Source organism: Lepeophtheirus salmonis, chromosome 13 (genome assembly GCF_016086655.4).
Source record: "Lepeophtheirus salmonis chromosome 13, UVic_Lsal_1.4, whole genome shotgun sequence".
In the NCBI taxonomy this organism is placed as follows: Eukaryota; Metazoa; Arthropoda; class Copepoda; order Siphonostomatoida; family Caligidae; genus Lepeophtheirus; species Lepeophtheirus salmonis.
This window is the reverse complement of record NC_052143.2, coordinates 742037-814125: the sequence shown is the minus strand read 5'-3', so window position 1 is coordinate 814125 and position 72089 is coordinate 742037. Positions and strand designations below refer to the sequence as shown.

The window sequence follows — 72089 nt, the reverse complement described above, 5'->3', positions numbered from 1 at the left end:
CATACACAATTATAGAACACAAAAGTTATTTGAAATGATTGAATATCAAATATAATACCCACGTCTGTCTAGATAAAGTTCACTTTATCAACAAAACGATTACTAATTTTAATTTAGTTTTTTGTAGTTAATATAATGATTTGTAAAAATTCAAGAACTTTTGAACAAATAGAATAAAGAAGTTTCTCACAATATTTCATTGAATTCCAAATGGGTACCAAAAATGAAACCCTTGTCTTTTTAGTATTAATTGATAGATATAAAACTTATTAAGAATTTTATTCCTGGAATCTTATTGTATTCAAATTGGAATAACTACTAATTAAATAATTAATGAAGGTTGAGTTATTGACTTAGAACTACTAAAAGTGAAGATTCAATTTTAATATTTTTTGTATTACTTTGTTTAATTAATCGTTTTTTAGTATATTTCACAAAAAAAAAAATAAAGTCAATTTCAAAATAACATATGAAAGATGAAGGTTTTTGAACGTCATCTTTTTGAAAATCGTATTAAAAACGGTGAATACCAAAAACTAAGCTAAATTTCATTTGTATTATCATTTATGTTGTGCTTTGACTTCGTCTTCATAGCTACATACCTTTGTAGTATGAATAAGTAATCAGGGATTTAAGAAGAGTGTCGTTTTTCATCATTTTTTAGCTTAAAAATATAAATATATCGAGTTCAGAACAAGATACAGAATCAAATAGAACACTATTTAATCATAAAAAACACCTTTACATAAGTTTATTTTATCTTACTTTTAATTGAAGGATGGTGTGAATGGTAGAAATGACTCTGAACTATAATGGTACCGAATTATTCTAATCCCAGATTTGTCAGATGACTAATAGAAAAACTGAGATCAATTATAGATTCTGCAGTTGAACATAAATTTCTTTTTTGGTTTGAAACCATTGGAACAAAATGAGTGTTACCCTCTGTTGTGATTATTCAATTAAAATGATATATTAACTTTTTTCATAGTAAGTTCAATGTTAAAAATAGATTTCAATTTGGTGCAGCAGTTCCTTCTTAGAATCACTAATAGAATACATTAAAAAAAACTCAATTATCAATTATGATAATTGCATTTTTTTAATTTGTAAATTACTAAGTAAAGGAACAGCGAGCGGTATTCACCAAAAAAAATATAGTTTTTTGGTAGCTTTTGTTCATTAAATAAATAAACTTAAACATCATTTTAAGGGGATGTAAATAAGGAAATAACCTTTTGAACGTTTCCATGGAGTTGGGTTTCTATGTTATATACCTTCATTAAAAATTAATAAATGACCTTTCCTATTATTTTATTAGAAATAATTCTTCGTATATCAAAAATTTAACTTCCTTCATTTTCCATCATGAGTCTCTAAAATGGAGAACTATATAACCTCCAGGAAATTACAAAATATATTAATACAATAGTCAAAATAGTTCTGTTCTGTAAACAATATACTAGGATTATTTAAAAAGTATAAGCAAAGTCCAAGAGATAGCACAACTTGGGAGATCTAGATTATGATTGATTATTAACATCTCTTGGAAGAACAAACAACCAAGTTTCAGTTATATTGGTCTATTTCTGTCTGTTTGGCATTCGTTTGAATTGAGGATTTGGCCGGAAAGATTGTGGCAACTTTCTTTCGGATTTGAAAGGAATACTCATCATCCAGGTAAATCTATTACCAGTGCATATAATTTATCGTTATTTGAACGTTTGAAAACCAAGCAACAAGAAAAATTCCCAGGATTTGCCCACCAAAAATCATTTTCCATCAGGACAATGCATTTGTTCACACCTAGGTAGTTGTGGTTGCAAAATTAATGGAAATAGGGTTCAAACTCAAGATGCCCACAAATTTTTGAAAATAATTTCAAAAATTCACAATTGTTTACAAAACATTAAACTTTCGGAAAAAAATTGAATTATCAAATTAAAAACAAATTCAAATATTAAGTTTTTGCAAAAATTTAAAACAAAATATGTATTTGTTCACATAAAATAAACAAAAATCAAAAAAAGTTTGAAAAATTAATTTTTTGGGGAATTTTGTTTTGAAAAAATAGATTTTTGGAAAAAAACGAATAAATGAGATAAATTTTGAAACATAACATTTTTTGAAACAAAAATTCAAATGTTTAATTTCTATTTTAATTTTTTCCCCTTTTTCTCTAAATAGTATATTTATTAGTTATTTCAGAATTATTCATTGTTTTGGCCCTTTCTTATCTAGTTTTTGTGGAAAATAAATTACGTACGGGGTTTGGCAGCAAAATGCACAATCAAAAATTTTGTGGTCTTCATGACTTCTGTCAGTAGATAGTGTGGGTTCCTTGTGTATGAAGACAATACCATGTCGGCCTTCAATGACCTCGTGATGGGCTTAGCAGTCATGGAGAAGTTGTAGGGGAGGCGATTCATTGATTTGGTCGGGTCTTACTGCATTTAGCTTTCCAAGATGGACCATCTCTTACATTTTCTCTTATATTTTGCACACTTCGTTAAGATTGAGATGAACTCATCATATAATTTTTTCTTTTTAGGTCAACGACACAAGGATAACAAACAAAAAATAAAAACTGGCGAATCTAGAGATCTGATAAATTAATAATATTATAAAGGGAGGACCTTGAGTTAGTTCTGACAAATAATTACTAATCAACATTCTAAAATACTATGTATTAGTACCTTCCATCGATGGAGAAGTCATTGAGGATTATTATTACCTTCGAGACGTAATCATGGAGTCAGGAAGGGAGTACATGGTTCTTGTACTTCACTGCATATATTATACATTATATCTAGGAGATGAGCCACTCAATCTTCCACATATCCTTATATCGTGAAGACGTTCCAATGAGCCACTCTGAGGAACTCAGTCTCACATGAAAATTTCTTCAGACCTCTTCCTCCACCATCCAAAGAGTCGGGGTAATTTTGAAACATTGGTAGAACAAATAAAAAGAGGTTTGCAATTCTTATTGGAAAAATAACAATTTATCTCCTTAGGATCTTCGTGGCACTTGTTTGTAAAAAAAAACAAAAAAAACAGAACGTCCATGGCTGTATCACAGCCATTTTTGACGTATATCCATGAAGGGCACTTCAAAATGACGGTTAGATCTGCATGTTCCATGCCATTGCTAATAACACTGTATTCAAACCTTGGCCTTGTGATTGATGAAGGGTCCTTCCCTTCAAACCAATATTAACAGTCGAATTTTTTTCGGGTTGTACCTTTTAGGACCAAGAGATCGATCATAAATACTTTGAAGGAATACAAAAACACACATAATGCATTGATGACTTTCCTATTTATCATACAAAAAAGTAAGAAATATGCGTAGGTATAAGTACATATCTGTAAAACAAACATTTACTGGGAAAATTGGAAGATTGATAATATTACTTTTCAAGTATTTTACCAAACAATCATTAATCAATTGAAAAATGTATTCAGTACATTTTTCAACTTATTTTTATACGTATTGAACACACCCAAGTACCATTGTTATTAAAATTTTAAAATTGAATTTATGTAGTTAATGTATACAAGCTAAAAAATAAAGGAGTAAAAACTCATTTTAGACCAATTGTCAATTCATTCGTCCAGCTGGATACGTCATGGCTATTTCATAATTTATTCTTCTTCATAAATAGAAAAAGAAATGAAGAAATAATTTATAAATTATAATAATTGGTGTAAATCGTGTGGTTTTTTAACTTGCACGTTTTTATAGAATTGGTAATCAAAAGAATACATTTTATTTTCCTTAGCTGTTTTTATCATTATTTAACTCGTAATGAGTGAATTACCTTTTAAATTGTATTCAAAACCTAATAGAAAATTCGTGTGTTCTTATAAAATACAGAATCTTAAGGATTCTGTTGCAAAATTATAGTTAGAGTAATTTTTGCTAATGTTCTTGATTATTTCCTTCTTCCCCTTGTAACATCTGATTACTCTTGACAGCGTTGTGCTCTCTTCTAAAACATTTTTCAAATTGTAAGGGTTACCAAATTGATTTTTGGCTTATTTTTTAACATGCCCAAAATACACACGATACTCATCACTACTGATGACTTATTATTAATTTTTCCACTTTGTCACTTTTCTTTTTTTATCATTACTTTCATGCACTTTTTTCCGCCTTCATTTTTTTCCTGCCCACTTTTTTCTTTGCAATTTTTTGCTGACACCATATGGGCTATACTAATATTTATATAGATACATTTTGTCTATCATATAGAAATACAAATTTATAGCTCTGTTTTTAATATAATATTACTAAATAATATGATAATACGGTATCAAATAATATATTTTGCAGAATTTTAGTATTATGAAATATTTTCGTGGGTTATCTGAAAAGTCTCTGACTTCAACGTGAAGATGGAAGTAATTGTACATAAAAGCTCGTCACATCTATGTAGTTTTTGTTGACAGTTATGCATTAAAGTTTCAGCCAATTTGCACATGCAGGTGTTATGTTCCAATCGTTTGAGTGAGTGTTTCTATATTTTTCAGCATAGTCTCCTTGTAACTTCTACAAAAATACTAACATCAACTACTGAAACGACTAATACATAACAACAGAATGTCCAAAATGGATGATACTTTGGAGAGTAACTGTCAAGTGATGCTAGATAGATGTAACTAGCTTACTATTTACACATGCTGCTATCCTCACGTTGAGGTTGGTAACATATCAGACCACTCTCGTGAATTTTATTTATTTTAAAAAACAAGAAGAAGTAATATGACAATTATATACTTGGATTACTTAAAAGATAAATAGTGTTACGGATGAAGGTCTTACTTTGGTAGCTACCATTTAAATATGCCCTATTTCTATTTGAAGGAAAGGTTGAGTGACACAATAAAGGTAACGACGTGGAGTACTTAGGTTACCCCGAAATTAAAAAAACAAACAAACATGGTTGCGCACCTGTTCATTAATGCAATAATTTGTTAACATTTGAGTAACAAATCAACTAACATGTTCAATAAATGTGATGCAGGAAGTAAATAAAAATTCCAAATTCGAATGGAAGGTGGTTTAAAAATACTTTACATACATACAATATAGTACATAAATATTGCAGCTTGTGTGGTTGAATAACCTTTGAGGAAGTTCTGAAGGATTAACAAAAAGTCACGCTCTGTATTTGAAAACTACATTCTATTATTTTTTATATGATACAGACTTTTAAATCGTTTTTTTTAATAAAAAAACCAAATTCAGGTCTAGTTCAAGGACAAGACCCACCCATACAATATTTTCAATTGTCACAACTCAAATGTATATATGTTTTTCATTGGACTCAGAGAAGGGTATTTTTTAGTATATTTTAATTTTTTTAATTGCTTTGATCTTAAGCGTAGAAATACTTCAATTGGTTTCATTGGTATGACCATTTTTAGGAGGATTACTCCTAACAAAATGTTAAAAAACAATGTAAGTAAATTACTTTTTGTTAAAAATTATTTATTTTCTTGTAGAATGAGGTTAATTGACTATAAAGTATGGCATTTCTCCTAAATATATATTTATATTATACTTTTTATTTTTATAAATGACTCAATTATGAGTAGAAATTAGGAACTAAAACTCAAAGTCATAATTTAATAAAATTGTCGAGCAAGAAAATAATTTTTTTTTATAAAAGTAAAATCATCTTTAGTATTTTTTTCACACATAAGCATAATTTATAAGTAAAGGAAAATTAAGGACTTTATATTGTATATTCTTAAGAAAATACGAGCATAACATTGAATTCAATGTTACATAGCTTCGCTATGGAGCTAGCAACTGATTTCTTTATCTCCTTAATATATTAAAAACATAGGAAATACTTCAAATAATCATTTATATAATTAAAAAAACTAAAAATGATTTATATTCATATATCTATCACATTGAGACAAACATCGACGGCATCCCCATTGTATTGTTTTTTCAGAATCAAACGTATTTTTTGGAAACCCCAATTAACTTCACAATTGAAAACATATTTGCATGTAAATTGCAATTAACTGAAAGTTAAATATATAATGTTCATAAGTCGAATTAAGACACATAATAAGATATTTGTCATTCCATAAAAGATTAAAATATGCAGCAACATTTTTGCCTCACCGCTAAAACCCAATTCTTTTATTATTATTTAAAACCATAAAACATTAAAAACCAAACCTACTGCAATTGAAAATTTAAATTGTAATTTTAAAGTATTTTTTTTTAAATCACGTTTTAGAGTACCTACATGTTTTATTCAAAGGCATATCATGTTATTTTTTTAATTTGTGATCGAATATTTAATCAAGAAGCAACGTAATGTTGCTTTAAAATGATTTAAATTTATTTATAAATAAATACATTTTTTGATTACTTATAATTAGTAGTTAATATTTCATTGACAAGAAGATCTACACTAACCCAAATACGTTTAATACTCAAGGTTTTTGATTTGTATTTATTGATTTGATGTAAAAAAATGTAATTGACTTATTAATATTTAATGTACATATAAGCTTTTTCTGCCTCATAATTATTCATTACTTCTTACAATTAGTAAATATGTTGACTGAGATATATTTAAGACCTAAACATATTAATAACCCCCATTACATAGTTATAATAAATTCTATGAGAAAATTAAAAGTTAGCTAAGAAAATCATTTAAAATCGAATTTATAGATGGCAAATATTTTTAAATTGTAGTATTAAGTTAATTCTTTAGTTTTTTCTGTAAAGCAATAGATAAAATATTGGCATCTAAATAAACCCTTCATGTTACTTGATTTTTAAAGTAATTTACCCATTTTGTAGGAATTTTATTCATTACAACTTCATAAAGGGTTTATCTTTTGAATGATGGAATGTTTTAATCAATTTTAATTACTTTGTATTTTCATATGAATAATTATTTAATTATGAAATATGGGGTTGAATCAAAATTATACACTAAAAATATAATTTAAATATAAATGTCTCAAACTTACTGCAACCAAAACTTTAAAGACTATTTAAGTCGTATTCTACGACTTAAATAACAATTATATATGTAAAATTTAGGGGACGACTTTCCAGCATCTGACTTTTGTTTCATAGTGTTATATATATGTATGTATGAATATATTTCTGATACAGATCCAAAAACCAAAATTAAACGAATATTTGGCTCGAATTTTATGAGCAGTTTAGTCGAAACTAGGACCTAAATAAAAATTTTACAAATTAAATTTACCTTTTATGGCTTCCACATAAAATATTGAATTTTTAATAGAACTATTTAATATACAATACGTGTAATATAAACTTCCAATATTTTTTGGGAGTGAGAAAAAGCTTGAACTAGGCGTGCAGTACTCTTATGGTACCAAACGTTACTTGAGCATTCCTAATAATTTGATAACTAAACTAAAACTTATTACAAAGGTGTTCCTCATAGTTCATTGATAAACACCTTTGTAATTTAAATAAATTTTGAATAAGCAAAATTCATTTTCAGTTCGATTAAAAAATGACAAGGCGGTATTTGAAATGTATTTCTAAGCGATAAGGGCAAACTAGTTTTACGGAAAATAGTTTGAACAAATGAATTTAACCCAATAATGGAATTTATCTGATGTAAAGGCGTTACATAACTTTCATTAATCCTTTTTTAATTTGGGGATGGTTTGAAGGGTGAAAAGTGACTCTGAAATACATATATTTGTCTGGAGTTTCTATAATCCCAAATATTTCAGAATTCAGTTGACTGAGACAAAATTGAAATAAGTTTTTGATTTTGTGCTCATAGATAAATTCGATCAATTTCTTCAGTTTATTTGTACAAAAATTCCCCCCACCCTAATTGTTCCCCTGTGTAATCATTGTCTAAACGTACAAATTACTCAGACATGAATATTAGATGTAGAAAGAAGAAATCATCAATTGCATGGAAAATATACTTGGAGAAAATTGTTAGTGGAAAATTGCCAATAAGAAAATGGTCATTGTGGAAATTTCCCGTCATTTACTACAAAATCAGAATACCACAGCCTAAAACTTGTTTTGTGCAATGCAAGGGACACCAAGCTAGTTAAAAACTAGAGCCGCCGCTTACAAATTTTTTTAAGTACACGTTACGGTTTTAATCAAATACGATACTTGAAAGTAGATTTAGTTATTTTTTACTATTTATCTACTCCGACGATGAATATGAAAAACAGAGACAAAGGGGAGTAGAATATATCTATTAATGTAAAAAACAGGTATTATTTAAAAAAAATTAAATTAATACATACAGTTTACAAAATTTAATATGATTTTAGTTTATGAATTAACAAATATAATGGTTCAAAAGTATTTAATGTGTCTACTGATATCTATCATATCAAAGTTTTTATAACGACTAAGGTCAATAGAGTTTTAAACTGCTAAAATATTAATTTCATCTCAGGGTAGTATTTTAATTTGAATATGAAATTATTTATACGATTTATGTTAATAGTTTTTATTGAATTTTTGCAAAAATTGTAGAGCTTTTAGCGAAATATATTGAATATCTAATTATTATTGTTTGCTTTTGCATAAAGAGGTATTTCTATTTACACAAAAAATGATTAATTATATTCATAATTACATTGAGAGGCAATTTTTACCTGTCACTCCTACCATATGTACCTCATGTTGACATACTATAAATTAAAAAAAAATGTTCATAAAGTATTTATATGAAACATTTGAGACCAACAGCTCACTATAATTAATAAAAGCAGGTGTCTTCAATCAATTTTCGTCACGATTAATCAAGATGAATACATGGAATAAATGGCCGCTTCCAGCTTATAGCACAGCCTCCACACAAGGTCGGAACTTGACACAGGTTGCCACAAAATAATTGCTTGACATGTGGGGCATTCTTTCAAGATGGGTTTTTTGAGCTCCTTCACATTTTGTGTGATTTTTTCCCAACCTTGCTTTCTAAGATGCTCTGCACACTAAAGTCGATGGAATTGAGATAAAGACTGGAAGAGGACCAAAAGGTCTTGTCCAAGAAGTTCCCCCCCGTTAGAGGCCACAACTCATAACCACATTGTTTTGGCTGGTTGTTTTATCCTGAAGGTGCCCTGGACTTCTTTAGGTGATTCTGCTATAAATCTGTTGTTTCTGTCATTCCAAACATGATCAACTGTGAATAGCTTATTATTTTAAACGAACTTCACAGTCGACTTGGGCAGTTGAATGGGTAAAGGAAATATTATAATTAACCAAAAGAAGAGCAAAGTAGGTTACGTACATTTTTTTCGGACGATAACATCTTTACCATTGACGCCAGGCATAACCGTAGATATGATGGATGGATCTTTCTGTACCAAGATGAGTTCCAACCAGTCATGGATACAAAGAATGTATTATTTCACTATTATTTCATAGTCTACCTTGAATTTTTATACGTATAAATATATAATATACGCATTGGAGGGATCCATAAAGTAATGTGTTCAGAATGAAGATAAATAATATTTTTACTTGGGCCAGTGAGAATACAAAGCATCACAAAACCATTTACATGCAAACTATTTTATAAGTCAAGAAAATATAAATATTTAATGATTTAACTTTTTTTTTGAAATAGTTGGTGTTATAAAATTTGGTCAGAATAGTGATATAAACAAAAAATCAATGGCTTATAAGACAATAACGATTATTTGGGTAAATACTTTTTTCGGAACATCTTGGTATGTGAATCTGTGTCCACGTGTAGTTTATCAAAAGATGTTCCTTTCCTCACTTGGGGGATTTTATCTCTTTTAATGGAAATATAATTATTTTCTCTTTGACATTCAGGTATGGTATTTCATCAAATATTGGCTCAAATACAAATCAGTCCCTCTATATCCTGTTAGGAATCATTGACTTATTGATTTATTGTTATTTCGATAACAATAAATATTACTCGAATGGAAACCCTACTGAGGAACCAAAAGAGTAGCCAGTCTTTTTCCAAAGCTCCTACATTTAAACAATTGAAGCCTCTCCTGTTCCATGTCTAATCTATTTTTCTTCCATTCTTAAAAAAAAGCTTTTTATTGATTTAAACCTTTTAGTGTTACTGATGGGTGAATAGTACACATATAACTAATATCTATGACACCGAGTCAATTTATAAGTATAAATTATTGCTGTAATTATAAACACTTCAAATCTTGCTGTCTCTTTTATCATTGGAAAAAGTGTAGAAGACAATATTGGACTATGATAGATAACTTGGTCCTCTTTCATTGATATTTTTATCATCAAAGATGCACTGCATATTCAATTATTATAGTATATGAGTTGTGTTCAAACAGGTAGGTGACTAGTCAAATTTTGTGGGCAACGAATATTTGATATGTGAGACTTTTTAACTTTTCATTCTAGGAAACTTGAAACATAACATATATTTATTTTTTAAAGCTATATTATATGTTTAGTTTATTGTGAGAGGCATCATGGTTAGACGGTTTTTTTGCAACTGTTGCAGTTGAAAAACATGGATTAAAACATATGCATGAAATTTTGTGTTAAAAATTAAATTAAGTGCTCCAAAAATACTTGAAATATTCAGAGTGACATACGATGAAACTGTTTTGAATACAAAAACTGTTTATAAGTAGAAAATTTTTTCCAAAATGGTCAGGAAAATGCCAATGGCGAGCCTCACTCTGGACACCGTAGCACGTTGAAAACATTAGGGCAGAGATGAAAATTGTTCTTGTAAATAGTTGAATGACTATCAGAGGAGTTGCTGACGATATTGGCATTTCTGTCGAACTTTTTGGGTATTGGACGAGTATCGGAGAAGTTCCTTTCGAAACTGCTTAATTTTGACAAAAAATATTCGTTGCATGAGCATTGCTAATGAGCTATAGGCATACGTCGATAATTATTTTGATTTGCTGAAAAGGATTATAACCGGTGACAAATCACGGGTATAAAGTTAGGATATCCAAACCAAAACCCAATTGTCCAAATGGAAGAACCAATTACGTATAGCAAAATATCAACGAATATGCCAAATGCTTCTAACCATTTACAAACTAATCTTATTATTATTTAGCTTTAAATAATAAATATATGTTATTTCTCGAATGTCCTATCATAAAAAATCTATCATACCAACTATGAGTTCCTGAGAAATTTGAAGAGTAACCTTACTTTTTGAACACATCTCATATGTGTTCAAAAATATTTCATAAAAATTCGTATTGATGCGTGATTTTTTAACTTAAATGGACATATATTTGAAAATATGCATTTGGTTGGACATATTTCAAAAGTTAGTGAATCGGGAATCATTTGTCTGAATGACTTAAAACTGTTGTATATATTGAATATCACTCTCGTAATAATTTATATTCTCCATATCAATATTCAGTAAATAAATTAAAATCAAACAAAGTGCCTATGATGAAACAATATATAAAAATTATATAAAATTTATATAAAAAAGATTATTTCATTATTTATTCACTAATTGATTAATTAAGTACTTTGACAATTGTAAAAGTTATTAAGATGACAACTACAAGTAAATTTATTTGTCAATTGTGAATAAATTTATAATGCACCAACTTAAATAGATAATATTTTATGTGCTTTATTGATGCTTGTCTTAATTGTTTAACCTCCCAATATATTTGATTACTTATTAATTTACTACACCTAACATTTATTTATAATTACATACATATTCCTAAATATCTAGAGTTGTAGTGAATAGTTTTCTTGATCCATAGTCTTTATAAATTAAAAAAAAAACTAAAAATTATCTTCAACAAAAAATCCAAAGTGATATCTCATCAATTTTATTTAAAATTAATAGAAAATATCCTAGAATCTTTTTACGTTAGATACAATGAAAAAATCGTTTTTATCGGTTTATACACCATTAAATAAGTCAAATTTTCAATTGCATGTCATAAAACTTAATATCGGAAATAAATGATAGTTTTTACTTTAATATAAAATTAATTTGTATTTAAATGGAAGTTAAAGTGTAAAAAAGGTTTCAACAATTGAATGAAAGAGATCAAAACCAGGATTTAATTCATTAAGAATATATATATTGTTAAATTTTATATAAAAAATTTGGATTGTGGGATTGTATTATATAATATTATTATTGTTATTCACTTAATTCATAAATTGCCTACGATCTATTCTTACTTACAATTAGATATGTAACAATAAATTTGCGAAATAAGATACCCCATATCATCTTTCCTCTTTCATGCTTTCTCTTCTTTTTAGTATTTTATATTCATTGGATAGGTATATAATATTTTACGAATTTGATAATTAAATTAATCCTTACTATTAAGAAACTGCTAATTGTTCATATAATGTTAATCGATTAGATCCAACATGCTCATTAAAAAAATAAAAAAATAAAGGGGTGGGAATTGAAATGAATTCTTAATGATGGCGAAAAAGTAGTTTGATGGAAGGCAGAAGCGTTTGTTATAATTATTATCTAAACATACAAATGGTTCATACATGGAGATTACATGGACAAAAAAGTGTTAAAATTCTTAATTTGAAGGAATGGTAGAAGGTATCATTAAATAATATTTCATGAACACTACTGAACACGCCTCATGATTGAGAAAAAATCAATTTTAATATAATAACAACTTGAAAAATATAGACAATGATTTTGTTTTAATAAAATACGATTATATTGTGAAGACCAATAAAAATAAGTCATCAGGGTGTACATAAAGATGTAATAAAAGTTACTAGGCCCCTACTCAAGTTGGCTTGAACAATACTATGAATGTAAGATTCAAATTACGTTAATAAAGAATAAAATATTCATATTTGAGCTCCAATGAATAAAGTATATGTACATTTGTTGTCTCCCAATGGGTCATATTTTTACGTACCAATCTTTGGTACTTAGGGTTTTGATTGAATAAATAAAGCAATTTCTAATGTACAGGCTTATTACAACTCCTCATTAAAATCCATCATTGCTATTGTAATGGTAATTTACTTTTTCAGGTACTCCACCTACGCATGATACTTGGCGCAGCCCTCATGTTCGATCCTCCCCCAGATATAAAAATGGCATAGGTTCAGATGTAGGCGGTTTGCAGGCCAAAAATCAAGACTCCATAAGTGAGAATATTTTGTGTCCCGATATCTTGCACTTTTTTGGCCTTAGACACTGATGTACTGTGTTGTTGGAAAGTGAAATTTCTTCCTCGGGCTACTCCATCTATCCAGGGAATGTAAATTAAAAGTGCAAAACCAGAAACAGTACATTGGCAAATTTTGATCTGCACGAGCCCACCCAGAAATCTTCGGACCAAATTGATTGTGCTACCAATAAAAATAATTAAGAATAAAGAAACAATGGCTCATGGAACAAAATTAGATGTCTTGATATATATATTACCTAAAACACAAACTCATTTATTTAGATAGGATATGCTTGTTTATTTGACAAAAAAAGGTTTATTTCTTACAGAAACCTTTGCAAACCAAAAAGGGGTCCTGTGAAAATTATTTTTATTGCAAGGATTTTTATTTACACAAGGCATCTTTTTGGATTCCTCTACCCATGATATATCATTTTGAGGTTCCGTACCGTTACGTATAATATATCGAATATAGAAACATTTATGGTATAACAATAATAATCATTTTTCAAAAAAAATTTCAAACATCGTAGAGCAAATTATCTCTTCTCAACGTATTTTTTTTTCTCATTTTGGAATGATAATAATCGACAAAGTCTGATTCGTTCATAGAGGTGACAATTTTTATCCTAATTAATATTTATGTGTTGGACATAATTTTCTTTTCTTTTTGACATAGTGTCAATATCAGAAGTTTTAAAGTTTATCGGCAAATGAACTTTAATACATATGTTTGACAGAAGTTAAAACATGTCCAATTGTATCTCTTGTCCTTTTTTATTCATCTATGTTCAAAGTTTGAACAGTAATCCATTTGAGGGCAAAGATCTAACATTTTAAAAAGTATAAATATATACTTAATATGAGATGCTTAACCTATGCCACTGGTAAGTTAAAAAAAAACCAACAGCATCATGATGCTTGGAGTTGTTGGCTCAGATAGTAAAGCCATGCCTCCAATCTTCTTCCGAGAGGGCTACAGGCTCACCTAGAAGGACTACATCAAGGTGCTCAAGACCAAGGTGGCCCCATGGATCAGGAAGGAGTATCCTGGCAAGAGGGTGTGTTTCCAGCAAGATGGGGCACCAGCACACAGAGCCAAGAACACCCAGAAGTGGTTGAAGGAGAACTTGGAATTCTGGCCCCCTCCTGCCCCGACCTGACCCCCTTGGATTTCAGCATTTGGGCACACATTGAGAGGCAGGCTTGCAAAAAACGCCACAGCAATACCAAAGCTCTCAAGGCCAGTATTACCAAGGCTTGGGCCAAGATGGACCCCACCTACACCAAGAACACTTGCTCCTCCTTCCGCCCCCGTGTTGTGGCTGTTATGGAAGCTAAAGGCCAAATTTAAAAAACATATTATAGATTATAACCAAGCAAGGTTTTTTTATTAAAAACATTTCTCTGTATCTCTACTTTTAGTCCTTGTAGATCTTAATGCAGTTGGAAGTTAGAAATCAGTCAGGACTATCCGGACACCCAGTATCAGTGATATTATATTAGGTTAAGTTTAACTATCTTCAAGCGTTATATCTACAAAAGTAATTCAAGTGGTCCATCATCTCATCAAAATTATTATAAGAAGAACTAATATCCAAGTGAGATTTTCTCCACATTTAACTGTTGATATATGTATGGCTGAAGATGCCCATTCCAGGGATTCATTATTTCTAACTCCCTAAACATAGCCTTGTGGTGACTCCACAAAGACTCAATCGTCTGACTATGAGCTCTAGTTCATGGATCTACAAAGTATGCACAATCGGTAATTGTCCTATATCTAACCCATTCTGAAGGTTAAGATGGGCTGGCCAACCGTCAGGATTGTGAGTTGCTGTGAGTAGAATATGCTCAGCAATAAAAGCCAACCATGTTGCTAGTGAACATTCTTCCATTTCAACTAGGAAGCATTCTCCAATGTCCCTATTGACACCCTCAAAGAACCAATGGACCTCCTGGTAGCTACCTCTATGATATTTAGTCTCACCAAATTTTAATTTGTCTATTTTTACAATCCTACCAGGTCTCCCAATTTTTTACACGATTATAGATAACATTTTTGAAAGCCACTGTCTTGTCTTGAAGTTCCTGTCTGTAATACTTTTACGTTCATTCTATCAATCAATCAATTATAATATGGGTTATGGAAGCTTCGAAGAGCCATTTCTGAAATACATATTGTTTCCAAATATATCTCCAGATCGAAAAATTCTCCTTTTTTTTGTAAGTCTTACTAACCTAAAAAATTAAAAATTTATACTTCCTAATATGTGATTCCATCTGTTTTTTGTTTTTTTTAAATATATTAATGTTATTTTTTCTTTCGTTATATTTTGTAATTTACTAAATTGCAGTGGCTGTCAAATTTTTACATGTTAGTTCATTTATAGGAGTTTTGTTTCTATAATTTTTGGAATATTGAGTTATTGTATATATTGATAATTGCATGCTATTTTTTTGATTTATTCAAAAAGTGTACTTATTCAAATTTTGCTTAGTTGACATTATATTGCCTTTCAAAACATCTAATGAATTATAAATTCAGAGAAAAAAGAAACATTCAAACCAAACTCCACTGCTTATGTATTTATTCCTACGTGGAAACTTATTGGAACAATTGTAATCCATAAAATCAAAACTCAATTAAGTGATACATAATTTTAATGCAGTCCAAGAAGAAAAATCCCCAACTAGACGGATTTGCAAACTTCGACTCACGTATTCCTTAAACTAATGATACAGTAAAGATTCATAGCAGATAAAGCAAAAGCCGCAGCAGCTTGCATTATGAGATGTGACCTCCTCATTTTCATCTTTTAATCCAATGATCACACAACTAGTCCCCCTCCTCGAATACTCCATAGTTGAGAAACTCAAAACTTATTACACATATTGAGGCCCTCATCTACTTTCATGATCGTTGAAAGTGCTAATTGTCTGCATATGTCTAAACAAGAGTAGAGATTCCTCCACATCCACACAATTAGTAAATAATATACTCTACAGGGTGCAGTTTTACAATTAAGAATTTTTTTAAACCGGGGTTTCTAGGGAATCCTTAGTGGTACAGCTTTAAAAACCAGTTTATTAAATTCAGCAGATAATTTTGTATAATTTCTGTTTACAAAGCGTTGGAAATGCCCTCCGAGTACAACCGCTGTACAGCGATCATTGTCGCCCTCCGTTCAGGTCGTGCGCCTAAATGGAGCATCAACTTTCTCAAGTTGTCCTCTGCCACCGTGTACAAAGTTGTAGAAGGAGTTCAATGAGTCTGGAGGGATGGGAACATCAGCAAGGAAGAAGGCAGATCCATCTGGATACAAAATTGGGGTTTGTATAATTTAGAGATGTTCTGGTCTAAGAAAATGTGGCCCCATAGCTCCCTTGAGTGCAATCCGTTGGACTATTTCTTGTGGGCATCTTGAAGAGGGAGTCCAACAAGCGGGATCAAAACAATTATGGTTCTCTGAGACCCTCCATTCTGAAGGCTGTGAACAAAATGAATAAAGATCACCTGATCAATGCGTCCAGCAGATTTTGCGCTAGGTTGGAGGGCATGGTTTAGGCTGAGGGTGGTTGGATTGAATGATTAAGTTCATGAAGGGTCCTCACGTTTGTATATGAATGGATTCCTAAATATACCAACGAATTTAAGACATAAAAAGGTTTATGTCCTGGCCTCGGAACATCTTCATTGTAAAACTGCACCCTGTACACTTCACTTCCCATATTGAAGAAATGTAATTTTCCCTGTCTTCAATTTCGAAATAGACAGAAAAATAATAAAGTGTTCCCCATTTCAGATTTATTTTAATACTAATGGTATTGATATTATTTTATTTTTTCTCTATTCGATACGGACAAAAATTAATTAAATATTTTATTTTTTTGTCTAAATTTCTAAAATAGTCAAATTAGATCAAATTTTGGGGAACGAGCGGGCAACCATATTCAGGGCACGAGGATTCTAAAAAAAACACCCTTACATGCATCACTAATAGGTAATCACATATTTGAATTTATGTCCCCTTTTAGTAAATAAAGTGTAGTATATCTCTGATAATTATATTTTCACCTGATTAAGCATTAAAATCACGATGTAGCTTAAACTGACAGGAACAACCTCCACCACTCTCTTTACCGCTACAAAGACATCTGTCCCTACAACTACGACCAAAAAATCACGTATCAAATACGTTGGGTAATATTAAACTTCTATAATTAATCTGCCGAACTTTATTTTTATACTTAATTGAAGCTACAATAGACAACTCACCCTAAATAGGCCGATAGATACTTTTAATGAAAAAAGTATTGGGGACAGATACACAGGCTTCTTCCTTTGATTAGAGGCCTGTTTGAAAAAAAGTATATATATTTTCTATAAAATCGTTTTTGCATATCTAACATCTTATTGGGTTCTGCCGCGGGATTTTGTACCAAGTCAAAGGATATCATTTGTGTCAAATACATACATTACATATTTATACAATAATGGAAAAGCCCTTTTCACTTGTATAAATATAAGCTTGAAAAAAAACTAATATATATGAAAATAGTATAAACCTTATCTGACATTAAATTAGACTGATGTGCTTCAAATTATCTATATTATAAAATGTCTTCTTTTTTTTATCCTATAAAAACGCTTTCTTTAATTATAAGAGAAAAGTACGTAATCTTGACATGCTTTTAAAGAAAGAAAGAAAAACATTAATTATATGGAGAAAAATATTTATCTAAATAGCTTTATAGTTGTCAGCACAAGAAAGCTGTTTTAAATTCAATATTGAATGACAGTAGTACTTTACTTATAGATCACGACTCTGTAATTATTTTTTTCGTATCAAATCTGGTTTTTTGATTTAAATTAAAAATATTTTTACTGTTTTTCTATATTTAAACAAAGTTTTGATTCAGAAAAAATAGAGTTTTTATTACAAATAATTTTTAGTGTACCTTATACAATTTTTGACGCAAATTCCAAATTTGTCTTTAAATTTCTTCTATCATTTACAGTTTTTAAGATGAAGCTAATTTTGTTTATTATCAGTTTACTTATTTATTTGTGGTCAATCAATAAATTTCATACACCCTCCTTATATTAAAATGATATTTTTTGAAATAAAAAATGGATCTATGAGTCTCAAAATTTGTACCAAGATCTCCCTATTACTCTTCTAAAATATAATAAAAATAATTCCTTTTAGTTGCCTGACCACTCTGTTACTGCCATGACATTAATGGTCTCTTTACAGACATGTCTCAAACTTATGGGACGTCTGACTGACACATTTTTATTCATCTGTCACAGAGAAGTACAAAAGATGTCCTATATAATGGTAATAAAATGTAATTTGTTATCATTTTGTTCATTTAAAAGAAGCATATGATAATGTGAAAATAATTCTACAAGGAATTAAATAAGATCTCTATAAGATTTTTTTTTTTTGCATATTTAAAATTAGGGTTTGCTCGGGAGATATAAGTGAAACTGAATTATGTAATATGATAATAGTTGTCAAAACGGTGATTCTGCAACTATCAAAAGCTGAAATGAGAAATTGTAAGGTTTCGGTTACAACCAAAATTAATTGCTTTCTTTTTCAAACTCAAAGTCAAAGGAATGTTTAATGGCTTGCAATAAGGATATCAAAATTTTGTTGTTTCTTATGTCTGTGGGCTAATAAGGCTACTATGTTGATTACACCAGAAATAACTTGTATCATAGGTTTACATATGTACCAGTGACTAGCAGGGTCCATATTTTTTACTTTAGTAGATCCTCTAAAAAAATTTTAACACATCACAACATTAGACTTATTTTAATGAATAATTTTGTAAAAACAATGCGTAAAAAATATTCTGAAAGGCCTCCAATACTTTTCAAGGAAATTTACGAGGTTAGTGCAGAATAATTGAAGAAGGGATTTTTTATTGGACCACAAATAAGGGAGGTATTGAATGACATTGAACTTTAAAAGCCTTCCATCAACTTGAATTGAAGGCCTGGAAGGCTGTCAAATGGATATTTCAAAATTTCTATTGGAAAACAAAAGTCGCCTGCGTATAAAGTTGGAATCAAGAACTTCCTTGATGCTTATACTCTTGAGTGACGAATGTTGTTGAAAATACAGTTCCTGAATTCGTACCTAGATTTATTCACCGAAAACCTTGGTGCAGTGAGAGAAGAACAAGTAGTTATTATTTGCTATACAGGGTGTCCACAATAAATTGGAACTATCTTATAATTCAACCTGCTTGATAAAAATGGAATTTGAAGTGGATTTCTTAATATGAAAAAGTTAGACATGATATTAAACTATAAATTTATTCAACTTGTCCTCCCTAAGGAGCCACCATCTTCTCCATCCCGCCCCTAAAGGATTTGCATGCCCTGATGACTTTCACGGAATCGACAACATTCCACTTCCTCGTAATGGAGCCCTTCAGGGCTGACCTTACACACCTCCCTCTTCAACTTCCCCTACCAGTAGTAATCACACGGATTGAGGTCGGGTGAGTTGGAGGGCCAGGTGTTGCGATCCCAGAAAGTGATGTCGTGTGAGTTAAAGAGGTTAGTGGTCCTCATGGCGATGTGTCCAAGGGCTGAGTCTTGTCGGAATATGAATTACCTCCCAGAGGCCGTATCCTTCATCCAGGGGATGACAAACTCCTCCATGACTTCGCAGTACCTTATCGCGTTAACCCTTTCCTTGGGATTGAAGAAGAAAGGAGGCATCACCTCACCGGTGCTGTAGATGACACCCAGGGTCATCACGGAGGCTGGGAACTTTGTGGTGAAGACCGCAGGGACCTCTTCTCTCTCCTTGGCAAGCCACCTGTCATTCTGGACGTTGTAGCTTCTGTCGACAGTCCAGTTCTTCTCGTCGGAGAAAAAGATGATTCTTCCTCCATGGCTCTTCAGGTCATTGAGGAGACGCTTACCGTTGGTGAGCCTGGTGGCCTTCAGGGATGCCGTGAGAATGTGTTATTTGGCCATTTGGTATGACCTGTACCCGAGGACCTCATTCACAGCCTTGGAGACCAGCTGCTTGCTCACTCCACGGTTCTTGGCAAACCTGGACAAGGAAGTCCCCGGCGAAGCCTTGATGGACTTCCAGAGGCCTTCAAGGAAGCGGGGAGTGCGGATTTGGTCACTTCTCATGTTGTGCGCCTTGAAGCAGACCTTCCCTTCAATCTCCCAGGCATTGAAGACCCGGTGCACCGTGGTCTTGGGGTAGTTAAGAAGCTTGTAGATAGTAAAGGGCTTGTGCCCCGCGCGAGCCAATTAGAGGATGGAGTCTCTCCTTGCTTGTTCCATGATGACTATTGTTTGTTGTCAAAACAATTGTGGTGGAAGTCATAGTGCATTGTTCACGCAACCTTTCAAACTAGTATGATTTAACCCCAAATATTCACATTATGGATATGGATGAAGTTTAAAGTAGTTCCAATTTATTGTGGACCCTCTGTAGTCTTAAATTAATTTCAAATATGTGCTTTTATTTGATATGCGATCATTGAATCCTGAGAAAATAAAATTGATAGATTTTTAAACACCCTTTATATTAAAGGATTTTGTATTAAAAAAATAATACTTGAATTTATTCGTTGTTATTACGTCATAAGATTGTTAATTTAAACGTAATAACACTTCACAAAAGTATTTTAACGGGTAGGCTAAAACTCATATTTTTTATTGTTATTTAATCCATTGAACAGAAAAATAATCTTTCAAATTTCAAATAGTAGTCTGTTCGACCTTTAAATATTTATTTTTTTTAAATCACGTATTGAAGTATAATTTCAATTCAGAGCCATATTTTAAAATGAAAAAAAACTATACATATGAAAATTGAGGAAACATTAATTTTTAAAAAATATTCCAGTATTGAAAAAAAAAAGTTTTTAATAGGTTATCTTCAATATAGTTTTTACAAAATGTGTGTAACAATTCAAAAATCTAGTAAAATGAAAAATTATATCTTACGGATCGAATCTAATTTTATTTTTTTCCTTTATAGCTAGTGTTGTTTTATATTATTTCATAATTTATTAATAATTTTTTTTTTTATCTAAAATAAGGAAAATTTAAAAAAAAAAAACACTTGTCATTTTTGCTTTCCATCAGTATAAGTAGTTTTAAACTTACTAAAATATGTTCACATTAGCAGTTAAATTTTTTTTGGAGATGGTGAGATCTTCAGGAGTCTTGTTAAACTTTAGGCATCCTATCATCTCCATAAAATGAATCATCACAACTTGTTTTGTAACCTAACTGGAATTCAAATATTCTCTATTTATATCATAACTCGTTTTGAGCAATCGAGAAATCGCTCATAAATCCTAGGTATAGTTATTACACTTAATTTTCATCTATAAATTTATTTTATTTCAAAATATAGCGCTGAATCAAAATTATAACCAAATACATTTTTTTAAGATATTTACTGTTAATAGCTTTATCTCTGCTGCAATATTGGTTTGTTTTCATTTATATTGAAGAACAAATCAAAAGATGTTTATTTATATATTTAATGTGGATGTTGATGTATGTGTGTTAGTCTGGGAATCAAGCCCACACCAAGGAATTGATTTTTCTGAAAATTTTAATGTAGGGTTTAAAGGCTCAAGATATGGTTATGGTATTTTTTTTTTTTTGGTCTTTATGGCCCTTGCGGCTTTTAAACAGCATTTATCTTATATACATATGTTTTTGACTAACTTACGACTATTTCATATAAACCAAAAAATAATAACTTTAACATTTTAAGAAACATTATTTCCACTTAAAAAAAAAGGAGATTATAAGAATTAGAGAAGAAAAAAAACATAAGTGAGAATAAAACGAATGATTTTTGACAATAGTATGAAAGTTGAGTGAACAATTGTCCATCATGAATAATTATTTTTCTTTTGTAAACCTTATCATCTCCTATAAAAAAAAAACAGAGGAGTTCATTATTAGTTTTAATTTCTTAATTAACCAAGGAACGCCGGGCAAATCTACTCTATCTCTTTTTTTTTTTTAAAGGTGCAAAGATACATACCAAGACCTAGATACAGCCAGAATCATTCTTGTTTTAAATTCAGCAGAATAATTCTTAATTAATTTTAATTTATTTTTATCCTGCGTAACTCTGGGCAAACCACCTTAGTTTTAAAATGAATGAAAACTCTATTCTTTACCAATTTTTATGTATATGTTTGTTGGCCGTTGTTAAACAATGAAAATAAATATCTCAAATTAAAAAAGGATTAAAGAACTCTTTTCATTTATTTTACCAATCTATACAAATTACCCTGATCCATAGGATTGGTTAGGAATTTTGTCTGGAAAAACTTTCATATGAGATTGAGCGAGGGGCTCATACTAACGTCCTCATAGTATCAGGATAGGTAGAAAATTGTATGGCTAATGTCCAAAGTACGAGGTATAATATACACTGTGAAGCACAAGAACCAGGAACTCCCTTCTTGGCTTTGTGATAACGTCTCTGAAGCGATATCAATTCTTTGCTCACTCTCCATCAAAAGGAAATACTAATAACCAATACGTAATACTAATATTATAACACAATATGAATATTCTAATTTAGAGTGTTTACTAACGTTTATTTGTCAGAACTCGCACGAGAATCTCACTTCTTGATCTGATAAGTTATTTACCGGTTTTTCTTTTCCTTTTCCTACTTCATTATTTCTATTAAACTTATAATATTTCAAATTCTTAAATTTAATTATCTTTATTTTTATAATTATTATTTGGGCATTGTATGTTTTCTGTTTTGGATTACAAACTTTTATAATTTTTCACTGATGTAATATATGTAAAAAACAAAAAAAAAAGTCTGTAAGGGTTCTTCGGTGGATTTTTAGCTCATAAACTAAATAGAATCAATTTTTATTTTCTGGCTAACTTAGAAATTTGGGGGATTGTGTTAATGGTAAGTTAATATTTTTATGATGACATCAAACTTCAATTATTGATCTCAATACAAACTTAGTAAAATGATATTTTAAATGATTCAGTGTACTTGAACCACTAAAGACACCGACTACTGAATAACACTTATCTCAAATATACTAATTAAATATATTGTTAATTCATAATTAGAAAAAAAAATTAAAATAAATATCTCAAACTAATAAAAAATCAAGCTCCTGATCTCAATAAAGTGCAGCTTAAATTAAATAAAATTGATATTACTGCAGAGTTAAAACCCAAATACGGTTTTGCAAACCAAATCCAAATATTTTTCATGCATTAAATAATTTCCTTTGGTTTAAAAACAATTAACAAATTAAGTCATTATTTTTTTCCCCAACGAAACACAAAATACTGTGTGTTTTCACCTTTTACTTGCATTTTATGAAAACTGAATGATCACTTTTCAATATATTTACATATTTTATAATTCATATAAAATTTTACGTATATATATTTTTTTTTTTTGTGTGAGGATTAATGTTTTTTTTTCTTACTCAAATATTTGCTCAAAATTCTAAATTATCGAAAATCAGAAATAATACGGGAAGAAATATTCACAATTTGTAATTTAAGTGATACTTGAATAAATTATCACAATAAAAAGATTTTTAAGAAACTCTATTTTGATTTGTGTAATAATTTTTAAATTGTATGAGAATGTGAACAATTAACCTTCACATTTTGGGCACAGACAAATTTAATTTTACCATGTTTCTACATCTATACGGAATGTATTTCTATAAGAACTTTGCCTATTATAATTTTAAAATATCATAAAAAGATTAACTCTGTGGTTTAAAAATTTTCTTGTTTGGAGTAGAAGAAATTCCACATTTGTAATTTCTTGCTTTCAAAATTCAATTTATCATAACATTTTCACAATTACAAACAAGGCTCAGTTTTCATCACATAACTTATTTAATATTGTAGGGTGAGTTGTTTAAATTTGAAAATAATAATATATATATATATTTTTTAGGAATAAATGGTTTATACATATTATATATGGGGGTTAGCCCTTTATGGCCTGAATCTAACTTTAATAAAAATATATTTTTTTAAATTATTTAAACATTAATAATAGTTAATTTTTTTTTGTCAATCTGGAAAAAGTACCATTTATAAGAGTAAAAATTGTCAGTTAGTACCATGGATGTGACAAAAAAGTAGCACCGATAAAAATGTTGCATTTGTTTTAATTTCGGCTTAAATTGTATATAGTTTTATTAATATATTCTAGATATTTTTATAAAAGTACACAATTATTTATAACTACCTCGCTTTTATGTAATTTTGTAGAACCTTTCAAATAAAACCGTGGTTAGGAAAACTGAAATAAAACACGATTTTTTTTGTTTTTTCTTAAAAGGGGTGCACTTTTCTGAAGCAAACATAACTTAAAAATAAAAAGTTATCTACTGGCCTCGTTATATTTCGAATCTCTAATTCTTTACTTGGTCATAGTATTTATTTATAATTGACGAATTAGTCACATAGAAGAGTAAGAAAATAAGTTATTTTTCTTTACATATAAACTTTTATTAGATCGATTTTGATTAAGGTATGAATAGTAACAAATCAAATAGCTTTGTGCTGAATTATTAAACATAAATGTAACTATCTTTTGAAAGAGTAAAAATATAACTCCCTTGTGTTTTTCCTCTTCGATAAAATTCCTAATAGCAAACCATAAAAATCCGATCAATATTGCTATCCAATTCTTTTTTCAAAAGACAATACATTTTCCGTAATGATTTTGGTCAAGAGCACTGTTTATATCTTTGAAAACTTTTACCTATTTGATACTAAAGAACAACTTATATTTTTGGAATATATTTGATTAGTTCATAAATAAGAATGTATCCTACAAAGTAAACTAATTGTAAAAGTAGATCCATTTGTACCAATGTATATGTAGGAGTTCGACTTGTTTAGATGATATTAAATATTCATCATAGTACCTTGTATTCTTTTTCCCTTTTTATTTTTGTATAAAGGAATGATCATTTTTACTCAGTTAAATTAAAGATATTTAAATCATAACATTGGTGACCATTGTGTCTGACGGAGGAACGCAGCTCACAAATTCATTATGGATGGGTGTTTGCAGGACACTTGGGATTGCAAGCAAGAACACAACCTCGTATCATCCAGAGTCCAACAGACTCATAGAACGTTTCCACAGATCATTTAAGACCAGGATAGTAGCACGAATGCTGGAAGAAAAAGAAGACTGGATCAATGCACTACCACTAGTTTTATGGGGATTGAGGAAATCAGTACCAATATACTCGGATAGACTCCCTGGCCTTTAGTTTCTTTAACGCGTCCACCTTTACTTCTGGCAAACTCGACGTCTAAGGTTTCTTTAAAACAATGAAAAAAATAACACAAGTTCCTCCAAGGGACTTAAATAAAGGACCCATTAACAAACAATTAAAATAACCGTAAACCTCCTACATATACATTCATCAGAACAGATCTAAAATTATATGATTTTAATAAATATTATTAATGGGAAAATTTAATTTAGAATATTTAACAGTTTTTTCAAAAATCAAAAGTCATGGTCTATTATGACTGACGTTGGATTAAACATTCAATTTCACAATGATTCAAACATCCTTACAATACGAAAAAAGAATTATACTAATCAATAACATCTTAGGTTATGAATTTTGTCTGTGTTTACTAAATCATGTGTCTATGAAATAGTACAACAGCTGCAGGAAGGGACAAATTTGGCTATATACCTGTTAATGCCATAGCTTTTATAGCTAGTTTAATTTGTTACAATAAACATAAGACACCATTTGCATGGCCTAAATCGTAAAAACTTTATATCAAGTGAATCTTTAATTAGAATTACATTATGAAATCAGGGATTTCCCTATTACAAATTTTTACCACATGGTTATTTTTCGTATTTGGACAATCTACTTTACTACGAATATTTCTTTTTATTCTAATTGAAAACTCCAGATATATTCTATGTCGTTTACACCCTGATAATGTGTTTCTCAATCTGATGAATTTTATAAACTATCAAAAAAAGACGATGTACATGCAAACAAAAAATAAATTTTGATATAAAATTATATATATTTCATAATTTTAAACAATAATTTGATAGTTACGAGTTGAAAATATATAACACGAATATAATTCAATTAAAGGAAAACATAATTTTATATACATTTCATTTTAACAATACATATGTTATATATAATTACTATTCAATTGTTAAGATATACGTTTAAAAAATTTCTTGGAAATTACGAACAAATTATTTCGAACTCATGGATTGCTTTTAAAAAATTATACGCATGATGACATAAAAAATGTTTTGGAATGGAGTTTTAGTATTGAAAAATTCATTTGAAAAAAATTGTTTTAAAATACGTAAAATAAGATCCAAAAGATCTTTAACACAAAGGATATGGATATGTTAAATAAACATACAGGTCAAGGTTATTTCTTTAAATTTAAAAATATATGCTACGATGTTTGATTTTTTTTCGTTTTTAGCAAATACATTGAATATGATCACGCATTTCTTTCATGAAAAATTTGAACCAAATAGCAGTGCTGAGAAATTTTATCTCAGTTTCAAACATACTAAGGTTTAATTACTTTACTTAAGGATTGAAATTTGGCTATTGAGACTTTTTGGATCAAGTAAACGTCAGAAAAAGGTCAGAATCTTTACAAAAAGTATTTTTAATACTCAATTACGAATTATTAAATGGATTTAGTTTATTAAGTCTTTTTATTCGAAAAAAGATCAGTAAAAGTTCAAGAAAAGATTAAATTTATCTTAACTGAACCTGATTTCAATCATTCTAGTAATAAATGAACATTTGCTTATAACTTGGGACACAAAAGTTGTTAATTTGGGTATTATTTATTTTAAAGCGATTCTGATGCACATACAGCAAAAAATGCAAGATTTGGTAATATTTGCCTTTTTTGAATAATTAATACAACACTTTTGTGAAAAAAAATATAACGTATTTTCCATATGATATTTATTTAGCTTAATTTCTTGTATTATAAGATTTGGAATAACATAGAGTGTCTGTATGATATTTATGTTAAAACATTCATTTTTGAAAAAAAATTGTAAAATTTATGAAGCTGTGGAGCTACCTAAGATATATTTTTCAAAACCGTTAAAGTTTTAAATAAATATATATATATTTTGCCTAAACAAAATATTTGACACCCTAGCATCTCCAAATTTCTTAAATTTAAGAAATAACCTCCACCCTAATGGATATGTTAGATAAACATGGATAAATAACAAAAAAATACAGATAATATATTCGTATTAATTCCTCTCATACGGGTTCTACACCCTCTTTCTCTTCATCAAATAACATGAGAGTTGAACATGAAGCTTGACCATTCCCATTGTCACTTACGACCAGAAGAGCTTCCTCTCCCTCTATATCCTCACTATCAATAAAATGAGGATAGCGCCCTCTGAGAGCACCGTTTGTTGCGGCGTTTAAGGTTGCACGAAAGTTGGAAGAGACAAGCCACATCACTACTACCACATACACAACGACGACCAGCTGAAAAATAAAATAAAAATAGATAATTGTGAGCTGAGAAGTTTGTTTGATATCACATTTCAACATCTCCATATTTACACAAATCATTTCTTATAGGAAACCCTGCATAATCTAGCAAGTTGGTCATAATAAATACCTATTGCATCCCTGACCCTAAATATTTAATATGGTGCTATGTAATTGTCTTCCTAGTAAATTCATTCCATGTCTTATCGTTCCTAGTAACATAATTCTTCGTAAATTCATCCTCAGATATTTCATTCCACTTTAAAGAGGGATATTAAGTGACATTATAAACTACTTAGAAGTTTTTATAGAGGGTGGGCTGGGCAGTCGGCACTAGAAAGAAGTGATGAGTAATTCATGGCTAATGACGAATGGGATATGGATATGAAAGATTGGGGGTGTTTATACATTAGGAAATAGAAGAAGAAGTGTATTGTAGGAAAATACTTCTATTTCCAAAGTTATACATAATATCCACGGATCGGGATTCCATTCCTACTCATTATTAAGATTTACCGTGACGTTATTTCTAACCCATAAACATAATAAAACATGCATATCCGTCTAGTCACTAGTGATCTCGAGTACTGACTGTCCAGGCCTCCCTATACCGCCCTACACAAAACTACTAAGTAGTTTAAAAGCATAAACCGTATGATGTCACTAAATATCCTTCTTCAAATTGGGAATGAAATATCCAGGGATTAATTTCATAGAGATTAAATTTACTGTGAATGAAATTACTAGGAATGAAAAGAGAGGGAATTAATTTACTGGGAATGAAATTACCTATTACGATTGAATAAAATTAAGTCAATGCATGAAAAGTAGGTTTATTTTAAATTTCAAGTTTGAAGTTTTCTAACAAAAAGTTTGAACTTGAATTACTTTAATGTAAGTGATGGCATTTGTTATTTTTAGTTATTTTTTTTTTGTAATACGACATAATTTTACTGACATTAAAATTTACATTGCATTTTTTGTCAACTGTCAAATTTTACTGACATTAAAATTTACATTGCATTTTTTGTCAACTGTCAAATTTTTGACTAATCTTCCCTTAAATATTATTATGCCCATTGCTTTGCTGAACTCAAAGTAGTGCTTGTAATGATGTAAAAAATTTCTTAATATCATTTCATGAATAGTTTAACAGTTGAAAATAATTTGTTAATTATCAACTTATTTCGGACCTTTTTCCGAACTTTTCAGGAGGAACATTTCCAAGGTACAATCAAGATAAGTTCATGATAACTCATGACGTCATTCATATGCGAGGGTAAAGTAAAGAAATATCACATATATTAGAAAGAAAAAAAATGTGTGAATAATAGCAAATTTTTTCCGTAACAAATAGTTTGAGAAACACTGATATAAATTTTAATAATGAAAGTATTTATTTTTTTATTTATTATAAATTATATTATTCTTCATTTAATCAAACTTCTAATGAACATCACGTTAAATACATATTATTTTTTTCAATTGGTTTAAATAAATCATAATTGTTCATTATTTAATTGAAGCTCATTGAAAATAAGGATATTTTTATACATCCCAAGTATTTTCAAAAAGAATATCTCTAATGAGCTTCAATTAAGTAATGCACAATTATGATTTATTTAAACCAATGCAATTCCTTTTACAATAAAAGTACATTGTTGATGATTTTTCGAAAAAATATATACATAATTTTGCATAATTGATTAGAAATGAGAGAATAAAACTTACTGATATATAAATAATAGCGTTGCGTGTTTGATCAAAGGTATCTGAATGAAGAAGGGATTTATCTGAGGTTGGGTGATGGAGATGGGAGTGTACCATAGATGCATGTTCTAGTGTTGGTAGTAAGGCTTTCTCACATTCTTCTTGATTTAAACTGAAATAAAAGATACAAAAATGTACTTTTACATAATAAACATCATTTTGTAATATTTATACAACCGCGTAAACATCCTTTTTATCGTTTCGAAATATTTTATAAGGATTATTCTAGATAAACCGAATTTAAAGACTCTAAATATTGTAATTAACAAAGTTTGATTTTTCAAATTCAAAGAACAAATATTTATATCGAGAATTGAGAGCCATATTTTACATAGTTACTCAAAAACTACAAATAATAGTGTTATGTCCTATTTGTTTTCCTGGAAGTCTAATAATAACTGTAAATACTTCATAACAGAGAAATTCAGAGTTTTGAAATGAATTTATCATATCCGTTTTATTCTTTAAATTGGAAAACACTATTATTCACAAACTGAGCATGAAGTCTAACATCACTGACATGCAAGTAATTCGTTTAGGGATCTACTAAACGCTTTGTCGATCATAACACTTGAAATTTGTAAGTGAATCAGAAATACCAAAAAAAAAAAAACTTTTCAAAATGAGATTTTCAATATTCAATTAATATTGTTTTTTATAATTATTTGTCTTTCATTGAAAATTGTACATTCTTTCATAATTGTACCCTCAAAAATAAGCTAAACCGCATTTTTTTAAATTTTCTAATTGCAGAAAAATTCAGAATTTTTATCCAATGTGCCAACACAATTTAAAATTTAGATTATATTTTCTTAAATTAGCTCAACGATACCAAATCTATTTTTTTGTTACAATTAATCTCTAAGAATCAAAGTCCTTTCATATCCAGTGCCTCACAATTTCAGGTATCAATCATCAGTTAACTCTACTCAATAATTTCGAAAATTATTATTTTATTAATTAAACTAAATAGTAAATGATTTAAGTTAAATGAATTTCAAACATGGAGCATTCAAATGAAGTTAAAAGAAAACTCTGGATGATCCAACATCTTGGTTTAAATTGATACATAAATGAAAAGAATTCAATACCGAATACTTTTCAATTACTCAAAATTAATTTTTATAGAAAACATATTTGAAATATTTAATTGTTTTAAAAAGTGCATAGCAATTTATAAAAAAAATTCAATTTTTGTTTTTTGAAATAAAATACTTTCCGAAAAAAATTTCAAAAATTTCCGGTTAGTTATGTGATGTGCTTTCCTTAAATGCGATTTTTCAAGACCGATTCATTTTGTCATTAAATATATTAAATAAAAAAATTTATCTCTATGCATGTTTGAATAAAAAACCAGTAATTTTTTAATTAGGAAATGTAGCATCAAATATGTGTAGCTAAAACTCAGTCAGGTAGTGATCTAAGGAATTAAGTACTTTCTGGTTCTTCATTTATAACGTAATTTATTTTTCTCCAGCTGTTATTATTATTATTTCATTCTTGAGGTGAGAACATATAAGTATTAAGTAACTGCGAGTGAAAAACTGAGAGTGATACTCATTATTTTTTCTGAAATTATCTGATATATTATAAAAGCAAAGTTGGCCTGTTTGTTGCCACCTAATAACTCCTGGGACCATCAAAAGTGACTGATAGATTAAAATAGCTTTCACGTTTTAGTAGTTCGTCTGAAAAAACAACAACTCGAAAGAGTATGAATATTTGCAAAAAAATTATCTCTGATTAATTTCTTATCGTCTCAGAAAATTATTAAGAGTATTTGATTGTTATTTTTGTATATTTCTTTCATGGTTTGTGAAAGATACTCATTTTGTATTTTAAATTAACTATATACTAATAAAATGGCTAATGTTCACATTAATTTTCATCATTTGCTCTCAATAATAATAGGCAAAGTAAATCGATTAGAAAAAATAAATGATCAATATTATTTTAAGGCTTTAATATAAATTATATTCTGTTAAAATTTATTAATTTTCATGTAGAATGAGGTTAATTGACTATTACATTCCTCTTCAAAAAAAAAAAATAATAATAATACTTTTTACATGTATAAATTACCTCATTATGAGTAGAATTTAGGTAACAAAAACACAAAGTCGCCATTTAATTCTATATTCCTTGAAGAAAGTTAAGTTTGAAAATGTTTTTTACAAACTTATTGAGTATTTATACGCAAAGGAAAAAATAAGGACCTTTTATGGTAGGATATCTAACTTGACTTTTTCATTAAAATAAATAAGCTTATTAAATTTTGTTGCTTCAAGAGAATTATTTAAATACAATATGTAATGAAATATTCAAACAAAATCAGTAAATATTATAATATTATTTTAAATCATGGAACATTAGATACTTCTTTCTTCTTGATTCCAATATTTGTAGTTCGTTTGATTCAGAAACGCCAAAAATTTATATTTAAATATTTTACAAGACAACTCTTTTTCCGCAAATTTTTTAAACGTCAAATTTTGCAACTGTCTCTGTTGGTAGTTTTTGATATGGTTAAACATGGAACTCCAGATACCTGGAATTATGACGGCACTTTTGCATTTCCCGAATGAGCACTTTTTTATTAGTCGGCACAAAGTTGACATTTGGATACTAATAAAAGAAAGAACTGAAAAAAATACATTGGAATAATTGATACTTTTTTATTAAACCTTTAGTATTTTCTTACAATCTTGGGTATGGTTTTTAAAAGGATTGAAAAGTCTGTATCAAGGAAGCAAATGATATCGCCGGCCCAAGATTAATCAGTATTTCTAAGCTTGCAAATCTTCATATTAAGCACTCCATACCGGGTGGCAGAAGAAATTAAAATTGGGGTTACGTCCTTGTTTTAAATTTCTTGTTCCTTAGTTAATTTGTGAGCAATTAGCTTTTTTTGCATTTAGAAGATCATAATTTCAGGCCTTACGTTTTGTCTGGACTATTGTTTGCATGTCCAAATAATAAAATTGATCATAGAAACTTTTCATTCATTCCTTTCATATTTAAAATAATATAAGTTTTTAAAATTCTAATAGATGAGAAATCCGCCAATGCATGAATGGTAGAATTGTACATTTTCCTACAGTCTTTGCAAGGACAGTCTAAATAAGTAAGTCCATTGACGATTTGGGGCTGAGCCGTGAATTGTCTACCCTCTGCGGTTCGATTAATTGAGCTTAAGATCCTTGTCTTCCATGATTTTGATAAATCCAACTTTTTAAGATAATTATTGACAATTTTATCGATCTCTTCTGGAGTAGCTACACCAAAATATATTGTCAAGTGCCAAGGCATTGGAGTGACATGCTTTTTTGCAGACGTCATGAAGGGGAATTTGAATTTTTCCTCACCGAAATGGGCTATTCTCATTGATATTGTGTATAGTAATTATGTTTTGTCTTAATACTCAAAGTTATAGTTGTCTAGGGACAGTTCTTTTAAAAAATATTTCTTTTCACAATTCCCACAAATCATATTTATAGTAGAGTGAGAGTGAAATTGAGGAATGACCTTCTATAAAATTTCTTGTCTAGCACCCCAGGAGGGAGAAAATGTTGAAACATATAAATTAGTGTTGTGAGACCCAAACATCATCCATCCGTAAACAGGACTAGAAAATAAAGCCAAGCGCCACTCAATACTTGAATTTGTTGTCAGGTCTATAAAAATCTTTTGATAAATTTTATGTAAAATTCTTACAATATTGCCAGTCCTTCTCCCATTTGAGATTGAAGCCTTTTACTGCTTCTATGTGCCTTTGATGGAACAACTTTCCCAAGCAAATTTATTCTTCATTCATTGCAACTTCTGTGTGGAGAAATAGGCTTATAACCTACCAATGGAATCACCAGGTTATTGTAAACATGGATTCTTTTTTGTAGATTGAAGGATCTCTAACCTTTAATTTTGATAAAGAAACATAATTTTGATGATAGCTTGTACACATACCGTAACCTCTCAAAAACAACTTTAAAACTTGGACAATTCTTTCCCAGAATCAAAATTTGTTTCCATTAATCAGTCGATGTTTTAAAAAAGACAAGCTTTCCTTGCTGTTGGAGATGCATGTACAAGACACATTCAACGTGAACTGTACTACAGATCGTGATTCGGAAATTGAAGCTGATGTCGTCATGTCAAATTCTTTGGCAAGCAAAATGGTTTTTAAAATTCATGAATCAGTTTTAGGAACATATACACCCGTACAACGTTCCGTTCTCCCTTTTAGAATTAAAATAAGTATGCTAACTACTGTAATCCTAAGAATATATGACTAACCGCAACATTTACTCCTTTTAACTGTTATCTAAGTCACCACGAAACAGCAAGGACTCCCACACAAAGTATTAAAGCAATTATAAATAAATTGTTGACACTGCCCAAAAAGTAATGCAAATACAAAGTTTTGTAAATTACTCTTGAAGTTGCTGGCAAATACTTTATAGACAGCGGATCTTATTATTTTTTCTCTGAAACAACAACAAAAACAACTGACCATATTATATATCAAATCTTAGGTGACACTTATAACGAAATTGGAAAACTCTTTGAAGAAAACTTTAAATGTCAATTACATAAACAAGTTCAAGATTCACGTAATCTCGATCAAAAAATAAAGAATATAAATAACCTTTCTTGATTATTAAGGTTATGTATTTTATTATAAATAACTCATATAATTTTTAGAGCGTAATTATTAATCAAATATTATGGAGTATGGTTTTAATTAATATTATATTGTTGTTGTTTATTCTAAAGAAAAATAGATAACCTTCCAAAACATTGACTTTTATTAAATTAAATAAGATGAATCTTATTCAAAAGACTTGATAATAATGAACTGCACAAGAAATGAAAATTGCACATATACAAATTTTTAGACGAATCATAACTTAAGATTAGAAAAAAACATTCATGACGCCTCTTTTCCATATGGTATCTTTAGTTTTACCTAATGCTGTGTTAGTTCATAATTATTCGATGTAGTACAGAACCGATTTTTAGGACTTTTGGCCTTTTGGACTGTCAGTAGGGTTGTGTCAGTCCCTATTTAGTCGGTTCAGTCCAGTCTAGTTTTTGGGCTGGTCCTATCAGTCCAAATTGGTCTTTCAGACTGTCAGTACTAGAACTAATTTAAAAAAAGAAGAAATCAAGTTCGATATCTTTTAGAGTAGGACTGAACTGGACTGGAGCGAGACTAAACTAGACATAACTTCAGTCGTCTAGTCTAAAGTAGGACAACACAATACTTTATCGTCAGTACTAGAACTGATTAAAAAGAAAAATGCTTGACGTCATCAAGAACCAAAGTTTATGAGTTTTTAGGATTGATATGGAGGACTGAACTGAACGGGACTACAGTCTACAGTGCTAAATAAGAACTGACAAAACAGTAGTTTTTACCCCTCAAAGTCTTTGTTTTTTGTTTATAGCTTTATTATTTCAAGAAAAAAGCTCATTGCAACTATTCCCTAGTATTATTTTGTAAAATAAATAAGTTTCAATGTTAAAGAAAACAAAGAAGAAAATATTTTTATAAAAAAAGTTCGTCAATAAATTTACATATTAATATAAGAATATTAAAGAAGATAAGGTTTTGATGGATGTATTTGAATTATTAACTAAGTTTTACATCTCACGATTATAATTTTGTCAACATTATCTTTGTTTCTGATCAAATAAAAATATAAATGTTTTGCATTATTGAAAAACCATTCAGCTCAAGAATGGAATAGTATAAATATCCTTTCCAAACGAAATTAATGTCTACATTGGCCAATTTTAATACAAAGTAACTGTTCATAGCTAATTATCAGTGATCTTTAAAATAAGGAAGACAGTTTTGTATATGGTAGGAGATACTTAAAATACCTGCAACATGTATTATTTCTAAAGCATTAAAAAGCTACATGTGTATACTTTATACACATTATATTTATACATAAATATGTTTCTAAGAATCTATTTTCTTTTTTTTTTATTAATTAATTTATGGGGTTCTTAATATATAAACACTAAATATAGTAATTGACCATCTACTGTCGTTTATTTATTTATTTTATACTTACTTTATATCGGTAGTTATTTTTTACCTTAACAAATAAATATAAACATTAATGTTCCCATTTGAAAGTATGTCTTTAATTTTCTTTTGTACATTAAAAACTCCAGGTATGTCAATTTATCAACTGTCTTTTCTCAAAAGAATCCAATTACTTTTTACTCGAGCATGAGATATAGCAAATTTACTAAGTTACTAAAAGCATGTGTGGAATAATTAATTACATATGGAATGACTATATTAAAATAAAAGGTACTATTACAAACATAAGGATTCTATTATATCTTGTCTCTTGAAAGGAAACATTTATATCGAATCAGTTTTACTGATATTTTTATTTAAATTTTAAAACCATGACAAAACTGTAATTGAAACAAATAATGTTAGAGTGAGTGAAGACGTCTTAAATACAATATAAATCGTGCATGTAGACGCCTAAAGACAGGTTACAACATCAATCATTCGTGTAGACGTAGAAATGAATATATAAGGGTATACATGGTAGGGAAGCAAAACGTGGACTTGAAGGATGGATTTAGAATCACACCAATAATTTTATAATTCAATAATAGGCAAAAAAGTATTGATAACAAAACTTGTTTTTATAGCCTAAACAAAACTGTTTTTTATAAAATATATGTAGTCAACTTCATTATCATTCACAGCCTTTACACGTTACTTGAAGACCATGCAAGAGTTGATGACAAACTCCTATAACAAGTTGTCCCATGGAGCAATTATAGAGGACTTCAGTGTGTCCACACATGTGTGTGAGGTCCTGTTGGTTTCTCTCTTCAAAGGGTCCCATATAAAAAAGTCCAGTGGGTTCAAATCTTTTGAGGACCATATTTCTTTGGACCAGAATCGAGCCATGTTATATGCGCAGATTTTTGGGCACTTAGCGGACGTGTGAGAGGGGGTTCCGTCCTCCCTTTCGGTGATTGGTATTCAGCCATGACAAGATGTACCTAAGCACCTTGTAGTAGGTCTCCTGTTCGATTTTCTGTCCAGCCTTGAAAAAAAATAGAAGCATCTTCTTTCCATCACAGACAACAATGCTGAGAACCATTGTTGGGGCCAGATTATTCGTGTGGTAAACCCCTTGGACGTCTTCTTTTGTTAATGCTAGCCAGTGGTCAATAAGGTGGTTGTGGAATTTATCAACTGTCAAAATCTTCGTGTCCAAGGAAATTTTCATAATTGACCATTTTACCTTATCCAAGTAAGGAATTTCTTGCAATTTTCGATTATCCTTGCTTTCATACTCTCTATCAGAAGGGGGCGTGGGGTCCTAGTGAAAGAAACTAATCCCAAGTTGCGCTTTATATGCCTTCTCATGGTCCTAGGAACCATAGAGAAGTTGTCGGCGGGGGGATTCACCGACTTAGTTGGATCCTCCTTTATATTATTTTTCAAAACTTAACAAGAACTTTGTAGCCCTCTTTTAATTATGCCCCGCACTTCCTGACTATTTGTAGAGATATTGCAACCACATTATTAGAACCCTAAACAATGTCTTTAATCTTCATCACATTAACTCCAACATCTAGGAGATTTAAAATGCGCTTCCTGTTTCCTCCTGTGGAGTGTTATTTTTTATTATACGTGCATATTTATACATGATTATCTTTTTTTTATGTCTGAAGTACTAAATCAGCCTATATACATTTTTTTTAGCGTAGAAATACATCTTTTGATACTCTTAAATGACTTTTAATAAAAATTGATTCTGCAATTTGTCAGTTGTTAATGATTCATTGTATGTCATTGCTTAATGAGTGACACTCTTCGTTCTGTTTGGTCATTGGTAACTTTAAAAGTATCAATTATATTAAGAAATTTGATTTAATTAAAGTTACTTGGATATAATTTTGCCTCGACTTTTAAAAACTCATCTTGGAGTTTTAGCAGCTGAATGATGTCGTTTGTTTTGTTTGTAGCAAAGTTTTCCAATTTTTTAAGGATATATTTTTCTTTTGTTTTTTGGTCTAGTTCTTTCCTTATTTTTCATTTTGAACAATAATAGCATAATTTTTTTGTAAAAATTAATTATTGATTTTGTACAAATTAACTATTGATTTTGTGAAAATTAATTATTGATTTTGTAAAGATTAATTATTGATTTTGTAAAAATTAATTATTGATTTTGTAAAAATTAATTATTGATTTTGTACAAAATTAATTATTGATTTCATCAAATTCAAACAATTAAATCTTGCATCTAAGGCTGTAGCCCCAGATACCCATGCCTGTAAATATATTTGCACAATAAAGGTACACATATGTCGGCATTCTATATCATTTTTCGAAGTTAATATAAACTACGACATAAATAAATAAATTTTGTGACTAAACAAAACTTTGGGCAATCAACGAGCGTGGTGCATTGGACCGGAAAAAATTAATATTGCTATATATTTATCTACAGTGAGACATGCTATTTTACTATTTATAATTCCAAACAGATAATTAGTGTCCGTTGCCACCTTTGTAAGAATTCATTAAAGAGTAGAACCTTAAACGTAATTTTATTTCCCATTCATGTTTTTTCTCTAAAAACTGGATATTTCTCTATTGAATGCTTTTATGATGATATGGAAAAAATTCCAAAGCCATTTTTTATGAAGGTAATTTATTGAAAGTCAATTTGGTAGCTACTAGGCCATTAAAAATTAAATTACTTTCAGTATATGTTAATTTTTCACTAGTGTATGTCTTTGCTCTTTAATATTTACAATGGTGTTATTAAATTATTCCAGTAATATAAATCCTTTTTAACTTTGTTTAAATTAACATCCGTGGTAATGAACTTTTAATGAAACTACAAAGTATTGCCTAGTTGTGTTTGTTACTTTATATTATTGGATCAGTATAATTAATAATTACAAACGCAGATAGTTACACACCGAAAGGATTTAAAATGTAAGGAAAAGTACTCCAGATATGAATATGAGGAATGATGCTTGATTCAGGGGAATTTGAAATTGGGGATTCCCATGAAGGACCAATAAATATGACTGATTTTATGTAAAGAGTCTTGTTTTGCAGGAGGAACATGCAAAAAAATTACATGGAACACGTTTGATATCTACAAGTTCTTACATTGTAAACATATTTTATATTTATATATTTAGATGTGTACACGCACGACAGATGTGGTAATCCGTCTGTTTTTGATGAGCACACTCCCACGTAATTACTCAATGCAATAATACGTATATCAATTCATATGACGTGTTCCCTTCTCAAGAATGAAAGAATAATAATAAGGGGTTGAGAAAAAAAAAATAATATGTTGGGATCACTTTCTTCTAAATGACTCCTAAAAAAACACAATTTAATTTAACATACCAATGTTCATATTTTTTTCAAATCTTCACGTTTTATGTGTGCATGAATTATAATTATATACATAAGTGACTAATAACAATGCCCCTGTATATAATTTAGCATAACAGCCAGTAACATAAATATTGCAGGTGTGTGCATATGCGAGTATCCTATATGCAAACACCTGCAAGACTTCATTGATACAACTATATAACTATTTCTCAGAACAAAATATGTTTATTATACACATCATGGAGCACTGTATAAAGTCACTCTGTGACTCGTTTTCCTACAAGGTGAGGATTTATAAAAAAGTTTTCAGTCCTTCATATTTTTTTTTGTCCTTTTTTTTAAAGCAAAAGTTGATAATACAGCAATTTTCTACACTTTTTATTTGATATATGCCCCTCCATTCTGAATGATGGCTTCAATACGGGACAAACAGAAGCAAAACTGGACTTGATGAAGTTCAACGAAAGTGTGCTTCACTCCCCTGTGATGATGGACTTCAGGGCATCCGCATTTGTGTGAGAATTCCGGTTCGTCTTGCCCCCCAAGACGCTCCAAATAACTAAGTCCATGGGGTTGACGTCGGATGTGGATGAAGTCCGGACGGCAGCCATTTTTCTCTCTGCATAAATTCAATTTTCATTAGTCTCTCATTGAGCTCCTGCTCACTTGTTGCTCTTTAGCAAGCTTTTTGATGGATTTTTCAGGACTTTATCGTATTTTTTTTGGACACTAAGAAAAAGCTGCCTTACCCCAAAATCTTCTGGTCTTCCTAGGAAAATTTTATAAACTTAAAAATGGACATGATTGTAGTCGGGATCTTTCGGCTTTTGAGAATGTTGATGATGGGTACAAATTTCACTTTTTGTTCATAACAAATCAAATAGATATTTTTTTTGTACAGCAAATAAAATCAAAATATACTATAATTTAATCAATTTCATTAATTAAACTTTGAAAGTGGCCCATATTGTTTCATATTGAATCAAAGGGATGTCAAAACTATGTATGGGCGACTGTGGATATACTGGTACATAATTAGGATCATTGTATCTTACATTTGTATTATACAAAACAATGGGTTACTTGAAAAAACACAACAATTCTACAAATGAAACTGACAAAGTCTTGAAATATAAGTAATTGTATATTTTTTCTTTTCTAGCTGAAATTAGTGAGACTTGGTGTTTGTCTACATTAAGTAACTTGTACATTTGTTTCATAAATTCCCCTATAAAACTTTTGTGGAGTTTTGGAGAACATGGCGACAACTGCTCCAAATATAAAGAAGATTAAATTTACAAAGGAGCAACAGCTTTGCGTTATGAAGATTATTTTTGTCCCCAAAAACATAGCGATTTAAAATCTGGAGATCTTTTGAATCCAGCAAGTCACTAGAGTTAGGCTTTGAGTCAAGCATCGGGACTCAGTACCATGTCTCAGACAAGTCACTGAAGGGTTTGAGTGAACGTTGTTATAACTTCAATGGGAAAGAAATATGCCACCCCAGTTGTTCAGATCTTAATCTGATAGGTTATATTGTGTGAGGCTAAGTTAAATCTAAAACACATAGAACATATCATGGCATCAAGTCTGTCTTAATATGTACATCAAGGATACATTGACCAACATGGAAAAGGAACTACCATGCCTGTTCTTTCTTCTGGACCCAGATCCATGTCATGATTAACACTAGAAGGGGATACATCAATTGAGCTCCTTCTCAACATTCATCTATAGAGCTCAAGATAATGATCAAGTAAATTTGTCAAAAATGTAAACTCAGTGACAATTGAAAGATTTTGTTTTGAAAAATACGCCAATTTGATCTTAACACCCAGTATATGGACGGATCATTTATATATATTATTAAATAAAATCCTAGGGAGCAGGGACAGTTCACAAGGAACTCCAACCCACATATGCACACTTCTGCAATGATGAACACCAATCCCAAATTTGGGATCATACTCTCGAGAGTAAGGGTAATTTCATTTCACACTTTAAATCCTTCCCTCCTTTTTTATCGCTCTTTATTTAAGCTATGGTGTACAAATATATGGAGTTTTCTTATGATATCAATTCAAAATTGAGTTTGATCTTTGATATATTTTCGTGGTCTTATCTCAAATTGACAACGATATAGAGTGGTTTAAGGGAGGCTCTTTTCTTTAAATTAAAGATCATATTTTCAGCTGTACAATGAGATACTTTTAAACGTTTGGAATATATCCGTCTTAAAGTGATGAACATCTGCATCTAAATAACTTTATTTTCATCTTTAAACAATGATAACTCTAGTTAAAAACATGATACAGATATTTTAAAAATAGTTTTAGAATTTTGTAACATTGAACTTTAAATATATTCACATTATGTATCTTTATTTTTATCAAGCGATTACAAAAGCTTTGAACCTTAAAAATAGAAATAATGTGGGGCGTTTTTCTGAGGGCCACGAGGCAAACAAAGGAAAATAAGGCCATATTTGGAATTTAGGGGATCAAACTCTATTAAATATAGAAATGTTAATCTAGTGCTTTAAAATAATTGTGATTTTGTTGGAAAGTGTAATTTGTGAAATTGATACTTGCATATTTTTTTTAATATAATTTTTAAATAAATAATAGTCATTCTTCATCTGGAATTATTTGAGTAAATAAGTGAGATAAAGAGATTAATTTATTTGACCAAAGTATACTTATGAGCCTGGAATAGCAATTATCATGAACGTGAAGTGCATCATCATCTTGGATAACTGAATTATTTTAATAGAATTGTTCTCTAAAATTTTACGTTCTGACCATTTTGAGATGGCTAATACTAAGAAATGTCCTTTTAATATATAACATACCTAACTATTCAAGTTGAGAATATGCACGTCAAATACAAACATGAAAAGGGGAATTTCGGTTACAAACTGTATTCTGTTCGAATATTGGGCAAATATAATATAAGATTTATCCTTTAATCTCAGATTTCACGTGTGATGTAAATAAATCAAGGAAAAGGGAGAATTCATATGATATTTATTTTTTAACTTTGAAAGGCTTTATATAAGACATTTATGAGTATTTTTACATACCCTGTTAGTTTTAGCAATATTCTTCAATCTCTCTTTTTTTTAATTAACCTGATTCGTGTCCCCTTTTTCAACACAACTTACCTTCCGAAAAACGTATCTACTTTGTTTTAAACTTTTCTCGTATATTCTAGAATCATTCGTTTCATTTGTTAATAGATTTTGTCGCATGACATTTTCGCCGCCTCTTAATGTTTTTCTATTATCGGTTCGAACTTTAAAGTTGTATTTTGCTCAGATTCACTAAATAAGTAGGAGAAGAAGAAAACAGATATACTTATAACGAAGTAATCTGTAATCTTGTACAGTTTTTTATATTATTATAATTAAGGAGGATGAGTAAGGAATCACCGATCTTGAATGCTGAGTCTATTCAAAAGGACTCATTGACTTGTGGCACGGTTATAAAGTGGAATCCATAAGTCTCCTTGCCTCTTTATTCGTTAAGGACACATAAACGAGGTTCAACTAATTATCATCTTTATTTAATATTTTAGATGATCATCGTAAAGAAATTTAACCTTCGGAGTATACTTTTTTGTGACCAAGGACTGATTCAAAAAGAAATAGAAGAGCTCATATCGTGATCAATCTCACATTAATTATTTTACTATAGATTTTAATTAATTCATGAATTAGTTCTTGCCTTTAGAGTAATACTGATGGATGATTAACGAAAGGAATGTTCGATGAAATCTTAACTAAATAATGATTGTTTCCTCCATTTAAGGATTTTTGTGAGCATTGTGTGTTTACTATTATTTAAAAAACATGGCATTTAATAATTTTGCATACCTATTCAATTAGAGAATAATAATCACGTTACATACAAAAAAAAATTGTAGTTATTAAGTGTATTTCTAAATGTACATTTAAAAACATACTTAAATTATTAATATATTTTTTTATTTTACACTATTATTTTAATAAATATCTGTAAGGAACTCAATAAATAATCAGAATGAAGCTTTTAATTTTGTGGTATATATATCTTTAAAGACTCTTTTCTTTTCTTTGACAAATAGTAATTGTTTTCACATTTTGATTTCATTATCACCGTTACATAAACTTGTTTTTTGATAACTATATTCATTGTATCAGAAAACATCCACCAATTAAGGAATTGGAGGCACGAGACATCAGTTCTACTTTAGTCTCATAAACTTAAGGGTTTGCTGAATGACAATGGCCTCCAACAACTTTTTACATCTCTAAATTTTATCATTCTCTGAAACAGTATATTTATAGCATTGCATAAAGGCGATTTGCATTTTCAATAAGTTTTTACCCCTATTTTTTTATCATTTATTTTTATCTTATTTTTTTTTTTTTAATAATAAAATTCAATGAAGCCAAATATACTTTTTGAAAGAAGTTACTTTTGAATAAATAAACATAATCTGCTATTAAACGGGTGTGCGGGTCTAAAATTGAACACTCTGAAATTTAAAAAAATAGTTAAATAATTGTGTAACTTTTAAAGTGGTCCACGAATTAATTTATTTAACATGAAAGATGAGAGTCTCAGACACATGTCTATTGAATATGGCCACCCATATTCTCCACTACCAACTCCAGCCTGGACCGGAACTTGCTGCATGACTTGGGGATGAAGCTGTGGTAAAGGTTGGTGGAGGTAGTCTTGAGGGCAGACTTCAGCTGGTCATTGGACTTGTATTGCACTCCTGACAGCATCCCCTTTAAACGCCCAAACACTGTGAAGTCAAGCAGCAAACAATCGGGCAAGTGAGACGGCCAAGAATTCCGATCGAAGAAGGCTGGAGTCTCGATGTGAAGGAACTCTAGGGTAAAGTTGCTAGTGTAGCAGCTGGCACCGTCCTGCTGCCCCCACCACCTGTCCCTGTAAGTAGCCCTGGCCCAAGGAAACACTTTGTCCTTCATGTATTGGCAGTACGTCTCAGAGTTAAGCCTCTGGTGGTCCTCCAAGAAGATGAGATCACATTTCTGACCGTCGGGCGCAACAGCAACCAGGACCTGGAGTTTGAGGAAGTGCCGTTTCTTACCCACATGCACCACGTCATCATCCCTGGCTCCGAGATACTCCGGCAGATAAAATCCAGTGTCGTTGGCCACCATTTCGCTAGGCTGAAGGGTGTCTCATCACTGAACAAAACGACGACATGGGCTGGTTTTTTCTTAAGCTTGTTCAGAAGAATTTTTGACCTTGCCAGGCGTTTCTCCTTGTCTACAGGCTTGAGGGTTTGAGGGAGTGTTCTTTTGTGGACCTTAAGGCCAAGATCTTTCTTAACTAACCGGTCCATGGTCCTTCTGCTGACGTTAAACTCCCTGGAGAGGCCGCTGACGGCCATCTTGCCTCTTTTGTCATCGACAGTCTTTTTCACGGCAGCAACCATTTTGTCTGACCTTCGAGGCCTTGACTTAAATCTTGTGGTCGCCTCAGGAGTCCCTTTGGCTACCACGCTGTCAACGGTGGTGCGGCTGCAGTTCAGAACCTTGGAAATTTCAGTGGGAGTTTTTTACCACACAGAAAGTTCCAAAATTGCGACTCGACGTCTCTCCATATTATCGGCTGTTGTTTCACTGTTTGTATTTATATTTGGCTGGAGTTTTGTTCATAACTAGTCAAGACTCTTGCCTCAAAGTGTAAACACGTTTCAACTCATTAAAATCACGAATATGTGCATGGCGTAAAATTTAAAGGAGTGTTCAGTTTTAGACGCGCACACCATATATTATTCATCCCTAAAAATGGGATATTACAAAACTCTATTACAAGCCTGTACCCAATCTGTGAAAAATAGTTAATAATTTAAGGAAATAAGAAGTAATTTTTAAAAATAAAAAAGGTGTCATACAAAAGAAAATGTGGAAACAAACAAGTGACAGACTCCCACGTCTAGTATTAAATTATAATACCATGGAAAAATTTAAATATATGAAAAGCATTGCCTCGAATCTTCACATATTTTACAATTAGTTATGTTAATTAAAACATAAGCTTAGTTCCTCCAGAACTGATCCTTAAACTATCTATAAATAGATGGAACATTAATAAAAATATGCAAAGTCACGTTAAATAAAAAGTAAGTAATAAGAAATAAACTGTCGTACTCCACAACGTTAGAGTAAAAAAAAATAGGGTATGCTCTAGGGCTGATATTTTGTTTCTAATAAACACCAATCCAAACAATGTTGACAAGATAATCGTCTTGATTGGGTGTGATTGAAAGAGAAAAAGTTCCAAGAGGGGAAAAAAGGCTTCCGGAGAGTGATAGAGTAAATTCAGGAAATATAAAAAGGAGGTCATTGATTAAGAGATAGATCAGCCTGATGATTTTACCGACCATCAATGATATATATAGTTATATAGATTTTTTGGTAATTTCTAGCTGGAGAGGGAAGTCAAGCCGGAGTCTAGAAAGACTGAAAGAGTAATAATATCGTAATATTAATCTATGCTGCGATGAATCCAAGAAAATAAATACAACTTCGTCATCTATTTAATCTCGTCGATAGTAAAAGTAGATACCGTAGAAGAATAAGGGGCATTTTACTATCTTCGGAAAAGAGCTATGATTCATCATTTATTTCTATCGATGGAGTTTTTTTTTCTTCCTTATCTTAGAGCCTCAACCGAGGCCACGACAATGATTCATTAACGTGTCACAGTCAAGGACTCCTTTCAAAACAGACTCAGCATCCCAGATCCGTGATTCCTTACTTCTTAGTTGTAATAATATATAAACTGTGCTATATGGCATATTACTTTTTTATCATTATTCCTTTTTCCTTCTTCACCTACCTATATAATTAATCTGTCAGAGATACACCTGTAAAGTTCGAACCGATAATAGAAAAAACATAAAAAGGCGGCGAAGATGCCATGGGACAAAATCTACCTGAGGAAAACTTAACCGCGGAAAAAATGTAGAAGGTGGAAATGTTAGTGATATAATTATCTAGAGCCCATTTCATTTACTATCAATAAGACATGAGTGGTAAATTAATTTAATAAAAATATTTTTTTAAGCAAACAAATCTTGAATTACTTTACAAATAACTTTTTTTAAGGTACTGTTTTTCTACTTATGAAGGCGTATTTATACAATTGATAACCAACTATGACTTGTATAGATGTTATAAAAAAAGAAGAATGGAATCACCTTCTTTGAGAGGGTTTTTTTTTTTTTTTTGTAATCACAAGTCATTTCCTCCCATTTAGAGATAATTATATATTTTCAGAATCTTCAAACTTTATATGCATTAAATTTTTTTTCATTTATTTAAATGTTTCAAGGCGAAAAAAAAGCTATTAATTTTTGGAAATGTCATAAATTTTTTTTTCAAAGGCAAATTTTTTTAATTATTACATGTATTTTTCATACTTTTCGATGAAATATCACTCTGGAATCTGAATTCAAAGGAAAAAAAAATAAATGTAATTTTGTTGACTAGTGTCATTCATTGTATTTATCGAGGTTTTGTGATAAAAATAAGATATATTAGATTATAAATGACTTTGAATTATAGTTTTTTTAAAGGCAAAAATTTTTTAGAGTAAACAAAAGGGGAACCAAAACTTGCAGTAGCATGACTTAATTACAATAGAACATAAAAAAGTATTAAGTAAAGAAAAGCAACACAAAACCAATTAATGATATATTTAAATAATATATTTTTAACTGCAAAGTCAAGATAGTTTATTTCAGGGCTGAAGGAGGACCACATAGAAGCAGCCCAGAAGTGTTTAATATTGTTTCTGAAAATGTTTTGGTTTTCTTAACAGTACGGGACTTTAATAGACTTTTTTTTAAATAATAATAAAAAAAACATACTTCATCATTAAATAATTAATAATAAACTGAAATTCATAATCTAGTTTTACAACTTTAATATAGATATTTTCTTCAGAGAGAATCAAAAACAAGTAAATTATTCATTTAAAATTCTCAGAGATAGAGAAAAAGACGAAACAAACAAAGATCCTAGAATGGACACTATTTGTCAACAGTGTGATTTAAAAAAATATCATGTGCCTAGTGGGTACCTCCAGCAGAAAAGGAGGCCATTATATTAATTAAGTTTGACGCGCAGCTTGGGATATACGGAATAATTCCATATATATGCTTCGCCACGTAGAGTACTTCCTCGACCTTATAATCAATGTTCTCTTTTTTGAGAGAGTCCTCATATGAAGGAGACGTAAGTATAAGACAATCCAGCTGGGTGAGTCTCACTCAGTAGTGCATACTATGTTCTCCACTACTCTCAACATTGGTAAACCCATTTGATAAAAGTAAAAAAATGTATTCCCCTTCTTCTTAGAGAATGAGCACTTTCTATCCTCCGGACTCGATATCTATTTGTTGTGGACTTTTTGATGTTGTAGACAGAGCGGATAGAGATGCCAATAATCATTGTATCCTTGTTGGTACAGTCACTAACGCGGAAGAGATTGCTCACCCGTTTTTTTTGTTTTTTGTTTTTGTTTATTTACTTCGACTTTTTACAATGAGCGACATAGGGTAAACACAAAATTTGTTTATTTTTGTTTTAGCTATCGATTAGTTGCGTAATGAAACCTTATAATTAAAAATAACAGTGATAAAATCGTAATTAAGAGTAACTACAAGTTTTTGATAATAAATTTATTTTTTAGTTCCAATATTCTAATTTGTTTAATCAAACAATTGCGTGTTTAATCAAAAAGTATAGTTATTGACCCTAGCTTAAAAATTATCTATTTATTTTATTAAAGTGACACAAAAAAATTCACTTTAAGACCTTTAAAGTTTTAATATATTTAATGAGTATTTAAGTCTGAAAAAAACATTATTCAGAATTAAATATAGGGCAACAATCTGAAAAAGCCCATAATAAGATTTTTTCTGCTTGCCTGTTAAAAAACCTCAAAAATAGTTTAATATAAAGCAAAAATAAAAACGAAAGGATACATCTTATAAAGTTTTTGTGTCAATATTATTGATATTTATCCAATAAAAAAGTCATACCTATATATGAACATATTAAAATATTGATTATTGATAAGTTTATATTAAGTAATATATATATTATAATAATGTGAAAATATAATTGACATACTAAAAGCTTAATTTATCTTCAGTTAAAATTATTTTTTGCTTTCTAAATTTTACTATTCCCTCACATACTTGTCCCTCTTTAATTAGCATCCCTAAAAAAAACACCCCAAATTTTATTACAAGATACAAAGTCATCATAAAATCAAAATTACACAATCAAAGTCCTTAATAACTTTAAACTATATTAACAATTTTGCAATTGCAAATATCACTACAAATACTTGTATGAGTCAAACACATGTAAAGAAAAAATCTGTTTAAAAATCGATTCGAACAACATATGTTTGGAGTCTCAACACGATATAATTTGTAATTTTAATCGTGAAACATTATAATCATATCATTTATTTTAAAAATAGATAAAATATTCATTTTTTTCCCATCCTAAAATCAACAAATAAATTTCTTCAATGGATTTTATTTGAAAATATGAGTATCTAGAAAAGTTAATTCACACGTTTCTGTTGTTTTAATATTTTTTGAAATTATCATAAAAAATTACATGAATGCTATGGATATTTTACGAAAGAATTTTTTTAACTATGTGATGAGGACCTACCTCCGTACTAGAGAGGTTAAAATGACTGCATTTTGAAGGATATAATTTTTGCAATTTATAGTGATGTATTAAATATATCATAAAAAGTGGGAGTAGCTTTCTTTACTTGGTAATCTGAACATGATTTTTATTTTCCAAAGCTATTGTAATTATTGTTTAATCTTTTAAAGAAAACATCTAATTATACGTTAATATATAGTGCATGTACTCATGAAAGATGAAGTGTTATAATGCAGGTTATTAGCTCAAGAGTTATTAGTTTAAGTCTAAGAACTGAGATCGACATCTTAAAAACTTTCGCCTATATGCTCTTGCCATATAGTGCCATTTTAGTTTTCTTCCTTCCTTTGATGACTGCTGGCAGTGAATGTAATAAAATACCATGGCAGCTAAGCCACTCCCTTCCCATCGTCGAATTGTCATGGTAACCAGATACATTTTTGTGTTTCTTGTTCATATACATGCAGGTCAGACATATATCGCTGATAATATACCTGTAAAAACAAATTGCAAGTAGATTGTATAATTGTTCGGTTGAAAATGCAAGCATTTTAACTCCTATTGTAGGAAATGTTCTAGATTTTATCAAATTATCATTTGTCTAGACAGAGTAAACTGAAGAGTAGCAGGGAACTTTAGAACTATGATGTCTTTTGTTATATTTGAACAAAAAAATGGAATCTTAATAACTTAAAGTAAATTTGATTTTTATTAAAAAATGTCATTTAAAAAAAATGCAGACCATTTAAAAATATTTTTGATATAAAGTAAAGGGGCTTTCGATTTAATTTTCTAAGCCAGTGAAATTAAATATATATATCTACCTAAACCATTTTTTTTTTACCAAATGGATTTGGAAAAGGTATGGCTGGACTCACATTTGATTGTCTATAGTCTAGTTCATGTATCTCCATTTTCTTTATCACCAGGAGTCCATGGTAAGCTCACTGTCGAATGTTGTATGATCTAATTTTATAACTTTCCATAGAGCTCAACTAGAAGAAAAACACTAGGATAATTCTTTTAATTCTACTTTGACAGAGAAGCCCCCTTCCTTAGCAAACTCATTTATACCTTTTGAGTCTTATATTGTAATTTAACAGCTCATTTGTACAAGAAAGAGAAGAAAAAAAGTTGAAATATCTTCTCATAATGATCCAAAGTCTAGATAACATGATCTACAGTGCCTTATCCTAAATAGAGTTCCGTTGAGTATTAAGTCTAATCCTCTAAATTATAGTAACAATAAGTATTTTATCTATAAAAGGTATTTAATTTGTAGTTTTATATAACAAATTTTGGGTAACAACTAATTATTCGTTTATTTAGATTAAAAACAATAAGAAAATATTACTAATCAAGTTTATTAAATTCACAAAACTTGTTGTAAAAAATATTATTATAAAGGAATAATTTAAAACATTTTCACAACTCAAAAAGTTGTACATATTCTGACTAGACGTTTCTGGAGGGTAATTTTAATTCAGAAAAATAAGAAAAATTCATCTTTTGTACGACTTATTGTTAAAAATGAAAAAAAAATTAACAAAATCGAGTGCAAATTTGTATTTAGTTGTCGATCTCAGCAGTTTTTTATCTGTTTTCCAAAACAGCTTACTTCATTGTTGAGAAGAGAACTTATCAAAGTATTTACTTTCAAATATAAAGATTGTAGTAATGAAAGGTGGAGTGTATCATGAATAATTTGTTGAGGAGTTCAAAGTTGATGGACTCTTAGTAGAATTGGGGAACGGCATTCATCCTTGTTTGGTATAGTTGGATTTTTAGTACACTCGATGCTTCTTATTTCATATCAGCTATTATTGTTTAAATTATACCCAAAATTAATAATTATATTTCTGGTAACTAAAATGTCTGAAAAATAATTAATACTTCATAAAAAATTTATCAAAAATAAAACTATTATTTTTCTACAATAATAATTTCAAATCATATCTTGATACAAATTAATTGAAATAAGTAATATTTTCCAACCATTATAATTGATATTTACGAGTGTGAAATGGATGAAAAAGGAAACAGGAATAAAATTTCAAAAATATCTGGGGTAACGTTTCACCCCAGTTCACTAACAGAAGAATAATTCTTATGTCTATGCGAAATATGAAGTGAAATTTTTGTTCATTTCCTTCCTTTGATAAGTACTTGCAACGAATCTAATGAAACGTCATGACAGATAGGCTGATTTCCTCCAAAACATAATTTAAATTGTCCCGATTTTTTTGTCATTTCTTTTAGTTTTGCTAACATACATTTGAATACTGTTTTATGCTATTTTATAAAACAAATTTAATTTGAGGTTGTGTATACCAATTAAAATATTGTAGATGCATGCATTGCTAATAATTAAGTTGTTTTTTCACTTCTTTCCTTTAGTCAAATTACTAGCAAGACAATGCCATAATAATACAGTGTATTATTGAACAAACAATTAGTTATAATGAATGATCATTTGAAATAGCCCTTTTTTTGCATTTAAAAAATATATTATTGTAATGTAAAATAAACAACTTCAACAAAATATTATCTTTTATGGTAATACAAATTTTTTCATCGGTACCTTTATTTAATTAAATAAGCAAATACATTCTTGTGTAATGATATGATTTATCGTTTATTAAAAGATATAAGTAGTTTTGGTTCAAATATATAAATACCTACAAACGACCACTAACAAAACTTTGATCATACCCTCATTAGTTAAAAAAACAACTATAGTTTATTATTGAATTTGTTCAGTTCTATTATTAGTGCTGCGTAAATAAAATTTTTAACAAATCAATATATTTTTTCAACTGAATTTTAAAGTATATTTATTGACTTTGTAGCAGAGCTTTGATTGTTAATTTAATGACTCCATTTATCAAATTCCAAATGAAAGGAATTGAAACTTTACTTCGAAATAATTGAATTGAACCGGACCTTTACTTGAGAAGAATTAAAGTATCTGTTTCCAATTTTGAAGTATGAATAAATTTTTGGGATTGCTTTTTATTTGTAGGTTATTCCAATTTAATTTTGACATAAGCAGAGTTCAGATAAGGAAAAAGCAAGTTGTAATGCTATCAGTAACTGTAAAACAGCTTACAGAAGATAAAGTGATTGACAGAAGAAAACTGAGGACACATCTTGAAGATTCTCCAACCACAATAGTAATTTTAGAGTTACGCTACCGATTTAATTAAATATTTTCCATTTATATCTATTTGGTATGAAAATACTCTCAGTCTATTTACTCATTGATTTTATAAAGAAACTACGGACTGAGTTGTCATATTATTTTGAGTCGTTTTGGTGTATTTTGGCATGTACAGAAAGGCTTAAAAAATATCATATTTGTAAGGACAAATATTTGTATAAGTGTTTGTAACAGGGATAAAGAGGTCATAAAAGTATACCTATGTTTTTGTTTAACACAAATTTCCTTTATTATCTCTATTTTATTATTTGTATTTCATAATATTAAATGGAGTATATACCTTTGCTAAAAAAATCAAGCTAGTATGATTTTTTTTTCTAGACTGAACTTAGACTTTATTTGTATTATTAATCTAAATATTATAAGTTTCAATTAAAAAGTTATTTTGTTAAATCCTTCAGAGGAGCTGCAAATGTCACTTAAAGATCAACAATATTATCCATCAGTTATGGTACAAATATAGGATATTAGGTTGTTCCAAAATGATTAAGACTACCCCAGTAACAAGAAAAATTACATTTAAAAGTTTTTAAAAATTGTACGATCATGTCGCATAGTATCCTCCGGCTCGTTGTGACACTGGTTCCAAGTCACACAACTGGGTAGAGAGCTTTTCTTTGTTCACTATTTACTAACTTCATCACCCGCTGAACACCACTTATGTAGTTTTCATGATTATCACAATCATTATTCCGGAGAAGGTGATTCAGCTTTCGGAAGATAAATTGGTCATAGTTGAGATCGGGATGTGAGGCCTCTGCTTCACTGCTTCCACACTTTCCTGTTGTCCGCAGGTACTTTATCATCGTTTCACGGCTAGCTGTTGCCCCGGCATACCGGGCCTGGACCGAAACTTGGGTTTATGGGTAAAGCCTATCAGGTTTATCGTCTTTTTGTAGTCTATTTTGGACGAGCAGTCGAGGGGCACTTGTCCTTGGGGGTCCACCCATACATCCCTCCTCTCACTCCTGTCCAAGAAGAGACCAGATCTCACCAGCCTATCCGAAATATATTTGCACGACCAGGGCAGGCATCCGGTTAACGCTAGTCAGGTCGGTGAGGATCTCATACACTGTTTTCCCAAATTTTTAGCGTATCAAAAAGAGCCAGCCAAAAATTATTAGTGCCTATGTTCAGCAAGGAATTGAGAAACATGTAAAAATGTGGTAATGTAGGCATTATCTTTTTCCTCTCTGAATAATTATGGAATGTTTCTCCACCATAAAATTTATGAAAAAATCGATGCTGGTGGAATTTTGTCCACCTATTACGGAAACCCCAAATATATTCTACTTGAAAGGCCATGTCAGAATTAAAAAAAGTAACATCGGGAAAAATAGCTCCTGACTATAGCTAAAACTCCTTTGTATCTCAAACCGTTCCACAAATTTTAATATCAAGCCTATAAATAATCAAAATAACTACACAATTTGTGTGTTTTTGTTATGCGTCTGTTATGGCTCTGTCATAGCTGATCAGTTTCACATGAAGTGTTCTTGAGCAAATTTGTCAACACTGCTCTGCATAGCAAAGCAGATAACTGAAAAGATACACGCAATATTGGTATATTTATTTATTATAATTGAATGTAAACATTTTAAGATGATTCTAGAATTTCAATTTTGCATAGAATATCAATATTGTGTGGTATAGATTTTTGTAATGTAGCAAGACTCCACATAGGAATCCATTGGGATTATATTATAGTTCTGAGTAAAATTGGGAAGTTTTTTTTTATCCAAACAATAATAAGTGGTGTTATTGTCAAAAGACTGGTTAATAAACTTTCAAAAAATCAAAACTTCAAGCTTTACACTGATAATTAGTTCACATGTCAGAGTCTACTCTGTACTCTCAAGTAGAATGGGATACAGGAACATAAGAAGTAATTAATTACTGGATTGTAGTTGAAAAATGATAATTGTAATGATTGTAAAATAAGCTATGATATTCGAACTGAGACAATAAAACAAAAACATAACTATCGTCAAATGGTACGACAATAAATCCTGTATATGATGCATCCAGTATATATTGCTCCTGTCTCTGCAATCGTGATAGAATACAATACAAATATGGGTGACGTCGACCTAAATGATATGCAGCAACTAACTATAAAATAATCTTTCAATATATATATGGTACATCAATATACCACTTTCTTAAAAAAAAGAAATGAAAAGAAATTTACGGTTTTACATTTTTATTATTGGAACTATATTTATTTTTTTATTTTGCCTTTCAATTAGGGCATAACATTTTCCCAATTATGTAAATTGGAGTCACTACCATTTCCATTGATATTTTCCCAATGATGTCAAATAGAATCTTTCTGGTTTTATGCTTTAAAATCAAAATTTTATTTTGAAATGTGCATATATGTGTAATATGTTGCCATTATATATGACATTGTTGTTAATTTTTTTTAAACACAATTTAATTCGGGAAAGAAGGTTACATTTCTTTGGTATATTTTTATTAAATAAAATTGGGAATATCTACTTGTCTTGATTCCTGTTCAAGACTGTTTTTGTTATATACACTATTAATATTCACTTTCAATATATTATTAGATTACATACAAGTGTTTAATTACAATTCAAACAGTTGTATTCTTCTTGGCAAACCTTTCTAAAAGGTTTCTTATTGTTTAGTTTGACACTTTGTTAGTAAGAAAGGGAGTAAGAATGAGAGGCTTGAGAAAAGACACCATTGCAGATTATTTCATTTATTGTTATTAAACAATAGCAAAAAGTTGTTTTTGTAGCAGTACATTTGTTTATCACGCACATTTCTTTCAAAAGCATAATATATATTTATGACATTTTTAGGAAATTCGAAATAAAAAGTAGTAATTACTCGTAGAGGAGAGCGGACTTTTTTAATCATGATTTTAAGAGAGTCACGATTCTTTTTTTAAACATATTTGGAAAACGATACTTGTTTTATTGAATTTTAGTTTGACTGGTTTTTAGTAGGGGAAGGTTATAATTCATAAAAATAAGATAATTAAATTTTAGCCAATCTTTTTGGATACAAAATGATCTTTTAAGCACTCTGAAAAAACAAATCCCGTCAAAAACACTCCTCCCTATCCACAAAATTACTTTTTGAACTATGAATACGTACTTTTTTGAATCTTTTCTTAATCTCTTTACAAATAGAGAATGTAATTAAAAAAAGTCATTTTCAATATGGTTATAGAAGTAAAAAAAAACGCTCTATTAAGAGTGAAACTTTAAAAGCAATTTTTTTTCGTTTGAATACAACAGAAGATAGTCACACTAAAAATGAGACACTTCAGTACACATGCTAAAATAAAAAATTATAAAAAAATAAAACCTAAACCGTAAGCTAGAGACCACAGTTTTGTCCTATTTTATGACTTATTGTGTTTGCTTAATATTTATTAAAATATAAATTAGTTTTTATCACTCAAACATCATGAATTATTGAATGAGTAATTGTTCAGATTTCAATGGCCAGCCGGAAGATCTATCATTCAGATCAACTAACAAGAGTTATGCGTCCAACCAGAACACTTCCTTTCTATCATAGGAAATATAAGAAGTTTTAAAAATTATTTTAGTTTTGTTTCGTAATCATAGGACACATTAATAGTTTTGTTTTACGCTGTTTTGCTTATCATATCAGATATTTGATGTACTGGATCTTTCCATACACTAAACAAACAAAACTTTGGTATTTTAATAACAAGTGATTTTTTAATTTTGTTACTATTTAAATAAATTTTCATATACAAGCTTTGGAGGGATAAATAACTAATTGTACAAATTTCAAATTCTTTTAAGATTCATAATTTAATAGCATTAATCTTAGTTTTTAACATAATTATCCGTTGAGATATTTGTGTTCAAAGAATTTTGAATAATTCAAATTATGAAAATGAATTGAAATAATATTTTATTGCATATTATAAATTGAAGCAATGCACTTTTTTTCACAAATTGCAATTAAAAAAAACTTAGAAGCTGAATTGCAATAACTTTTATATCATAATAAAATCTGTCACCCCGTTTTTTTAGTTTATATCTATTTTCGACGGTGAAGACACGTACTTTTGTACATAAACGCATTGATGGCGCCTGCCCGTATTTTTAAGAAAATATTAGAATCTCACCTCACAAATAAAACCACATCTACCCAGCTATTATTTCTACAATACGGTTGCCACACTTAATAAAAAAAAAATAATTTATGTTCCTATTTATATACAAATATGTGTATCATTATATCATTTTTTTTACTACTGGATTCAGTAATGCCAAAATTTCATTAGTAAATGGAAATATTTTATGGGTTTCCTCATCCATCTATAAATTAATTTATAAAAAAAGAAAAGCAGATGTACCATAGATTTTAGAACTGTTTTATTTTAAATATGTTTTGTTCATATTTAAAGATTGAAATCTATATTTTAAAGACCTGGAATGTGGAAAACACAGCATTACTTCAACATCACATTAAAGCCAAAAAACATTAGTTTCATTAAAATTTTATAAAATAATTTCCAGGCATATTTAAGAATGAAGTTTTTTTTTGTTCATATAATAAGTAGTATAAATACACATTACTCGTATAACATACCTACATAAGTTTAAAAGTTAAAATTAAAAAAGGAAATCTAGTTTTCAAGGTGTCATATATTTTAGAATGCCCAGGAATTAATAAGTAATTAACAATTGTAATGGCTCACCATTCTAAATGTTTTAGATTACCTAAAGTTGCATTTATTTTACAAGGACATCTACATAATTTTTAAGGAATGGTGGGAGAAAAAATGAGCCCAAAAATCAAATTTGTAACCCTAATCAAACCCCTTGGCGCCGCTAGTCCGTTTTAGGGAGAAGTTTATGAAGCCCCTAAACTTATTAACATATCTAATAAATATATTTATTTATAAGTCTGTTGTTGGTGTGTTCAGCTATATAATCAAAAATGCTCGAACAGATCAGATTGAAATTTAGTAAGTAGACCTGTAAAATAATCAAACATTATCCTGTAATATATTTCTGGCCCTCATATATTATCAAGAGGCTCTTTTCACCAATATAGGACCTCCTTTTCCTTGCCTCTTCTCCCTGTCTCTTTCCTTCATTCCCTTATGTTCAGCCCTGGAATACGAGCATCCCCTCCCATTATATATCTATACAATTATGAAAACAACTATTTATAATTGCAAGTATATAATGAATTGATTATTTTTGGGGATACCCACCCCCTCTCATGATGAAAACTTGCAAAGCTACTGACCCCCCCCCATATATAATAAAATAGTCAGAAGGGAGAATGCAGCCTTCTCAGCTCCTGCCCTGTGGACATACCAGAATATAATCTAAAATACAGCATAACCACAGATACTTTTCGACCAATACAAGTCAATATTGTAAAAAGAAAACGTCTATGGACGTATAATACTCAAATTATAAACAACGCGACTATATCTCTTAAAATATCTTAAAATAGGCTTCCAAATTATGATTAAAGCAATAGCTAATGCTGCAGAAGGTCATTTTTGCCTTTAGGAATGAAGCAATTCTTTCTACAGGGTAGTCAAGGTAAATTGTAAAAATATTTAAAAGCTTGTTACAAACGAACTAGAAGAACTGGTAGAACCATTTTTTTATTAGTATTATTATTACCTCTGCCTTTTTTGATAAACTCGCTTACACACCACCAGACGTTTCGACATGTCCAAGCAACCTCGTGCGGATCAGCGTTATTATTGTACTAGTTCTAATTTAAATTTTCTGGATGGATGGAGAAGCCCCATGAAGAAATTACACCTTCAAGTCATAGACTGGATTGTTCTACAAGCTCAAAAAAGTGCAGGATGTCATGGCCACAAAATGTCTACACTTTCAGAGTCCAAATTTAATGCCTGCCAAGAATCTAGACCTGAACCCATGCAATTTCTATCTCTGGGTGGGTCGAATATGAGGTACATACAAAGATTCATTCGTCCTTGGATCCTCTGAATAAGTCCATTACTTGCACAATGACAATGCTGGATCCACACAATGTTGCCCTGGCCTGCCAAAGCTTCTGAGAGGAAGAGGACGACATTCTTGGGGCAAATACATCCAATTTGATTCTACCCCATCTAATGTGTTTGTCATAAGCCTTTAAAGATTTTCCCAATTTATATGGACCTCCCTGTATACAATATTATAGTATATATCAATATCATATTTATTGCCAGAAGGGTCATCAAGAAAGATTATTTAAGAATCTTCTCGTTCTTTTATTTTTATTACATATCCTTAAGGTCAATATAAAGATCATCATTTATGTTTAATGAATGTAAATATTGACATTTAAAAACAATAAACTCTCCTTTTTGATACAGGTTATCTCTTTTTTCTAGTCAAAATTCATAATGTGTTTTATTTGTGGACAGTTTTAAAATACTATTATGCCCTTTTGAAAGTCAAAATTATAATAAACTATGTCAATCTCTGTACATTGTTATACAATCATAAGTATTGTCATTATAAGAACTCGTATTTATTTTAAGAAAAAAAAATGGATTTATTAATTGAGTTAATACCATACTCAAATGTTCAGAGAATATTAGGAAATTTTTTTATCATTATATTTTTCATGTTTAAAAACTTTTATATATCCTTCCTTAAAAAAGAATTTTGAATCAACAAGTCAAAATTTACTTTTTTAACTCTGTGTTGAAATATATGTAATATAATTTACATATTTTATTCATTTCAACACACAGGTTGAAGGAGTTATGTAAAATATGATAAAACTTTTTTCAACATGTTGAGTATAAGGGATATGATAATATATTTATTTTGAAGATATGAGACTTTTAGTAATCTAAAGCAATCCATGTTTTTTTTAAATTGTCCATACGCTTTTATTCAAATTGACATTCAAAATATAAATTACTTACTGTTCACGAAGACAGAGATGACTTTTTAAATCCGCAAGATTAATTGCAGTTGGCATGATTGTTGTGAAAATGGGAGTGGAAGAAGTGATTTCCTCTTCAGGAAAATCTAAAAAGTCCCTAAAATCGTCAATTTTGAACGCTTAAAAAAATGTCTTTGTGAAATTAAATGAGGATAGAAACCAACTCTCTCTTAAGATATAAAAAACTTTGTTCACTCTAAAATATAAATATATAGTCAATCATAATTTAAGGTTTGTTCTTTGTGATTCGATAGTTATTTTTCTACTGAAGGCTTTTTAAAAAATGGAGAGACATCAAATTTAGGATTTTGTTTTGCATATATATATACATTTTTTTCCTCCTCGCGCTTACAAAACTTATTTAAGCGCCTTTCACGGAAGGTTCACAAGCTTAACATAACATGTTGTTCTAAGAGGGGGGTGAGGATTTTTTTTTCTCTCTTGTTCTCTCTTCAACGGTCTACGTTCTTATACGTTCAAAGACCATATTTAGTTATATTTCCGGTGCATGTTTTTTTATACTGTAAAGAAGTTCTACATTATACTAAAAAGAAAAACAGAAAAAGGAAGTTATAGCCTAATATTGTAGTAGTACTCTGTTATTTTTTAATAACAGAATATGCATTAATATAAAAAACCTTGAAAAAGAAAAAAAGTAAATAATACTCCTAAAGTTTTCAACATACACATTTAATTAACCTTTTGTTAGTGAACTGGGATATTATACAATCCAAGTTTATAAAAAAGCTTCTTTTTAGTGTTGTGTAAGTCCATATTAAGGTCACATGGCTTATTGAGTTTACATATTAGTAATACAAAAATCATAAAGTTTGGTCCTTCATGAAGTCACACAACTTTTTTACTATTATTCAGTTCTGGTAGTAAGAGTCCCAACACCCAATAATATTAAGGATCGGTCCTAAACTGGACTGAATATAAATTGACTGCCACAACAATATTTATGATTCTTTTGAATCTACTTTTTATCGCCAGTTCTTCTCAGGTTATTACTGAAATATTTGATCTAATTATATGCAATTGTTTAGGTTCAGTGAGTTCAATCATCTGCACTGATTTAAACTCTGTTGGGGATGTCTATACCAAATTTATAAAGTAGAGTTTTACTTGGAGAATACCTATGAATGTTAATAAATGTGTCATGCTAAAAAAAAAAGTTCATACACTCAAGTCTTAAAGTAGTTAGATAATACCTTAGACTTAGGAACTGACATCTCTCGTGATCTGGGATTGAAGAGACATATACACTTGGGAATTATTCAAAGAAATAACAAAATTTGTCATCCAATGTTCATGGAAAACTTTATATCATTCCAATTTGAATGTATGGATCGTAGTTTCGGGATTCATCAAGAAACTACTTAATCAAGTCCTTAGAAATTGTGGAAGCAATGTTGGTGTATTTTTTTCCGTTACTGGGAGATAACGAATACTATTAATACAAAATCAAATGCCTATGCATCATAAACGTGCTATAAAGTTTGTTATTACTCTCCACCAAATTTTAATCCGAACGATCAACCCATCTCCCCAAGCCTGAATATTAAGTTAGACCTATCTCTTCCACAAAAAGAGACTCTCTGCTCACAACATCATACACTTCCAATTTTTAAGGATATTTTTTTATTACAGATCGTTTAGACTTTTGAATTATAGACTTTTATGCTTTCGTGTGGGATGTGAGGCTGACCTGAAGCGGTCTTTAGTTAATTCTATTTTTATGACATATACAGATATTACTTAAATGTTGTTTTTTTGCTCTATTACGTTATTTTAAAATTTTAATATTCATATCTTAAATGCATAACTTTTACAAAGAATAAAACATTTTATAAATACTAAATATATATGTTGATCTTTATATACTTTCATTAGTACCATTGGTCGAAATAGAAAAATAATGAGTCGATTTGCATACAAAGAGTTCCTTTGTTTTTTGTTTTGATTTTATAGATTTTTTATAATATGAGGACAGAGGCGTACAAAGGTAAAAAAAAAGAAGATATCTTTGCTATTATTTTATAAAATAAACGCTAAATATAATCACTGATGAGAACCACATGGGTTGAATAGTTAAAAAAAGATACAAAATAAAAAACAGGTAACTGTTATAGTCGTACAACTACTTACCATGTATCCTATTGTAATAGAATCATTTTTATTTTTGGAGATTCTTTTTTATCCAGTTAACTAACTAGATTATGAATAAAATGTTCATGTATATCCCACACTTAACTCAAAAAACAAAATAGAAGGGATAGACAATCATCTAGGGAAGGGATTACCCCTTCCAAAAATGATAGTAAGAAAGAACGATAATTTAAATAATAGCGATATAGATGTATCGAAAAAATACTGAAAGCCTACGATTAATGCAGGACAATATTTATGGACTCTTATCTAACAAAAAAAAAGAATTCCTTTACTAAGGTACATGATTGCAATCGATCTTCCCAAGGTGGTTTGTCTAAATGATACAAGGCTCCAAAGGACAGGTGAGTGGTCCTTTTTTCAAACCTACTATAAAAATTACACTTCCAATGTGGTTTAAACTAGAGCCAATTACCCAGCAAGGGGTGTTATAATATTTGTCAGAAGAAACATCTCAGCAAGGCTGGTGTTGGAAGATAAAAATGAAAATTATGTAGTGACAGAGTTGTTATATACGAATTTAATTTCTCAAATAAAAGGAATTGATAACATGGAAGATATCAAATTAATTGTATCATCTTGCAGATATAACTGGTAACTACACGTTAACCTACATTAAACAAAATACAAAAGGTAAACTAAGAAGCAGAAAATACCAGGTCTTTTTGAATTGCTCTGTAATAACTATCAGATAAATAGATATAAACCAAATTGCTTGTCAGATCATTTCTTTTGGAGGTAGTATTAATAGAACGTAAAAATCAAAGGAAACCATGGTGCGATCGATATTGGTACACAATAGAGCATCTTATTGCTATCATGACAAAAGAGGTACTTCGGTTATATTTCCGTACAAAGAATAATGTACATTTGGGAAAAATAAGTTAAATATTCACTAGAGAGAGAGATTCAATGCATACCCAAAGAGACAAGAAAGATGTATTGGCTTGAACGGAGAGTGAGCTTCTCCAAATGAAAATACCTGTACATGTGAAGAGATCTTTTGGATTGAGAATAATGGACGATATTTTAAAAACTCAAACTACACATCCTTTAATAGTTATGGTGTAAATTCAACTTGGAGAATATACACTCCATAAGAGGCGAGGGATAATACCCGCCATAAAAAGATGAGAATTAACATGCTGAAGGACAATTTTAGAAATATGTTTGTTAGGTCAACATTGAAGACGGAAAATGTATATCAATATCCCGAGACAATCTGGGATCCAGTCCTTAATGCAACGGAAATGTACCTGAAATATCAGCTATCTTCGGGGATCTTCTTTACTGGAAGACATTTTAATGACGCTCTGGTGCACTGTGATTGCAATCAAGTGAAGACAAATTCTCACATATTCCGGGACTCTGCAAAGTATTAGACAACGATGGGAAGGGCATAAGAGAGAAAATATGAAGTAACCTATGATCCAGATTAGCTTCTGTACGGCTTCCAAGGAAAAAACGGCGGAAAAAATGAGAAAAAAGTAAACTTATGTCAATAAAATACTTATATTTTATATTAGTATGGTTTTATTTCTTTTTTAACATTAAATGTTAATTAGATTTAAATAAATAAAAAATGTAATAGTTAAAATATCTTAATAGAACAGAGTTATATGAGTTTTATCTAAGCCTCCTTGAATCAGCCTCATCCTTCCTTTATGATAATTGTAGCGTAAAATTTTTTAGATATACTTTTTATAATCATTCTACAGACAAAAAGAAAATAAAAGATGACAATAATCATCCTGGAAATAAATGAAAATGACAGCTACACCGTTGTATGGTTAAAAAAAATAATAAACATTAACTAGAAAGCAGATATTTACAAAACTACGAACTAGAGTAGAAATAATAATTTTATGAAAAGTCAGGAATTAATAATTAAATTATTGTTAATCAAGTTGAAGGACTTTTCATTACGTTTTATCTGTATTCAATTTCACTAAACAGTTGTTGTATTACATAATTTCTTGTCATTGTTATAAAACTTACTAAATTATCATTAAATATATAAACTCCAAGTTTTTCATCTTCCATAAACCATTCATCGCAATTAGGAAAAGTGTGTAGGAGAAAGAACAATATTTAAAAATTTCACAAATTGGTTTTGAGTCGTCATCTCTTGATTCTCTATAAATCACGTTTCTAATAATTTAGTTAGGCTATTTAGATTTCTGGGTCACGGCTCTGTATTTTAGAACTTATATTGGATATAAGATGCTTATATTGTTTCTAATTCCTTTAAACGATTAATGGTGGCTACTTTAAGTGTAATTACATAACTCGTAGAAGAATACACATGTGATCCACCCTCAATAATTGAGAAAAATCATTCTACCGTACTTTTGTGTTGACAGCTTCTCATATTTGTTTAAAAAAGAAAAATATTATTCAAAAGTTTGTATTTCATTATAGAAAGGCATAAAAAGCTTGAACAATTTGGCTCTTTAATTATAAAAAAGTACCTTCACATACTCATTTAAGTATAATTTGAATTAAATTTCCATACTAATAATCTTTTATGCATTGCTGCAAGCAAACATAGGTTCATATTATTCAGAAAATGAATAAAGAAACAATTTAATTGAAATACAAAGTAAAAATAATCTCAACTCTACTGATAAATATTCCACATTTGAATTAAAACGTAATTAAAAACAATGTACATGGAGTAATATTTGTAGTAATCGAAATATTATTTTGTCTCATAATTTGTTTAGAGTACTATGATAGTAATGGCTTTATTTTGATAGTTTGTTCTAACCTTTAGTCAAGTCATTATATATGTAAATAAGTCATGAATTGGCAAGTCCAACTCCTCTAATTTGTACGAGCAGAATCGCTGAAATTGATCAATTCTTATTTGGAGTGGATCAGTACTCCGTGTTTTCTTTCGGTTTTTTGTATAGTAGAAGCTCCCATGTTGTAAGGCCGAGGGAGAATCGTCTTTGTTCAAATTCAGTATCTCATTCAGCTATTTACTCCTCTCTCAAGAAATGAATTAATTAAGATTTTCAGTAAAATCCTTGTTGTAACTTACCTATTTAAGAAAGTTTCGTCGGCCATCAAAAAAACCTGTCAAATGAACTATTCTTTGTAAGTACCTATCAATTAGTCAGATCCTTTCAATTTTTCATGCTAGTTAATGTTCTAGTTTGAGTATAAAGGCCTACTTGCCTATTATTTTTAATAATTGATAAAGTGCTTTAATCCTTCGTTAGTGACGTGGGATTTTTTTGTACCACGAATTTTATAACTGAATATTTTTATTATGTTCCTTAAAAATCTTTGAAAATAAGTAAAATAAAGTTTTGTGTAGAAGAAGAGGATCGGTTTTTGCAAAAAAGAGAGAGAACATTCCAGACTGCAATGTATGCCCAAAGAGAATAATAGAAATAGAAAAAAAAATCATTAGGCTAATCTATAATAATGGCATGAAATCGGATAACTCCAAATTCATCTGCAGTGAGATCAATCAAATTTTACACTAAACTCTATTCAGGTTACGATTGCCAGCAGGATTATAAATGCAAGAGATGCCATGACCAATGCAGCTTCTTTTGGGAGGTGTTGATATGTGAACGAAGCGATGAGGCTCAGATATCAGAAGCAGGTAAGGATCTAACTGAAAAAAACATTTGACGCACTTTGAGAATAAAAATGTCATTGTCAAAAATGCGAAGCAAAATTAATGCCTTGGGGCCATCTGGCTTTACGTTCGAATTTTACAGTAAATACGCGGACCTCTTGATCCCTGTTCTACTCTCTTTTCACGAAAGAGTAATGTATCTTTGTTTTTTTTCACATAATTTTCATCGGAAGGACGGATCGTCTTGATACCAAGAGCTAACAATGATTCTGGTTACCTGCAGAACTACTGATCGCCAAATATTCAGAGTTTTTTAAACAAAGCTTTCTCCTATGTATTGACAAACAGAATAAATAGTATGACGGGCGCATATATGAGCCCCTCCCATTACGGATTTCTGAAAGGTAAACTTATGGACAACATTCCCTTCTCTGTACAGGCCTTCCTCAAATCGTTGAGTAACACCACTGTCATTGTTCTAGATTTTGACAAAGCCTTTGAGACGCTGTATCATGAGTTCATCATTCGTATGCTATATAAGAAAGGGTTTGCTGATTTTATCATTAGAATGGTCGGAGTAATTTTAGCGGGTTCCCGTACCACAGTGAGTTATGGGAATCAAGATCCATATTTTGAGAAAACAAAACAATTTCGAAACAATGAAGTCAATTAGAATAATTATGACCTAACTGAGAAAGTTATATTCAACTTCCGGATTAAATATTAATTCAGGAAAAACAAAGATATTGAGCGCTGATGGAGGACTGATAGAGAAAGTATGGCCAAGCTTCCGTACCACAAGAAACAGCCAACGCCTTGGAGTCTGGGTTGGGAATGAAAGTTAATGAGGAAATCGTCAGGAAATTTAATCAAGATACCTCTTTCTTCACGAACTTCAACCTTAATCTGTGGGACAAAATATCTGCATGGAATTCTTATGTTGTCCCAAAAGTGGTTCATCTTCTAAGAGTAACACCATACAATCAGGACACTCTTAAAAATATGTCCGCTATAGAGAGCTCATTTCTCCAAACGAAAAGAAGAAGGAACATCTTCTATGATAGGCTTCACGGTCCACTGTATAGTGGACTATGTTTGTGAAGAGCGTCTCTGAAATATGGAAGGTTCTGAAATTTTATTGGTTTAAAAAACTGTGGAATAGTGAGGAATCCTGGTTTATTATTCTCAGTGACTTCCTGAAAAAGAGACAAGTCTTTCTTATGGGTAACCCCTATGCTAGTTTTAAAAAAAATCTGGAAAATCTTGCATTATACTTCAAACAAATGCAGTATATGTGTAAAGTGTGCATAGATGTTACTAAGAAGTTTGAGTTGTCTCATGGTTGGAAATTGCCGATAGAAGGACGCTTTAATTGACCGGAATTGCGAACCGTCTCCGCCAATATTACTGCAGACATTCGATGGTCAACCTTCCTAATTGAATAAATGCCTGAACAGTGATTTAAATCAAGGTTATGCCATTTTAAGGGCGTCGAAAGGCTTATGGTGCTGTTCAGGATGAAAGCCTAGATAGTTTCTACGTCGGAAATCAGAATATTTTTCAAAAAATCAATCTTCTATTTTCTTTTCATCTTTATTTTTAGTTTGAAAAATTTTCTAGTTTTTATCATTGGTCTTTTTGTTTTTTTAAGCTTAAAATTTTATGTTTTATACGATGAGCAAAGCCTTTGTTTTGGTTCTGAATAAAGTTACACATTGTAGCAAAAAAAAAAAAAAAATTGGCAATTCTTTATCAAGGTTTGGTTAATTTTCAAGAATTTGTTCGCTTTTAAGTCGTTCATTGGCTATTCCTATTTTTATTTTCAATTTAAAATAGGTATAAGCATTTATACTAATGTAATATCAGCTGTTATTCTATATTTAGATAAAAATTAGCATCATCAAAATTAATGAGTACATTTTTTGAACATAAAACTCCTTAATGGTAATTAATATTTCATAAAAGTTTTTATCAAATATGAATTTATAATGTTTATCTATAATAATTACAAATTATATCTTGTTGATAACTAAAATTAATATTCTAAAAATTAGTTCAAAAAAGTTTTGTATTTATTCTTCTTTTGTTTACTTAAGAAAGTATTTTTAGCATTTATAATTAATATTTATTTTTAGCATATTACACAATTAAAGAACGTGATTTTAAGTCTATGTTGACTTTGTATCATGCAAAAAAAATCGCTCAATATTTTGGATGATATTAAATCCTAGTTCATTTACAACGTAAAATAAGGATACTCACATTGGAAGGCTTAAAAAACCTTCATAGTAATACCGATTTTTAACAATGAAATACAAATATCCACATTTTAGGACTGGTACAGTACAAGGTTGTACCACGGTGCAATTAGGCAAAACTTTGAAAAAAAATGATAAACAAGAAGATGTCAGACTTCCATGTATCTTGAGTTCCATGTTTCATCGAATGGTTTCAATAAGTAAACAAAAATTAATCTTATAAACGTGTAAGTATTTATATTTGCAATACGACTTTTGGTGCACTCGAAGCCAAGATTTTGAAAAAATAAAGCTTAAATTTACAAACATAAATGGTAGTAATGTATTAAATAAAAAAATTTGCTCAATTAAACTTTTTATTGAACTGTCTTGGAACATGAGGACTTGGGCTTAAATCAGATTCAGTCACAACTTTGCACATCAAGATTTTTAGTTCAATTACAAGAATAATGTATTGTATTCATTGGAAGAGGTGTATTCGTATGTTAATAGATTTTTGTATTTATATCAAGTGAATAATGTGATAATTATGCTCTCCGTGTTATAACAGACACTTCATTGGGTATTTGTCCTTTGATGATATGACTACATACGCAGTAAAATTGTAGATATCGTATCCATGTGTTGCTATAAAGTTGTATACTACCAGAGTTAAGTCTCTCGAGTAATTTTATCATAGACTCGGATTCTGAACATGATGAATTAGTATAAACTTGGACAAGAAAGGATGACATGGAGACATGATGATTTTGAGTAGTTTTGTGAATTGAAAAGAATTGAATTCAGAAAAGGTGGACTCGTTTACAGCACAGGATATTACATTCAAATATTGGAGGGTTTTACAGGGATGCGGTTATATAAGGATTTCTTTGTATTACGTAGGTTGTTATTTATATTTCTGGCCTAGGCTAAACTAAGTATTACCAGGTGCAATTTGACATTTCCTTCGGTAAGTTTGACTTTTTTGTTGTATAGTTGTACTCAGAATGTTTTGACGTACGACCATCATTTGAACTGTTTACTGTGACTTGAAAAAATTAATTTAGCAAAAAAATTAAATTAAGGCGTGAACATTTTCGTCCGATCATTTTTCACGACATTCGACTTGGATTATCACGATAAGAGTGCATTGATGAACTTCAATCTTTTTATGGCGTTGAAGCACCATCTTCTAGCCTTGTGAAAAACTGGTTTAATGAATTTAATCGTGGCCGACGCTTGCTCAAAGACGAATTCTGTGAAGGTCGTCCAAAAACGGCCGTTGTACCGGAAAACATTGTTGCCGTTCGTGAAGTGATAATACAAGATCGTCATGTGACATACAGTGAGATAGAGGACTCCTTGGGCATTTATTCCACGAACATAAATTGATATTGCATGTACACCTGGCTATAAAAAAGGTTTGTTCTCGTTGGATCCCGCACAATTTGACAATCGCTCAAAAAAAGTTCGTGTCGATTGGTGCAAAGAAATATTCTCACATTGCTTTAAAAGATATTTATAAGATTGTCATAGGTGACGAATCCTGGAGCTATGCGACACAAAACAACAATTGACCGAGTGGGTCTTCGAAGACGAGCCAAATCCAATGAAAGTTGTTCGTGGAAGAAGTACTTCAAAGCAAAGGGTCAACTGTTTCTTCGGCATAACTGGTCATGTTACGATTGTTCAACTTGAACATCGTAAGACGGTCAATGCTGAGTGGTACACTACAATTTGTTTGGCCGAGGTCTTTGGAGTAATTCAAACAAACGGACAAGAGAAGAGGAATCATTGTTCACTATGACAATGTGAGTTCTCACACATCAGTTCAAACTAGCTCCTTTTTGACTGGCCAAAATGTCGAATTGATGGGTCATCCGCGGTACAGTCCTGACTTGGCAACCAATGACATCTTTTTATTCCTGCACATCAAGAACAAATGCGTGGTCAACGATTTTCGTCGCCAGAAGATGCTGTTGAAGCGTTTAACAACCACGTTTCGTAAGTGTCTCAATCGGAGTGGAAAAATAGCTTCGATAATTGGTTTGAGAGCATGCAAAAGTTTATAAATCAATACTTTTAAAAACAATAAAACCATTTTTGATGATAAATATTCTTATTTTAATTATTAGGCGAAAAATATATATAAAACTACGTATGTCACGAAAAAACATAATTGTCATATTTATTCTTTGTGCATTTTTCAGAGACTGAAAAATTTATGCAAATGTATAACACAAGCTTAAGTTAGGCAAGTGATACTACTATACATGAATATCATTAATTGACTATAATGATAATTTATTAATCAATAAAATAAGGAAATAATTATATATTTCTTTATTTATTCATCTTATATTTTAACAATCAGAATTAAATATTATAAAGATATGAAACACCAACTATTTATTAAAAATTTTTGTTTTTTTGTCTTATGGCGAATGAATCGTTGTCTGATACATATTTCCTTTTCTCATGTATAAAAGTGGTTCATCAAAACGTTAGCAAGCCGGGGAAAAAAATAAAATGCTGCTGTGACTTTCTTTCTTAACCGATTTTATTAAATTGTTCACAGAATTTAACAATATAACATAAATTTAACATTCAATTAATAAAATCACTGTTAGTTCGAACAACACGTTCACAACGTCCCTGGAAACGCCCCACTACCTTCTTGACCGTCCACTAGGTAAAGTTTGGAATGTCTCCTTATTGCAGCTCTTTAGGATCTTGGGCTGTTGTTGGGACCTTGAACTCAAACTCATTTAATATTGCCCATGTCAAAATAGTCTAACAAGTTCAATTCCAGCGATTGAATACGCAAAACAATGGGGGGGGGGCGTAAATGACATTCTTTGAATCAAGAAAATTGAGTGTTCTTTTGCTGGTGTGACAAGGTACCCTATCTTGCTGCTTTATCCGATTGAGGTAATTCGTGATGTTATGGATCAAGGGAAATACTAGGGTATGCAAGACACTTTGCATCGACCTTCCGGCGGAAAGGCGCCATACCGTGACTTTCACTGCTAACAACACCAAAAATAATAACTTGCTGTGCTCGGCAGTCATGACTCTATGGACCTTCAAAACAATTTTTGCAAATCATTTATTGCTCTTGAAGTTTTGCTTCTATGTTATTTTACTTCTCCTATTTCCTTTTTAGCCTGTAAATAAAGATGCCATTCTAATGATTGAGAAAAGTTCACATTTTGGGAAGAGGGACAACCAGAAAAAGTCAGGATCTAATTCTCTTTTTTAGAGGAATTAAATAACAGAATCTTTAGAATACTTTAATCACATTCGTTGTTATTATACAATAAATAATAAAGTAAAATACTATATCATACATACTAAAATTTATATTAAAAGCTAAATCTTTTACTGAGCCCTGAAACCAGTAAATTTAATTAATTTTTCATTTGTATTATAAAAAATTTACTAAAGTTACTCAAAACCTAAATTTATGATGTAAGTGCTTATAAATAAAGCAATTGTTGTTAAAGAATACATTCGAGACCTTGTTTTTTTTTAAATATTATTTTGTTGCTTCATATTTATATAAAAAAGTTTAATAATAAAGTCAAGGTGAGTTATATATAAATACATAGAACAGTTATAGATTATATTTAGGGACAGAGTTAAACTTAAATTTACTAAAATTATAAATGCAGAACAAATTTACTGAAAATGAACTAAAACCTCTAAATTGAATGCAGTACATAATATATAAATGACATAAATGATACTTACTATGAAAAGGCTTTCATAAAATGGTTTTTTATTATGTTTAAAACTTTTCCCTTGTTGGATGGCACAGATAAAATATACTTGATCACTGCTGATGCTGTGGACCATGTATCCTTTCTTTTGTTTTGAATTTTCATCAGTAAGGCCACATATCTCAAAGATGCAGCCAAAATTAGACTTATAACTTCTTCTACAACAATAGGTTCATCTGACGTCTGCGTGCTTACAAAAAGAATTTTTGAGCTTAACGGAGCAAAGTCAATTTATTTGGTTTCCGATGTAGCTCATTTTTTTTCATTTGTGAAAGTCCAAATGTTACAATTTTGCTGTGCATTTAATTTTAAAATTTGCTTAAGAATGGTTTCATATGGACAATCTACAATCTACTGTATCTACAACATCTTACCACAATCCTTACATGACCTGGAAAAAAGATAGCAAAAATCTGTAATTGGACTGTGAATTTTTTTTTTCGATCGTTAATTCCTCTCCAAATGACCTGATTCTGCTTTTCCAGTTTTCAGAGAGACTCAATATTCTTCTATGTAGATCACATAGTATATCTGTCTCTTATTCAAAATTAGAAAAATGGCATTTTAAAATGCCATAGGTGTGGCATAATATAGAAGTCTGCAGGCCTCCACAGAGGAAACTTGAATCTTTAGTTATTGAAAAGATCTGAGGAGTGTATATCGTGCCTTCATAAAAAGTCGTTGTTAATAGTATGTTCTTCCAAAATAGATGGCTCCTTTAATTTCTCAAAGAAAAACTTCATACTCAGATTTTTTCAAACATTATCTACTGTTGAGTCATCATGAAAGACAGGATCATTAGTCTTGATAGACGTTGAGTAGAGCCCCACACTTGAGACAGTGCGTTGTTACATCGTTGGTGAGATTGGTTCCCATCATAAGTCTTACCTATATTATGACTCAGTAATTTTCCTTCTCCATTAAAGCTAAGGATTCCCCGACTTATCTAAAAAAAATTTACAGTATATTTGCAGAAACATAATTAATAGCCAAATGAGATTTATGTCTAGTTTGGTTTGGTAGACTTTTCTTTAGAAACTACATCTCTAAAGAAAATTATACCAAACCAAACTTCTTCTTCTAAATTTTCCTCAAGACCCTGTTAGCTTATATAAGTATAGTGAAAAGTTATAAATGATAAAAACATGATGCTTTTACCCACAATATTGCTATATAAATAGAATGCATCTCACTTAGTTTTGGCTTTCATATTGTAGCAATATGCATATACACATAGATTATAAACATATCCACACTTATAAAGACACTTTATATATATATACATAAAATATCCCATTTTAATTAAAATCAAACTAAACAAGAAGAATGTGCGTAAATAGTGTGTTTAAATATTTTATTATAATTTTATGAGTCCTGCCGGGTCAAACTCAAGAAACATACAATAAATATAAAGAACTAAAGGAGGAATCTGGACAGCTGAGATGAATGGGCAGCCTTCAT

At 30.1% G+C, this 72089-nt stretch overlaps 1 protein-coding gene across 1 annotated transcript; it reads right to left on the bottom strand.

Annotated features, from left to right (window-relative positions):
* Positions 1-26264: 26264 nt before the first annotated feature.
* Positions 26265-59112, bottom strand: LOC121128597 (uncharacterized). Its single transcript, XM_040724191.2, has 3 exons — positions 58826-59112; positions 29497-29647; positions 26265-27759 (listed from the first exon to the last, which is right to left on the bottom strand). Exons 1-3 carry the CDS (start codon positions 58879-58881, stop codon positions 27523-27525), a joined length of 444 nt encoding a protein of 147 aa, XP_040580125.1. The 5' UTR covers positions 58882-59112; the 3' UTR covers positions 26265-27522.
* Between the last annotated feature and the right edge of the window lie 12977 nt (positions 59113-72089).

Coding starts and splice junctions, on each gene's coding strand:
- LOC121128597 (XM_040724191.2), bottom strand. CDS start 58,881: ATGCCAACTGCAATTAATCTTGCGGATTTAAAAAGTCATCTCTGTCTT. Junction 29,648..58,825: donor CATCTCTGTCTTCGTGAACA/GTAAGTAATTTA, acceptor CTTTTATTTCAG/TTTAAATCAAGAAGAATGTG. Junction 27,760..29,496: donor ACGCTATTATTTATATATCA/GTAAGTTTTATT, acceptor TTTATTTTTCAG/CTGGTCGTCGTTGTGTATGT.